Consider the following 72089-nt stretch of genomic DNA (forward strand, 5'->3'; position numbering starts at 1 on the left):
GATCTAAGTCATTTATAAAGTTTGCTAAAAAACAGCTTTTGTCTTTAAAAAAAAAAAAAAAACAAAGTAGTCACGTTAAACTCTTTAATGGACTGACCTTAGTTTGCATGCATCAAATCTATCTAAATTACCTTTCCAGGTAGGTTCTCAGGTAGGGGTGTTCCGTTGCCATCATCTTAAATACCCCAGCCTAGACAGAACCCGCCTTCGACAAAAGGTCTACTATAGATAGACTTGCTACATATGGATATTTTAGTTCTAATTTCATTTTATACCATTTATAAAATAAACAACTAAAACACTTATCTCACATAACGAAGTATTTATAACGCTTATAAATATAACGAAAAAAATTGAAAGCATACATAAATATAACCCTTATATTATATGATGCATGAGCATGCATTCATGTAAATTAAAACATGCTTCGATAAATTATAACACTTATAATAAAGAAAATATGCATGACCTAAGGTGGGGTTTATCTATATGTGCATACCATATGACATATTAAAAACCTACATCGTATGTAAAAAATGAAGGATTTATGGACCAGGATGAGCTTTTACAAAACCGGATTAACCCTATCTATTACATTTTTCATTGAGCAAACCGGTTCACAAGCGAACTGGGTCTTGAACTGCCAAGAGGACTCCATCGTGTAGTAAATGCCGTAGGTAGACGATCGTTCATCGTGCATTAGACAATAGGAGCATAATTAAACGATCGCATAGATAACGACAGGTAAACGATTTATCTTGCGTAACTAAGCGATTGTTTAGTCATTTACTAAGAGATGAAGCTTGTTGACCTAAACTATTGTCCAGTGTGCGCGCGCGTTAAATGATACACAAGCATCTCATCGTCAAACCGATGCGTGCAACCAGGTAAACAATTTACCTAAGCGATCGTTTAGTCATTTACTAAACGATGAAGCTTGCTAACCTAAATGATCGACCAGGCATGCACGCTAAACGATACACGAGCATCACCTCGTCTACACGACCCGATACTTAGTGATCGCGTAACCGATCTTCAACACGATGCGATCAACCCTTGATCGCTTACCCGATCATCTACACAATGTGATCATCAGCGATCGCGTACCCCATCGACTGCACGATGCGATCAACACTTGATCGCATACCTTCCTCGAAGAACCACAACGCTTGCTCCGATCTTCTTCGTGAATGATTCAAAACTCATACAGACTTTGAATACAGACCCGATAACGATTATTGATGCCCAAAAATGCAGGGGCCTTTACAAACAACCGCAAATGTAAAAGAATTAAAACAAATCGAGGCTACATCCATAAATTCGCACATCCACAACAATTTGACGATTAAACAGTGTAGAAATGCACCCACCAAGAACGTATTTGCAATTCTTTTGCAGCAATGAATTGTAATATTAGAAAACCGAGTGCTCTGATACCAATTGAAGGAACTCTTATTCAAGAGTACCTAAGAGCGGAAGCGAATTTTTCCAATTCATTGTGATAGAATTACCGCATATACATTGAAACATACTTTCATAATACTAAAGGGATCAAGAAATCATACCAGATGAAGATTTCTCGAGTCTGAAGCCCAATCGTCTACCTCGAACAATCACCACTCGAACAGAAGGAATCGGAGAAGACAACACCACTTAGAGCCCTCAGTATTCTTGTAGTAAGAATCCAAAGTGTGGGCTTTGTTCAAATTTAGTAGAGGGAAGGAGGAAGAGTACACAACGATCAAACAAGTTGGAGAGAAGGTCGTCTATCGCATAGACAGAATGCTTGATCGTTTAGGTGAAGTATACGATCGTGTAGTAAAAGTAAACGATTGCCTATACGATCGTGTAGGAAAAGGTAAACGATCGTCTATACGATTGTGTAGGAAAAGGGTGAGCGATCGTCCAATACGATCGCGTAGGAAAAACTAAGCGATCGTCTGTACGATCGTTTAGTAAAAATCGGGAGCTAAATGATCGCTTAGTAAAAAGGTAAACGATTGTTTAGATAATAGCGCACGACGGTGTACTTGGTATGCGATCGATTAACAATATCGTATATGTAAATGATCGTGTAGTCCTATCGTATATGCACTGGTTTTCTAAACGATGACACTATCTTTTTCACAATACCTGCGCACACTGAGATTAACATACCGTCTGCTATTTATAATGCACTCGTCCGTTATTTTAAACGAAGAGGCGCCTTCCCATTTCCTTTAAAACCGTCCAATTAATGTGATCTTATCACATTCATAACTTATAAATTAATATCAAATATTAATTATAATATTTTTTTCTCTACTGGATATAAATCATATTTATATCCAATTTCCTCCAAATTGATGTATCTCATACATAAAGTTAATTATATCATATTTAATTAACTCATTCAATTATATCATATATAATCGAACACCCTCTTGTCAATTTGAACATTTCAAATTGACCCAAAAAATTGACTCTCAACTTGTATCCAAGTTACTAAGGAGACCTTATGAACCTATGGCTCGAAGCTCCAACGGTACATGAATAGCTGATTAAACTCTTTAGTCACGATATCCACCATCCGTTAACTGCTAGGCATTCTACTAAAGACCAACAGTTGAACTCTTCTTGCCATAGATATATTTCTATGTCCATTGGATATAACCAATCATCAATATGATGACCCTTCACAGATGCTCGTAATTACAATAGGCCAATTTACCGTTTTGCTCCTGTAATTACATCTTCCTCCTTAAGTACCATTGATCCCTCTAATGAACAATACAATATAGTCCTACTATGTGTGAACACCTCTCGGGCCATGAGAATGTGCGTGGTGCCACATCGTTCAAGCCCTGGAATCAGCCCTTAAAGGAGTTATCTATCTACTTGCCCCTGCCTCGAGGAAGGAGTGAATTCCATCTTGTGTAGCTGAGTTCCTAGCTCCCAAATCAGACGAATCCCCAAAATGGTAGGTTTGAGTCGGCGTTCTGGCCACTCGCTCCAATGCAAATCAAAGGACCGCCCTCTATGGCAGGAGTTCCCAACTCACTCAGGATTGAGGTCATGTTACCTATGGTCATCCTAGTGAAGTGAAGTCTCAGTTATGCACAATGTTATATAACGAGATGTTAACACTTCGTGGCCAGGTCTTATACAAATTCTTTGTATAAGACGCCCCCACTTGCATGTCCCCTATACGAATGATCAGGATCAGATCATCTGTGATAAATCACAACACTTGTGACCATTCCACAAAGCGGGCCGCATCTGTAGCGTTACCAGGATAAAGTTTTCCTCCTGTATCCATATACTATAGACCATTTTGTTTATCACTCAAGACATGATCCACTTGTATGTCACCACATATATGCTTAAATTACATTCAGATAACTAGGGATCTTAAATTTATTGGTTTGTGATAAAATGAAAAAACATCTAAATGTGCAAAGTCAAGTAGTGAAGTAAATATCATTTATATTATACATCACAAGTGTTCGTATAAAGTTGTTTACAAACTACTAGACACGAGACTTTAGGGTACAAACCCCAACAATCTCCCACTTGTCCTAAAGGATTGACTGCAACCTGACCACTCTGCTCAATGAGATACAAACCTTCAAATCCTTGTTTTAAAGGAAAAAGCAGAAGGGTGAAGTTGAAGGAAATCACAAACAGAGATCTCCATGAGTAGCAGAAGTAGATCGTTCCAAATCCCACTCAGATTGAACACAACGATTACAGTCTTAAATGGAAACAAATATATTATACATATACAGAAATTAATGCCTCGGGAGACTAATGTACAATACATAAAACAGTACAATATACAGTTAACTAGGACATACTCTATACCCCAGTATCATCTACCCACTTGGGCAAGGTGCCACATGTCCCGTAGACCTAGACTCTCCAGATGACCCTTAAACACTTTAGTTGTGAGATCCTTTGTAAACGGATCATCAATGTTGTGCTCCGACGCGATCTTCGTGACTATCACATCACTGCGATGCACAATCTCCCTGACCAAATGATATTATATGATGCATGAACATGCTATAAAATTAAATCATCATATACATATATTATAACACTTATAATATAATTGATGTATGAAATTAAATGCATAACCTATGGTGGGTTTTGATTCTATATGACATACAATATGACATATAAGAAAAAACATACATCATATGTATATTTAATACAAAAAGTTAATGGATCGGGATAGGACACCTAAAAGAAAGTTAAAAGGCTAACTATTACATAAGCAAGAGTCCTCTAGTTCGAAACAGGTGAACCAGGCCTTGAACCGCCCTTCAATGAACCCTTTGCAGCGATCGTGTAGCAAACTGAATGTGTGATCTTGTAGTAAATGCTACACGATCGTGTAGCAAAGTCTACACGATCTTGTCATAAATGCTACACAATCTTGTAGCATTAGCTACACGATCGTTTAGAAAATGCTACACGATCATGTAGCAAGCTACATGATCGTGTAGCAAAGGCTGAATGATCGTGTAGCTATCTTGTAGAACTGCGTCATCTTCCTCATCAAAACAGTGCTCTGCAACATTTCTTTAAAGCTCCCCGGAACAGTATGGACGACTTAAACTTATGAATTACAGACTCTATAGCAAGAATATGCCCAAAAACACAAGGGCCTTTCCAAACCAAATTTTAAACAAAGAAAGCCTTAAAATATAGTATCCTATCCCGAAACATCCATCAATAAAACCAAATTCATAACCATTCATTACATGAAATAAAATGTGAAATTTGTAAAACCTACCATCACTGTAAAATCGATTCAACAGAAAAAATGGAATTTGGGATTAGATAACCAGTAACCTGGCTCTAATACCCATTGAAGGAACTCTAACTGAGGAGAGATCTTTGAGCGGAAACAAGACCGACCAAATTTGCATTTTCATTGAATTTAAGTTTTACAAGAAAACAAGAACAAGATATGCATTTACATAACTATAATATGCAATAAATAAAGGAAAACTTAGGGTTTCAGAAACTTTTACCTTTGAAGAACACTTTCTTCAAGAATCCCTTAAACAAATCACGGAAGGATCTCCTTTTCCAAACGGGACACCACCATTTGAGAAGATTTAAGCAAGAGTTGTGAGTTTTACTTGAATTCTTGGAAGAGGGAAGGGTAATGGAGAGGAGGAGAAGGTCTTTTCAGAGAACTTTTCTCTTTTATGTGTTTCTTTTCAGAAAACACTTTTCTCTTAGTAAAAAACCAGGAATGAGAATCCTATCACCATCCATCTATAACCCCACGTACATGGCTGAGAGAAATTAGGGGGAGGGAGTTGTAACTCCCTCTTTTAATTAAATTAAATTAATAATAATTATACATATAATAACAACCTTATTATATGTATATAACCTATATGTCATATCCCATATAACACATAATCTATAGTTATATATTGTATCAAATACAATATAATCTATAGATGTATTTTTTTCTCAACCATACATGACATTTAATATAAATCACATTTATATTAAATTCACGTATATGAATCTCATTCATATAATTGATATTTGGATCATATCCAAATATTTAATTCCTCTCAATATAAATCATATTTATATTAAATTTAATTACATGAATCTCATTCATATAATTAGTATTTGAATCATATTCAAATTCTTTTCATATTAACTTATATTATAATATATCAAATATATTATATTAATTATATTTCATATATAATTAATTCCCTCAATTAATTTGAACACTTCAAATTAATCCAAAAATAATTCTAAATTAAAACCTTGTTGAGCTACAGAGTGGACCTTATAGACCTGTAGATTCAAGCTCCAACGGTACTCAGATAATTAATTAAACTCTTTAATTAAATTACCCAACACCCGTTAACTGCCGGTCATTCCGCTAAAGATCGACACCTGCACTCTTCGCACTACAGATAAATTTCTATGTCCATTGGATACAACCAATCAACAGTGCAATGACCCTTCAAAATTGCTCGTAAGTATAGCTGGCCAAAAATAATGTTTTGCCCCTATAGTGACATCTAACTTCCTTAAATACCACTAATCTCTCTAATGAATAATAAGTCATAGTCCAACTATGACCAAGTTCCTCTAGGGCCAGGAGAGGATGTTGCCACTATGTTCAAGCCCGGAATCAGCCTTTAAGGGAGCAATTTATCTACTTGCTTCTACATTGGGGAAGGAGTGAATTTCGTCTTGTGTAACTGTGTTCTCAGCTCTCCAGTCAAACGAATCCCCAAACTGGTAGGCTTGTTAAATTGACAATTTAGCCACTCTCACCCATACAAATCAAAGGACTGCCTTCATGAGCAGGAGTTCACAACTCACTTAGGATTCAGGTCATATCACCTATGATCATCCTAGTAAAATGTAAGTCTCTATTATTAACGGCGTTACATAAAAAGACTAATCATTTCGTGGTTCAGTCTTATACAAACTCTTTGTATAGGATACGTCTGCTCACATATCTCCACATGAATGATCGGGATTAGATCATTTGTAGCACTTTACAATACTTATAACACCTACAAAGCGGGTTGTATCTATAGTGTCACCAGGATAAAGTACCGAGCCTTATCCATTTACTACAAACCGTTTAGGTTATTATTTAAACAAGAACCACTTGTATGTCTCTACATACTTGTTTAAATTACATGAAATAACCTCAGATTTTAGTTTATTGGATCGAGTATATGCTTATAAAATAACACTTATTTTATTAAAACAATATATTTATACAAAGTTTACAAACTACGAGATTACAAGAGATTTAGGACACCAATCCCAACAATAAGTGTTATAATATATGTTTGCGTGCATATTAACATTGTCGTGCATCATTTATATTATAAGAGTTATAATATATAGTTGGATGTATGTATGAATTTTATTTTATTATTTCATTATTTTCATAAAGTGTTATGTATGTTTAGTAATGAAATGGAGATTGCATGAAGCATGACACTACTTTAGATAATTTTATAATTGTTATAATTTTACTAAGTATGCCAATAAATGTAATGTATGGTTTAAATTTATTTCATTTATTTTATAACAGTGATAATTAAATGAAATAAGAAATTAAAATCAATAAATCAGAATTGCATGTAAACTTAGATTTAAATCATTTTTTAAATAGTTTAAAATATGATTCATATAAACCTAAGTTCATAATATTTCTAGTTTGATTAGAAATTAGTTTAATATTTTTAATCAGTTTAATAAGATTAAATTAGTTTTAATAAAATATTAAAATTGTAGCAAAGGGACCTTTATCTAAGGCTAGTTCTATCTAGGTTGGAGTATTTAAATTGACAGAAACGGAATACCTCTACCTGGGAACTGACCTGAAAGGTGAATTAGATAGATTTACTACAAGCATGCAATAGTTGATTAAAGTTTGTTAAAACGTTTAATGAACATTAATTAAAATTGTTTAACTATCTGAAGTAAGTGTTACTTTTGAGCAAACTTAAACAATCACTTAGTAAAAATAATTAGCCGTATTTTTCTAAGTTAAATTAATCTTAGGTAAAACACTCAGTGGGAGGAAAATGAGGTATATGATACTTCATTTTTCTTTTTCATGTTTCTCTCTCATAGTTCACACCGTGAGATCTATACTCGACCTTGAGACATCTTTTTCTTGTATCCCATACGGGTGGTGTTTTTGTAGGTCAATACCAAGGTGAATGGAGAAAATGTTTATAGTAAATGGGAGCTGGATGTGTGTCAACACATCCCACCGTCTCTCTCATTAGTTTGTAGTAAATTTTCATGCTTGACCTCGAGGCACTTTTGCTTGTGTTGCCCTTTGGATGACATTTACATGACTCTTTACTCAAACTCGGATAGGGCTGCTTTAGTTTTTGTCCCAATTGGTTTTTCCCTACAGTTGGCTCATTGGGGTGTAGCTTTAATCTAAAATGAGGGGTTACACTTACAAGAAAATGTTAAGCTAGTTAACCATTTTTGGACCGAACAATGTTGACTGATATATACAAGTACAAGAAGTTGTTCTGTATATTGGTTGAGATAGTCTTATTTCAGTGAAGGAGTACCTAATCACCCTACAGTGGTTTTTACTTTGCCTTACTAAAACATAATTACAGAATAGATGTCACATAGGATGTATAAAATTATTTTACTAAATTTGATTGGTTTTTCTAACTAGGTAATGCATGAATACTAATATAAATAAATTGTATGTTTTAGCAAATTTTACAAAATGACTTCCGTTACATTAAACATATTGGGCGTCGATAAATTAACAGGCAATAATTACATCACCTAGAAAAACATGATTAATACAGTTATGATCATCGATGATCTAAGTTTNACGTGTTATGTATGTTAAGTAATGAACTGGAATTGCATGAAGCATGTCACTTCTTTAGGTTATTTTTATAATTGTTATAATTTGCCTAAGTATGCTTTAACATGCAATAATTGGTTTTAATTTATTTCATTTCTTTTATAAAAGTTATAATTAAATGAAATTAGAAATTAAAATCAATAATTAATAATTGCATGCAAACCTTAGGTTAAAATCTTTTTTTAAAATAGTTTAAAAACATGATTTACATAGACCTAAGATCACATTTCTAATAAGATTAGAAATAAGTTTAATCTTTCAATCAATTTAATATGATTAAATTAGTTTTAATAAAAAGATTAAATTTATAACAAATGTATCTATAAGGGATTTTTTGTCTAAAGTTAGTTCTGTCTAGGTTGGAGTATTTAAGCTGACGGAAACAGAACACCCCTACTTGGGAACTGACCTGAAAAGGTGAATTAGATAGATTTGCTACAAGCATGCAATTATTGATTAAGATTTATTAAAGTATTTAATGAACGTTAATCAAAGTTGTTGAACTACCTAAAGTAAGTGTTACTTTTGGGTAAATCTAAACAATCACTTAGTAAAATAATTAGCTGTATTTTTCTAAGTTAAATTAACCCTAGGTAAAACACTCAGTGAGAGGAAAATGGGGTATATGATACTTCATTTTTCCTTGTTCACGTATCTCCCTATAAGTTGACACCGTGAGATCTATACTTGGTCTCGAGGCACCTTTTCTTGTGTTCCCCTATGGGTGGTGTTTATATAGGTCACTACCAAGGTGAATGGAGTGAGTGTTTATAGTTAGTGGGAGTGGGACGTGTGTTAACACATCCCTCAATCTCTCTCATTAATTTTTGTAAATTTTCATGCTCGGCCTCAAGGCACCTTTGTTTGTGTACCCTCTGCGAATGGCATTTGCATGACTTTTTACTCAAACTCCAGAAATGGATAGGATTGCTTTAGTTTTTGCCTCAATTGGTTTTTCCCTATGGTTGGCTCATTGGGGCGGAACTCTAGAATCTAAAATGAGGGCTTACACTTACAAGAAATGTTAAGCAAGTTAACACTTTATGGACCGAAAAATGGTGATTGATATTTACAGTAACAAGGAGTTGTTTTGTATATTGGTTGAGATTGTCTCATTTCAGTGAATGAGAACCTGATCACCCTACAGTAAATTTTACCCTGCCTCATTGAAACATTATTGTAAAATAGATGTCACAGGGTGCATTAAATTATTTTTCTAAATTTTATTGGTTTTCCAAATGGGTAATGCTTACTAATATAAATAAATATATGTTTTAGCAAACTTCATAATGACTTCCGCAACACTAAATTTACTCGCCGCCTACAAACTTACCGACGAAAATTACACTACAAGAAAAAACACAATCAACATGATTTTAATTATTGATGACTTGAGATATTTTTTATGGAGGATTGTCCTCTTGTTCCTGCTTAAAATGCTCCTTGAAACGTTTGGGAGGCATACGAGCATTGGATACGGGCAAATGAAAAAGTTCGAGCTTACACCTTGGCAAGCCTTTTTTTTTTTTTTTTTTTTTTTTTTTTTTTGCGGAGGAATGTCCTTCAATCCCAGCTCCAAATGCCGCTCGAAACGTTCGAGAGGCATACGAGTATTGGGTACGGGCAAATGAAAAAGTTCGAGCATATATCTTGGCAAGCATTTCTGAAGTCTTGGCCAAAAAACATGAGTCCATGCTCACTGCTCGTGAGATCATAGAGTCCTTGCGGAGAATGTTCGGACAACTGTCCGCACAACTCAGACACGACACTCTTAAATTCAACTTCAATGCCCGTATGCAAGAAGGGGCATTTGTTCAAGAACATGTTCTTAACATGATGGTTCACTTTAATGTGGCTGAGATGAATGAGTCTGTCATTGATGAGGTCAGTCAGGTTAACTTCATCTTGAAAACTTTACCTGAAAGTTTCCTATAGTTCTGTAGCAATTGGAGATTTAAATTTTTTGAGTCAATTTTTCTACTTGGTTCAAAACATTTCCCCTATCTAACTCAACCAATAAATATACTCACACCCTTCGTTCTTGGGGGCTAATATTAGAATTTAATATATCTTAAAGCAAGTTTAGTTCGATTCATTCACGTTAATTGTAATCTTCTTTTTCTATTTAGTTGTCAAACTTTCAACTTGAGTTTTGTCTCTGAGTAAACAAGCAATAGTAGGATATGGAGATTTGATTATCTTATTTTAAGAAAATAAGTAAATATCAAACTACTCAACTAAGCCCATGTTGCATATTTTGATTAATGAGATGATAATACTTCTATCATATCACCATATATTTGCATTCAAATTAACAATTAATTTGAGCGCCCTCATTAGTAAACCAGTTGCTCGCCATGCTTATTTTTCATGGTAATTGTCACACAATTGTAAGGACTAGTTGCAAGCATGCCAAAATAAATTATAAAAATTAGGCCCATATCTACACAATATAAATTTTTAAAAAACAACAAAATCGATTAACCCAGTCCAATTTAAATGAGACACTGAGAAAAGTAAAAAAAATGTCCTCATTGATTACCGTATAGAAATTGATTGCTATGCGATTGTTATCTGATTGCTACTGATTATTATTTGATTTTTATTTCACTTTCGATTACTTGAGCATTAGTTCTTTTCTTTTTACTTTTACACATTTCACCATTTCTATTACCTTCTACTTTTGTCAATTATTTAGTAATTTCTAATATTGCCATATGATTTTCTTTTGATTGTCATCTGATTATATTATATTTTTTTAAATCACATTTAGCAGTTTCTGATATTATCATTTCATCGACATTTGATTATCTCTATTTTTTATCACATACTTAGTAGTTTATAATAAGAAAATCGCATTGAATAGTAAATTAAATATAGGATTTATCAACCATATCATCAATTTTTCAAAAAATTTCAAATATGGAAAAATATTGATGTTGAAAATAAGAAGATATTTAGGTGGATTTAAAGTTAAGAGCACTTAAAGTTATTAAGTTTGATGGCAATTTTGTAAATATGTGGTTATTCCCCAACTTTAGGGCACCCATTGTGAAATACAAAAGAGAGAAGAAATTAGAGAGAGATCAAAGTTGATGTCGTCCGATTGGGTCTCGGTATAAGGGCTTCGAACGACAGGAGTATTTGACGTTGGTGGTCTCGAGTGAGAGGCATTTTTAACGTGGATGATCTCCAGTTTGTAGAGCGTTTTCAGCCGTATGGGTCTTCAGTGTGGAGGGATTTTGTCTAGCAGTTGGGTCGTTTCGTTTTAGAGACTTTTTCTGACGTTTGATTTTGGAGTTCGATTTTTCTAGTTTTCACTCATTACGTTTGGATTAGTAATCCTTTATTTCTTATTCCTTCTTCTTCTCCTTCTTCTTTTTTTTTTTTTTTTGTTTGAATCGTATATGCCTTAGTAATTTGATAAATCATGAAGTGTTTTCATATAGATTGCGGAAGAAGAAATTGTGTTAATTTTCAATACTAAGATATGAGATATAGTTCCCATGGGTTTTATTCCCATTAACACATATGTTACTATTTCCAAGTGTAAGGCTTTTTGTCCTTTCCCTTTCGCTCTTTATTTTCAGCCTCTTACACAAGATTTTGAAATTTTGAATACTACACAAATGAATATAACTGAAACTAAGTAATTTGTTGAACCTTCTGATATAATGATATAGTAGAAGTTCATATAGAAATTAGATAACAATCAAAAGATAATCAGATGACAATATTAGAAAGAACTATTTGCAAGCATGCCAAAAATAAGTTATAAAAATCAGACACATATCCACACAATATAAAATTTACAAAAATAACAAAATCGGCCAGACTAACCCAATTTAAATGAGGCATTGAAACTGAAAAGTAAAAAAATGTCCTCACTGATTACCATATGGAATTTGATTGCTATCTGATTGCTATGTGATTGCTATCTGATTTTTATTTGATATTGATTGCTATTACGGTTACTATTGATACAAATTGTTATCTGATTACTGTTTCATTAATATTTGATATTAATTACTAATTATATCAATTATTATTTGATTTGATTTAATTTTTATTCTCTTTTACTTTTAACATTTCGTCATTTCTATTACCTTTTATATATATATATTTTGTCACTTAGTAGTTTCTAATATTGTCATCTAATTAACTTTCGATGGTCATTTGATTATTATTATTTTCTCTAATTTTTTCGATGGTCATTTGATTATTATCATTTCTATTAACTTTCGATGGTCATCTAATTAACTTCAATCTCTCTCTCTAATTTTTTCTCTCTTTTGTGTTTCATAATGGGTGCCTAAAGTTGGGGAAGAACCACATATTTACCTAAATCTCATTAAGTTTAAACCCAACTAAATATCTTTCTATTTTCCACATCAATATTTTTCTATATTTGCAAAATTTGACAAATTGATGATATAGTTGCTAAATCCTATATTTAATTTACTATTCAATACAATTTCCCTAATCACAATCCTATTATTCAATTTTGTCCAAGACATCGTATATTAAAAGGCAAAAAATTTCTACTACTATGATAGAGGATATATTCCTTCCCTACAACATTTAATTCGTATTAATAATATATTATTTTATTTTAGAGACTTCATCACTTTTTTAAATACTTATTTCATGACAAATAATAAATTGAGATGGTATGAAATTTACCATAGTATTTTTCCTATATTAATGTATTGCTAAATAAACACTTAATTAGTAGTTAAGAACAATATTATTGTCATCCATAACTCACTTTTAATATGTAATTATTAATTTGTTTAGAATAAAGAGAAAACACTTCTTATGAAAACTTTCCAAACATATCTTTAAGAAATTTTGAACATTGCCTCAAGAAAAAAAAAATCCAAAGCAATTTCTATGCAATAATTAATATTGAAGTCCTTATCCTATCCTAGCAGTACCCCTACCTCTTTAATTGTAATTTACTATTTATAATGGAAAAAATACATAAAATATGGAAGGTGCAATTAAGATATTAAATATTTATGCTAAAATAAAATAAACATAGCTAAGTTGACATGATTTATATTATTGACTTCGAGATTAAGTATTCGATTCTCTCCTCCCACATATTGTCAAAATGATTATATATATTTCAATATATTGATTTTTAATATGTCAAAATGGGTATTACTTAATTGGTATAAAATTTATACTATTGACCTCAAAATTAAAACTTCAAAACTAAAGCTTCGTTTGGTAATCATTTCGTTTTTTTGTTTTTGGTTTTTGAAAAATAAGTATATTTCTCTCTACTTCTTAAAATGATTTGCATCTTTCTCAAGTATAAAAGTTGAATTCTTAGTCAAATTTTAAATTCCTAAAACTATTTTCTAAAAACTATTTTTTTAGGCCCCATTTGGTAACTATTTTATTTTTTTGGTTTTTGTTTTTGAAAATTAAGCATATAGAATTGTGAATACAATGGCCTCTACTTCTTAAATGATTTGCATCTTCCACCTCCAAGTTTCTTCCTTTGTTATCTACTTTTCACCAATGGTTTTAAAAAACCAAGCCAAATTTTGAGAACTAAAAAAAGTAGCTTTCAAAAAGTTGTTTTATTTTTGGAATTTAGCTAAAAATTCAACCATTGTACTTAAGAAAGATACAAATCATTGTAAGAAATATGGATGATATAGACTTAATTTTCAAAAACAAAAACAAAAAATCAAATGGTTACCAAACGACCTTAATTTTCGAAATTTGACCTAATTTTTTAAAACTTGGTAAAGAATAGATAACAGAGTAAGAAATTCAGAGATGAAAATGCTACTTATAGGCTTAATTTTCAAAAACTAAAAACCAAAAATTAAGACACCATTTGATTTTTGGTTTTTGGTTTTTGTTTTTTAAAATTAAGCCTGTAGACACTATCTCTACCTCTAAATTTCTTCATTTATTATCTATTTTTACGATGGTTTAAAAAATCAAGCCAAAATTTGAAAAAAAAAAACTTTTAAAAACGTGTTTTTGTTTTTTAAATTTGACTAAGAATTTGATCATTATACTTAAGAAATATCTAAATCATGTTGTAGATGTCTAGTCTATTTGTTGCACAAGCAAAAATTTATTTTCTTTTAAATTAGTGTTATGTGAGCCCAAAATGTCGGGTATATGTTTAGCCCAACTATGGCTAATTTTTGGGTTGGCTCATCTTGAAAGCCCTAGGTTTTTTATATGAGTATGATCGAAGGAGAAAGAGTGAAAAAAAAAATATAGAAAAACAGAGAGAGAATAGAAGAAGTTCAATTTTTCAGGGACAAAGCTATCGATTCCAAAGTTTTAACAGTTGGATCGTGCTGAATTTTACTCAATCTATTCGGTAGAGTCTTGTTTTGAATGGTTGGATTGTCGTTTGGAGCTATAATTTATTCATAATCACTACCGGATATTATCTATAAAACTAGGTGTTTTTCTTTCTTTTTATCTCTAAGTGTTGATCTCTTATGTACAAAAGTATCAATGAGTAGTAAATTTTTGTATGATTGATTTGGGTTCATTTTCTCTCAATTTTGTTATAATAAGAAAAGTTGACAAGAGCGGAATGTTCACAAGTTCCATGAACTCTTCACATTGAGCTTCACATTAAGAGAGTTTTTCACGTATAATTTGTGTATTATGTGTTTATCTTAAAAAATTTATGGTTTATTGTTGTCAATTATTGGTTGATTGCTTGGTGATAATTTAGTAATTAATTTGTGGTGTATTGGAGTATTATAGTTTGGTTGATTGTCTTGGAGATGATCTAGTGAGTAGTTGATATATTATTTAGGTCCTATTAAATCATTATAAGAAATGGAAAGAAACTAGGCTTAATTTTCAAAAACAAAAAACAAAATGGTTATCAAACGGGGTCTAACTGATTACCAAACATAGGTTTAGAAAATAAATTTTGATATTAGAATATAGCTATTCAAGTGTTTAATTAGGAAGGATAAAAATAATGATAAAGAAGTCGTAATGAAACGCATAAATTTCATAAACTAAAAATGAGAAATGAAAAAATTATCAATAGGCCACATTTTCTCAACCTGTTTGTCTTCTTCAAATGTCATTCTCATCCTTTTCAATATTTCCCATCAAACAAATTAGAGGGGGAAAAAAACCAATCAACCCAATAAAGCCTTCTTCACCCCAATGCAAATTATTGAGACCAATAACGACTTTGGAAGAAAGATGTGAAGCTTCCTCCTTTGTTTTCTAATTTTGTTTGGTTCAATTAATTATTAGTTTTAATCATATACTTATGGTTTTATTTAACGTAAAATTGGAAACTTAAAGCTTTCACTTTTAATAAATTTTTGTTTTCCAAATTAATCAAATAGAAGCTTTTATCATGGCTGAAAAATAAGAATGAACTAGAGGTTGTCTAACATATCTATCAGATGGAGAATTTAGATGGACGTTTATGTAATTTTCTTTGGTGGAAGTGGACTTGGCCATTTGTTAGTCCATACATACATATATATATATATATATATACTCGACCAATCTCATCCACTTGAAAATTTGTGTAAAAGTTGGTAATTCGACTTTCTAATAAAGTCGTTAGTTTCACAGCTCCAAGAGAGAATTCCATGATTTTAAAATGGTTTCGAGTCAAGGGAGAATTTCGCTACTGATAGATCTCGCCCATATCAAGAGTGGGCTTTTTTAGAAAGAATAGAGTGAAAGTAGGAGTTATTGCGGCCCTTGTTCTCTTGACTGTTCAAGATGACATTCAATGAGAAGTCCTTGTCACTTTTAGCCTTGATAACCGAAGCCTCGTCCAATAGCCAGCCCCTACACGGAGAAAGCTCCTCCATCTTTAAGATGATTCTTCTTTGACTCTTAAGAAGCAAGCTTTCTCGAAGAAGAAATGAGAAGTTGTCGCTCCTCCTCCACTTATTTCTTAGGGCGAACTTAATTACATCGACCCTTCCCCTCTCCCTGTTGGTCGAGTTCAATTACATCTCGCTCAGTAAAGCAGTTAAAGCTTCTCTCCTTATCGGTCTACTCAATTACATCTATATCATTCCTCTCCCTCGTAAACTTGGTCGAGTTGCTTTGCTCCTCTCCCTATTAGGGCGTCTTCGAATCTCTCCCAACCTTTCCATTCCATTTTCATTGCCACCATAATGATTCAATTCATAATAGTATCAATGATACAAGTCGGATCTTAGATGTAGAAGGAAGATCCTCTTTCCCATCGAAAGAAATGAGACTTTCGGGGGGATACAACACATACAAAATGAACCAAATTTTCCTGATGTAGAGGCAATCAAGAAAGAAGCATAAATCAATATATAACCTACAGAAAAGTGAGCTAGTCCAACTATTCTTGCTTGCACAATGGAAAGAGCCATTAGTTTATCTCTCCATTGAATCAAATTAGCCAAATGTGTGCATTCGTGAGCTCATGCTAAAGTTTCAATCAATTCTTACCAAGCCAGGAAATCCATAACATAAATCCAGTAGCCCAAACAAAATGTCCAAATAAGAACATCCACGCCCAGGCTGATAAACTATTCATACCAAAAGGATTATATCTATTGATAAGTTGTGAAGAGTTTCACCATAGAGAATCTCTTAACCATCCCATCAAATAAGTGGAAGATTCATTAAACTGTGAAATATTACCCCGCCATAATGTGATGTGCTTCCAGTGCCAATAAAAAGTAACCCATCGAATGGTATTTAACATCTAGAAAACTGCCAAATAAAAGGCGTCCCAAGCTTAAATATCACAAGTACCACCTCGTCCCGGACCGTTGCAAGGAAAACAATAACCAAAATTCTTTTTATCCGGCATGAATTTGGAACCACGTGCATCTAAATCACCTTTTACTAAGATTAATATAGTTGTGTGTAAACCTAAAGAAATAGCATGATGAACCAAGAAGTCTCTGGGCCCTACTGTTAAGGATAGTTAATTACTATTCTCATTATCAACATTTAACCAACCTAGAAACCATATGCTTTGACCCGCATTGAATGTTGGGCTGCTTATTGAAGATAAAAGTACATCGAACCCATAAGAAATTTTACCATGAGCAGATTGAATCAATTGCGAAAATATGGGTTTGATTAAGAATTGTTTCTCTGGGGTTCCAAAAGCAAGCATGACATCATTATGAACAAAAGCCCCCAAAGTATGAAACCCCAGAAAAAGGGCTGGCCCAACTTAAATGGGATATAAGAGCATCTTTATGGTCTAACATATCCTCATTCTATTCTGAATTGTAATATATACAAATATATATATATGCTTGTATATATTTGTATCATATAATTGGACTGGAGAATGAGGTCATTTGTTACATATTTTTTGTGCTAACCATGTAACATGACCATTATAGGGTCATCATAGTATAATTATATTTTAAGGATATTTCATTTATAGTATAAATCCAATTTTTTTTAATCCAATGAATTCAATATAATTTTGTCCAATTTAACTAGAAACGTCATATGCACAAATTTGTAAAATGATTGCTTAAATTATTTTTTTTAATCCATGATCCAAGAGTAAACTCTAAATTTTATTTCTCACAATTCCCAACATAACATGTGTACTTAAAAAGACCAATAAAATGAAATACAACAATAGTTCATTTTTTAAAAAAAGATACGTAAAATTATTGAATAAAAAATTTTAAAACAAAAATAATCCATCATAAAAATATTATTTATGTAAGAAAAACGGTACAAGATACCTCTAATATATGAATCCAACTCAGCACTTTAAATATAAACTTTCCAACTTAGACAAAAACAACTTTGCATCCTAAACACAAATATATGAACTCAACAGATATATAAATTATATATGAACTTAACTTACCGCCCCAAACAGCTTCTTAAAAGTATTTTTTTAATTGGGATGATTTGAAAAGGAAACCACATGCCTCTTTTATAGCATTTGAAACATCACTCATGTCTTAAGAGATATTAACAAAGGGACACTTTGTAGAGATCTACCTAAAAACTAAGCCCATAAAGTGTAAAGGAGCTCTTTGTGAGACAAACACCTTCAAATCTAAAAAGATAGCTAATAATTTCCTCTATGGATCATTTACTCATGTTGATTGTTGACTTTTCTACTTCACAATTTAATATTGCTATATTTAAATTTAACGTAATGTATTAATTTAAACTTTCAAATTCACTGATGATTTAAGATACCAAGAAATTTTACGTTGGAATTCTTAGAATCTCCTATTCTCCTCAATCAATATTGATTTTGACTTATTGACTTTTTTTAAAAGCAAATTTTCAAGTCCATAGTTAAGAGGGTGCATTCAAATATTAATATAATCAAATTTATTGTAACTCATCAATTTAAATTTTTATATTCATGGGTGATTTAACAATGATTTTTGCAAGCTAAAGACATGACATGTTTGGTATGTGACTTGGACCCCAATTTAGGTTTACATATTCAAATTGATATGCTGAATATTCGTTCGAAAATTTTGATATTCAATTTCCTGAATTAAATGATAATAAATACAATCGTGTGCGTTTTTTTTTTTTTTTTTGTAGGCAATATCCAAAGTTCACAGAATGTCTCAAGTCCAATTGGGATAAAGACTTGCATTGGAGTTCGCACATCTCAGAAGAGAAGTCAATCCCTTGGGTTTTGGGTTAACTAGTTGAGCTAGCGAAATTTCATTAAAAGGAAAATGATCGAGTCAAACCCGGCATTGGCACCTTACAACCTTGAGAGCCACACCCATTTTGACACTGAGCGCTAGACATAACTTCAAGTAAATATTAGAGGAAGGGCCTTATAAATAGCCCCATACCGATAGCCTCAAGGGGTAAGTAAGAAAATCTAACTCTCTTTGTGCTTAGTTGAGCTAAATACTCCATATACTTAAGCATTATAGTGTACTCGACTCGACACCACACCGTACAAGTATTCTCATGTAGGTTAGTTCCATTGACAAGTCCAAGCCAGAGGAAGGACATTATAAATAGCCCCATATTGGTAGCCTCGAAGGGTAAGTGAAAAAATCTAACTCTCTGTGTGTTTAGTTGAGTTAAATACTCCCTATATTTAGAGTGTAGTTGGCTCGATACCACACCGTACAAGTACTCTCATGTAGGTTAACTCCATTGACGAATCCAGATTAGAGGAGCACTCAAGGCCCACGTGCGATTTTTCCTTGCAAACAAACAAGAATTTGTTTTTCAACTCCAAAAATTATAGACTAAGGATTTTAATGGCAACTTGAATACTCTCGCAAGATGTCTTTTAGTTTTTTAATATATATTTTTCAAAATACAGATACTCTGTAAGAATATGTTTTTGTTTATTACATTTTGGAGTGTTTCTATTGTTGATGCCAAAATTTGGCCAAGGAATGGCGTACCTGACCTCCACGTGATAACAATAGTAAAATTGTAATTTGGGAAAGAGAGGATTTGCAAAATAAAGAAAAAGAACTAATACTTAAGTCGATAAGAGAACTAGATAATAGAGAAGAAGTCAGAAGTTCTTAGATTAAGATCTAGATCCTAGATCCGGTTCAGGTTCAGGTTCCAGTTACCTTAAATAAAGTTATAATGATGTATTTATAAGGATAATGAGATGAAGTTTATCTTTTCCTCTAATGATATGGATGAGATGAATCTTTCCTTAAGCTAGGATTAGATATGATTAGATAAAACCACTTTAACTAAGATTTATCTTCCTCTATCTTTTCCTGATTTTTGGCTTATCTTGTGAGGTCCAAATTTACCCACAACATCAGCTCTCACTCCCAAGTTAGATTTCATGGTTTACTTATTATTATTATTATATAATATAAATTGGACACTTGGAACTCAACTTGGGAGTACTATTTTCTAAAGCACACAATTTCATAAAAAAGACAAAAGATTATAACAAAATAATCAAGTCCGACATATTTAGTTATTGATGAATAATATGAGCTAAATTTAAACAAAGTCGCTACTAATTTTCAATAGCATTAGAAAATTTCAAATCAAATAAAATTTATCTGAGATTCCATAATTTAATAGAAATTTTCAAGGTAGAAAGGTGTTTTATTTTTTTTTTTCAACCTAAGCTCCTAGTGTCTTGTATTCTTTCTTAATCTTGTTTCTTCTAGTCTTTAGGATTTTTCTTTTGACTGATTTTTGACTAATGGTTGAAACTCTCAAATGTCTTTTATCATGAGAGACTTTTCCCGCATAGGGTTTGTTGATCTTTTATTTGGTTTATGACTATATGATGTGAAATTCTCAATTTTTTTCCTTGGGCTAGATTGCAAACAAGTTCAACTGGTTTTGATTTTCTTAATTTTAGAATAAAAAAGGAGACCACTCTCGTTCTTCACAGATGGTGCCAACTGTTGATGCAAAATTTGGGACAGGGGAAACATACTTGAATTTTGTGTGACACTAATAGTTGAATTTATAATTTAGGGAAGAGAGAACCTGCAAAACAAAGAAAAATAGCTCTGATGCCTAAGTCAATAAGAGAACTAGATAATAGAAAAAAAGAAGTCAAAAGTTCTTAGATTAAGATCTAGATCCCAAATCTGGTTCAAGTTCTAGTTACCTCATATGAAGTTGTAATGATATATTTATTGGGAGAAGGAGTTAAGTTTACCTTTTCCTCTAATGATATGGATGAGATGAATCTTTCCTAATCCTAGTAAGTTAGGATTAAATATGCTTAGATAAATCCACTTTATCTATGATTTATCTTCTCTATCTTTTCTTGATTTTTGGTCTCTCTTGTGAGGACCAAATTCACCAACAACATCAATTTAGTTTATGTTGTTAAAAAAGTTTTCAACTTATTCTTCATGAATATTTTAAAATCATCTTCTCCACTATCAATGAATGTTAGAATTGATTGACGATAAACTAATATGATATAACATTTTGAATTAATGAATTTTCAGGGTAGAAAAAAGGTCATCCAAAAAATTTTAATTACTTTCTCCAAAATTCCAAGAAATGGCTACAAATTTTGATTTTTCATATTTTAAATAACCCATTTCTCTTCTATTTGATAATCAAGTAATATGATACATAAGTTTATTATCAATCAATTTTAATATTTACGAACCAAATTAATTTTTTTTAAACAATAAAGACTACAAGTAAAATTTAAAACATTAAAAACTAAAATATATTTTAATTTAGCCTTTAAACTCTACATTTATAATGGAAATTGAATTAAATCTACATGTCAACTCCAAAGGTCAAATGTTTTACTTGTTGACTTCTTTGAAATGTCCAAATATAATTCAACACCCAAACCTACTACCTATTTTTCCTTCCAACTTATTTATTGTAATCTTCCTATTCTTCCTGCTTTATGGATTCGAATATTTGACATATTAATCAAGGTTATATATTTAAATATGATGAACCATATTTATGTTAGTTATTAAATCAAGCTCATTACTATAGAAATTATCACAATGAAGTGCATTCTAAAATTAAAACATAAATATCGTTTAGAATATTTTTATTCTACTTAAACTTGTACTAAACTAACATAAAATATGTTTTATCAGCTTGAACTTTAAAATTAGAAGTTTGATTTCTCCATCGATGTATTGTTAAAAAAAAAAACCATCTCCTTCTTGAGAAGATGCTTATCCTCTATTTTTGTGAATTTTGATTCGAGGGGCGAAATTCTTTCATTTAACCAATATAAAGTATTTACTACGATTAGAAGTTTATAAACTCCTCAAAACAGAACGAGTTTCCAAAAAATCGCCGATCCAATTAACACATAGTGCCGATATTTTCAATCGCTGAAATCAGAAAGCCCTTTGCTTTGCTCCTTGGGGCCCTACCTACCCATCTCCACTTGCACGATCTTGTTACCATAATTATTATTTATTTATTTAATTAATTTATTTCTCTTTGTTTTCATTAAAAAAAAAAAAAAAAAAAAAACCATTTCATTTGCATCAAATCAAAGTCGTCTCCAAGTCCATTCATAATTTTTCTGGAATTCTGGTTAAATTCCAGAAATAAAATTAATTTTCTTTTAAATTTTATTTGTTTTCTGTATTTTTAATAGCGGCGACGGCGAGAGATTCAATCACGAGAACTCGGAGTCAATAATTAGTTGGAAGCAAATTAAAAAAAGAAAAAAAAAGAGGTAAAATTCATTAATAATCACTGAAAGAGAGTCCAAATCTGAACCTTCATCGTCTATCTCTACTTGGACTCTGCAATCTGAATGAAAATCCACTTCGATTTCACTTTTCTGTGAGCTTCTTCCACTTTTTTCTTTCTTTGGAGTTCGATTTTTTAGCTTCCTTCGTCTAACCCTAGGTAAGTTTAACATTGTCGAGAAGTCAATTTCTGTGGTATTTTCTCGTTATCTACTTGCTATCTTCTTCTGTTTATTTCCAATCTGATGTAGAGTTTTTGAATGTTTGTTTCAGCTGATTTTTTCTGTATGATATGTGTCGGGTTCTACTTGCTTTGTTGTTGTGGAGTGTCAATTGTGCATCGGGGAGTTTGAATTATGTTGGTTTCATGTTGGAGTTGAAATTCGTTTGTTTTGTGGCATTTGAATGTGGTTTTTGGATTGGGGAATTGGGGACTGGGGAATTGGGGTGGTTTGAAGATTTGGAAATTGGGATTGTGGTCTTTGTTGAAATTTTATTGATTCTTATTGTTGTGCTTCAGATAGGATGTATTTACTAGTGAGTTGGGTGATCGATGGGTAGTTCTGAATCCAATGCTTGAGAAATTTTGTTTTGGAAAGCTAGGTTGGGTTTGAGGACACGGACGTAATAAGTGAATGTAGTTTTATATTTGTTCTGTAGATTAGCATCTTAATTCTTGTAGCGTGATTTTAGGAGAACCTGTCAAAATAGTCGGGTCTGGCATAACCGTAATCCTAGCCTCTACCATGAGATGACCATGAAGGATTATTTCCACACCCATTTTTTTTCTCCCTTTTATTTTAATGGTCTTGGATAAATATTTTTGGAAAAAAAAATAGTTTTAGTTTATTTTTAAATTTCCCTCCCGCCAATTGGAATCAACACCTTCAGTTAACAAAGGAAGATTACAAGAAAAGGGGAGAAACTTGTTGGGATTGGGAATTTTGGGTATGGAACTTTTCGTTTTACAATGTAAGAGAGGAGTTATACTTGGGCTGTATGATTTTAGCTTAGTTATGATGGTTGATGCTATTAGTAGGGTTGAACTTCTAGCTTTCAATGGGATGCGGGGATGTAGCAGAGCAATACTAATGCTACCAAGGTTGGAAAGAAGTTGACGTTTCCACTTTCTAGGCGAGATGGATGACATTGGAACGTAGTGTACTGAATTTAGCAAGGGTTATTGAGTTAGAGAATCTTCCTAAGCAAGCCACCATACAAGGACTTTTGGAACTGGGCGGGGTTTCAAGAGAGATGGAAGTAGTTGGAATTGGAGTTTGGTGTAGCAGTAGAAGAGAAGGAAAGAGGCTAATTATGAAGTATGTGGGGTTTTCTTTTCTCCTTTGGGAGCTGTTGTTTTAAAATGTTTTTGTTAATGAAAGTTACAAGTATAGCTGCAATGTGGCGGCAGGATATTGCCAATTACTGCCAACTAATTGTAGATGGTGTGGTATCTCAATGGTTGAGGGTGACGATGGAGAGGAGACAGATATTATTGTATAGTAATTGGATTAGTACGTTGAGATGATGGTATGCAAGCTGCCATTGCATTGCCACGGGAGGATGTTGGGTCTGGAACATCCTTTCAATCTCATACAATTTGTCATTCGGCCAAAACCTTATTTTGTGGTCAGCTGGCAAGCTTCCAAATCCATCACTTTGAATTTGGGAGGAGTTGGTGGCAATCAATTACTAACACTTGATGCACATCTTGAGGACAAGGTGCATTCTGGAGTTGAGTTATGATTTTTCATCAAGGTTGCATTAGTCATAATTTGGTCTTTGTTAGCCTGAAGATAATTATATAAATGGAGTATGCAAGACGAGGGGTGTTTGAGAGGGAAACAAAAGTTTCGTTGATGAATGAAATTAAATAGACCACAAAAATGGAGTTACAAGAAAGAATTCCAAATCCTTAGTAAAGTAGAGAGACTGTAGGGGTGTGAACATATACACCAACATAAAGCATTAAAGAGAGTAAGCTCAATGTACAATGATGTTAGGAAAGTTATAGTTTGGGTTGAACTTGCTCAAGGGGAGGCCATCCTAGTTCCTTGAATTACATGATTATTTTTCTCTATCTTTTGTTCTGTACAAACTCTATTCTAGTTTTATAGATCCTATCAATGTTTAACTTTCTTAGATAGTGTGGCTACTACACCCTTATGTATACCTTTTATGACCTTTGGACTTAGCTGGCTGTCTAGTGTTTTATGTGTCAAAATACAGGCATTAATTGCTTATTTTCGAAATCTGTCAGGAGGGACAATTTGAATCTACTTTTGGAGCTATATATGTTTACTTATGCATTTTCTACATGTAGATGTATGCTTAATAAAACTCACACAGGTCATGCTTACAACTAGAATAAACTGGGAAGAAAAGTTGGGTTAATAATTTTCGTTCTTGGCAAATCTGATTTAAAAAATTGAAATTTTGTTCAGATTTTTCAATCTGATCTGTTGCTTGTTTCAGATAGTTCGTGAAGTGAAGTAACTTTTGTCTTTTGCTTTGTCTTTGCTTATTTTCAGTTGTGCAAATCTAAGAGTAAGTCTCTGTTGGATTTTCTGCATTTCTTTCCCTTTTGAGTTTATTACCAAACTTGTTCTTTTTTCCTCTAATGTGACTTGTTACATCATGTTTATATGTGCAGAAATTTTTTCAGAGGTCTTGGAAGCTTTGTTGGTTGTTTGCTGGTAGATGGTCTTAGAACTTAATGTGCTGAAGGCTAAAGAGATGGCATGCTTATTGACATCAACTTTTTTGGGGTTCATTGGATGAACTCGTTTTCCATTTTTCCTGATGCAGTTACGAGTTATTTACGGTGTCCTGCTGATCTGAGAAAAATGCCATCAAAATGGAAAATTCCTTACATTGATTTGAAGATTATTTCTTCAGAATATATTTTATTTAGTTTTATGTCAGTTGGGACATCTTTGGGCAAAGAAGGTTCGCTGCTGTAATGTAAAAGGAAAATTATGGAGAATCCTTCAGAAAAAAAGTATCCAGTGAATGCCAAGGATTATAACTTACATGAAGAAGTTGGTGAAGGCGTCAGTGCCACTGTGTATAAGGCACTGTGCATTCCGCTAAATGAGATTGTCGCTATAAAGGTTCTTGATTTGGAGAAGTGCAACAACGACCTAGTATGTTTATTGATCTCCTGTAGATATTCCTTTCATTAATAACACATTTCTGGACCTTTTTTCCATCCTTTCAGATATGGTTTACCTTGCTTCATAAGTCATAACTGAAACTTTCAGAAGAAAAATTTATACATGTCTTTTATTTAGTAACTTAAATGTTTTACTTTATCTAGTGAAGTTTCCGTTCTCAAGAATTCATTGTCTTCATTTTGGTATCAAGATTCTGAAGGACCGTAAGAGCGGGGATTTTAAATTGATGGTTTTGTTATGTCTGCTTTATTGTGTTTCTTGATCTGATCTAGTATTTAACTCATTTCATCATTCAATCTACTTTGAAGAAAATTTTAAGGTCACTTGATTAGGGATACTGGATATCCCTCTGAAGATATTCTCTCTCTCATTCTTTCTTTTCTAATTTCCTTATGTATTATTCCTATATTTTTATTTTACATCAGGAACGTATTTGTAGACTTGCCTACTTAAAATATGACAAATTAAACAAACTCATTTTAAGCCAAGCAGATAATCCGTCTATTTCCCCCCCCTTAAATATGTATTCTGTCTTTATAACTAATGTTGGAGGAAATTGTCCAGGATGGTATTCGGCGAGAGGTTCAAACAATGACTTTGATTGATCATCCAAATTTGTTAAGAGCACATTGTTCCTTCACGGCTGGTCACCACCTCTGGGTTGTGATGCCATATATGTCTGGGGGATCTTGCCTTCATATTATGAAATCTGCTTATTCGGAAGGTTTTGATGAGCCTGTCATAGCTACCCTATTGCGGGAGGTTCTGAAAGCTCTTGTTTATCTTCATGCTCATGGCCACATCCATAGAGATGTGAAGGTTGTGTATAGCTCCTAGATCTTATCATGTTTTGACAAAGATATTCTTAATAACTGCAGATGGTTTTTTTCCCCTTTTCCCTTTCTAATTGTGCTGCTGGATGCCATTGCAATGTTCAGCATGAGAAGCGATGCTAAATGTCACATGTATTTAATACAAATTGTTCAAAAAACATGTGAAGTGTTTGCAAGACTAGATATGAATGCAAAACTTTTTTTTCTCCCCTAATTTTGTTTTTTTTTTCTATTAATGAACTTTTCCGGGGGAAGAGCTAATTTTTCATTATCCATATGAACTCCAGTAAGGAAACAAAGTTAGAGATGATATAGTTTTCAACTCCTTCCCTCTAAGATAACTGATGCGTTGCATTGAACTACATCTCCATGTAATTGCTATCAACAATGGTAGTTCCACATAAATCTCTTGAGTTTAGGGTTTAATGAATATTGAACAATCTAGCTTCTTTTTGTATTTTGTTCATTTGATGCATTGGAGTTTCTTCTTCAGTATATCAAGCATTACTCAAAACCTAATGTTGTTATGTGACTTTCTCCTTTTTTGGGTAAAGACATTTACAAGCCTTATTTTTTGGCAGGCTGGGAATATTTTGCTTGATTCTAATGGTACAGTCAAATTAGCTGATTTTGGAGTCTCAGCTTGCATGTTTGATACTGGAGATAGGCAACGCTCAAGAAACACATTTGTCGGAACTCCATGCTGGTACCCTTCCATTCCTTACTTCTGTGCTTTGATCTACAGCTAGAAATAAAAAGAACGAATGTAATTATGGACATTTCCTGTTTTGAAATCCTCAGGATGGCACCTGAAGTTATGCAGCAATTACATGGATATGACTTCAAGTGAGTAGGTTGCTCATCTGCATGTGATGTGATATCTCATATCTCATATATTAGTATTTCTTTCTTTTTGATTTGTGTCATGCAGAAGGGTGAGCTAGAAGATTTTTTCTGCAATATGTTTTATTTTATATATATCTTTTTCTTCCTCATTGCAATAGGGCAGACATTTGGTCGTTTGGAATAACAGCACTTGAACTGGCCCATGGGCATGCTCCATTTTCTAAATACCCCCCAATGAAAGTATGTACTCAATGTCCATATCAGTTTTTTCAATGAACGTGTAAACTTGTGAAATAAGTGTGTCATCTATGTTTAACTTTCTTATGTCACTTGTTCTTTGGCATGGTCATTTTCTCTATGAACATGGAAACCTTGTGAAATTAGTGTGACTGCTGTAGTTGACCAAGTTCAACTTTTGTATGTCCCTTGGTCCTTTGGCATTACAGGTTTTGCTAATGACATTACAAAATGCTCCTCCTGGTCTTGACTATGAAAGAGATAAGAGATTTTCTAAGGTATATAAACTCGTAAGGAGCTTTAAATACCCTCCAATTTGTATAGTTTTGTTTATATTTTCTTATTTCAGGAGCTTTCTGTATATTTTTCTCTCCCCTTTCTTGTTTATATCTTCGTTTTGTACTAAAAATTTCTTATTAAAAAAATGATTTCAGTCGTTCAAAGAAATGGTTGCTACATGCTTAGTGAAGGATCCAAAGAAACGGCCAAGTTCCGAGAAGCTCCTAAAGCACCCTTTTTTTAAACATGCTCGTTCAGTTGATTATCTTGCTCGAACAATCCTAGATGGCCTTGATCCATTAGGGGAGCGTTTTAAGAAGCTAAAGGTCTCAAGCTTATCTCAGGCTTTTCTTGTACTAGCTTTGATTACTTTCTGGAAGTTATGGATAGTTTGTTCAACCCGTTTGTTTTGCCATATATTTTTTACAGGCAAAAGAGGCTGATCTTCTGGGACAAAACAAGGCTTTGTATGGGGACAAGGAGCATTTATCACAGGTGCTAATTATAAAAACTTATTATCTGATGCATACTTGTGCCATTGTCTGGAGCCTTTGGCCTTTGGTCCCTATATTTCAAGTGTGTTGCACTCAACACAAATGCACGTGCTGATTTTTTTCCCCCCTAATATTTTCTTTCCTTATAATATTTCATTAAAGTGAGAAGAAAGTACGTAAGGGAAAGATAACATCAATCCTAAGCAACTTAAAAGGATTACAAAAAATTCCTCCCATTACTGTATATTAGAATGAACATTGGATAAAAGAAAACCCTCTTAGAGCTTAATGAAATGTATGATGTCCTTACAGTTCTCAAAATTTCTAGAAGCATCTTGAAGATTCAACAATTCTTTCAGACCAAATCTCTCAAAAAAGAAAAAAAAAAAAAATGCAAACATCACATTTTGCCAAAAAAGCCTAGCTACTTTTTTGTTTGTATGTTTAACAATTTTTAATGAAAGGGAAACAATTTTATTGATAAATGAAATGGAGGGAGAAACAAAACTCCCAAAGCACCAAGAGGCACAGTAATTGAAGCTTTCTAATTGGAAAAACATTTAGCTACCTTAAAATGGATGCCCTTATACAAGTTACTCAATACAACTCAGATTTCTTTGGGAAGCACGAAGAAATGCTAAGTCTTCAAAAGTTGTTGCCAACATCTGTAAGCAAATGGCATTGCACCAAAAGGTGGTGTTTGGTCTCCTGCTTATTTTTAACACTTCACAGCCATGGGGAGAAAGTGCCATATCCTGTTTTTTACACCAAGTCAGCCGTTCTGATTTCCTCCTAGGATCAAAGCCCACAAGAATAATCTCAACTCTTTGGGGATATAATTTCCAAGTTCTTAACGATGGTGCCACTGAAGATGCCTAAGCCAGAAGCTTTCTTATTTAAAAGTAGTTGGGCCACAGGAACATGACTCATGTCAAGAACCCTATAGAGATCCCAACTAGATCTTGATTTTCTAGTAAGTGCAAAGATGATTTATCAGACCTTTTGTGGGAGACAAATAATCTGTAAATGTAAGAGAATAAATGACAAATTAGTTCTACAGTCTTTTGATTTATTTGTGCATCTCAAGTCCTTGCATTGATGTACCTCATGTGTTAATTGTAAAAGTTAGCTGTTTGTGTCATTGTTATCTAAATTCCATTATCCTGTACAGCAAGAGTATATTCGAGGAATTAGTGCCTGGAACTTCAACCTTGAGGATTTAAAGAATCAGGCTGCCCTTGTAAGTATCAATATTGTCTGGTTTAGTATGTACATATATTTATCAGTTGCTTGCTTTTAGCAATATATATATATATATATAGTTGCTTATGAGAATGGTTACTGCAGTCATCCTTTCATTTTGACTACTGAGTATCTTGCAGATTCAAGATGACGATATGTCAAACGTAGAAGATCTAGATGTACATACTACACAGCAAAGAAACAAGAATAATGAGTTTACCTTTCCAGTAGAGGGTTCATCCCTTGAAACGCTGAATTACCCTACCGCTGCAGCTAGTCAGGAGGTTCTACTGTCTATGATAACCTTTATTAAAATATTTTATCATTGACATTTAAAAACTAGCATTTGTTCTCTGAATCAATAGCTTGAATAGTCTGTTGACTTACTGAAATCATTTTTCTTGTTCTTTTGTTTTAGGATGGTTTCAATGATCTTCATGATTTGGAGAGTTCCCTTGCTTCTTTCCCTATGAAACCTCTTGAAGCACTCAAGTATGGTTTTTTCTATTCCCCGTCCCCCCCAAAGCAGTCTTATAGTTATCAGGAAATATTTTTCCCAAACATTTATCATAAATAAACTTTAGTAATAAAGTTTGAACTCCGAACAATGTCAGTTTTTTATTTTATACTGCATTTATAAAATTTTTAAAAACTTGAGGTGAGTTTTCATCTGATAATTTAGGAGAAATCAAATTGACAGTTTCTTGTTATTGTAACTAATTTTGTGTCTTGATACTCTGATGCAGAGATTGTTTTGACATCTATGAAGATGTAAGCACGGACAGTGTAAGGCCAGTGGATAGAGAAAATGGAAGAACCGAGGGTGAGAGTTCAGGGCAAAGTGGTTCCTTACCACGTCATTACATGTCAGAGAATAAGAGGTCTTTCAGCGGTTCACTAATTTCTGACAATGCTGTTTCTCCTAAAAAGATTATTGTAGATGGTGATAGGTATGCTTTAATCTGTTTTGAATTATTGTACATGCATTATGTTTTTCTGAACATGGTTTTATAGTTCCTGAGAAGTCGTCCGTCTGCCCTCACTCTCTGTATTAGATATAATCTTGTTACAAGCTTGTTAATTGAGAATGGGCTCTGTTTGTTCTACTAGATTTTTGAATTTGTGCTTCGAGTTAAATGGACCTTTTATTTTATTTTCTTTATCTCAAGTGCAAGACAAAAGGCAACCAGTATCTTAATGAAATCTATGCTGTTGCTTTTAATTTTAAATTTGAGAATGAGCAATGAGGTTTATCAGCAGAAGATACACGTTTTCTTCTGGTTGATTAAATGTTTCTGTTTTGGAAGTTCAGAATCTGGTTAGGCAAGTCTGACCCTAACTTGTTTTGTTTTTTTTCCTTTTTTTGGGTTTTTTTTTTTTTCAAACTTCAATAAAGGGACTATTTGCAGTCAAAACTTCCATCTGAGCGTAATCACAGTGGTCCACTATTATATCGCCAGAAAAGGGATACAAATAATGTTTCATCTGGTACGTTTTTAGGCTTCTCTGCCTCTCTAGGCTTAAACTATTTCATATTAAGAATATTAAGGTTATAAAATTCTTACATGTTTTATTCAGTTGAGGATGCATCAGATGGAACAGTTGTGCAACGCAAAGGGCGGTTTAAAGTTACTTCGGCAGAGCTTAGTCCGAAGGTATTTTTGCATTAATTTTGAAATCTTGTACAAAACTCAATCACCTTGCAGGTTCTGATCATGTCTAGATTCTAGAAGGGAAGTATTGTGTAGATATAAATTTTAGTAATTTGCAACATATTTATCTGAAGTGAATCGGCCCTTGATAAAAAGCATACTATCTATTATCTTACCATTTTCCTTGGAAAACCATCAAGTTGGATCCTCATTGAATTTGACCAATTATGCGACCATGTTAGGGAGAAAAGAAAACTCAAGGTCAGGTGGTTTGGTCTCTTCCTTCTTGTGCTGCTTGAATATTTTCAGAAAAAATGAGCTTCCTTTTTCAAATTTTCATTATGCTCGTGAAAACAGTTTGGCTTCCCAAGTTTAAGATAAACTACTTCATAATTGTGATCCATGAATGATTTATTTTGGTTTTTTTTGGTGCAAAAATTTTGACATTAAGTTTCTCTTTTCTCATAAATTGGGTTTTATTCTCTTTTAAGTTTCTTTTTTACAGTGAAAAAATGTTGTACTTGATTTCGTTGCCTGTTATTTCCATTTCATTTCATGCATGCTGATCATGCTTGCTTTTGGGACTGATTGAATATCTTGCATTTCCTTCTGCATTTATTGACTACCGTTGAGGCTCTTGGTACTTTTGATTGGTTGAAATTGTCCCGGATCAAAGTTAGCCCTGTTTTTGAGTGAATTTTTCATCATGTTAATCTTCAACTCATTTTCCACTTTATCAATTTGGGTTTGGTGCAACTTAAGATACGACTATTTTGAACTGCTTGAGCAAATATTTTTTACTTAAAACATTTGTATATACGCAGAATTTGGAGTATGCCATTTGTCTAAGTTTTTATATGTTATGATGAACAGGTGGCAGTACCTCTGGATTTGTTACCTGTTATTTTGATTTTATACCATGCATGCATTCATGTTAACATTTGAGTTTTCTACACTTTGTTCTGCATTTATTGACTTCTTATTTATGAGGCTCTTCGCACTTGTGGTTGGTAGAAAATTTTCCGGCAAATGTACTATTTCTTTTAATTGGGCTTACTATCTTATTTCCTACATAATCAATTTGGATATTGTATGCCTTAGGATTTTGTGCATTCGACTTCTCATATAACCAATGAACTTAGACATTTACCTTTTAGGCAATGGCTTTGTAACCATTGCCATTCTATTTTTGTATTTAGGGTCCTATGACGGGCTCATTCAGCCCTGTCTGTGGAGGGACGATAAGTCCAACATCCCTGAACCTCACACCTGCTCTACTCCTGCCATCAGTGCAATGCATTTTGCAGCAGAACATCCTTCAACGGGTCTGTTTTGCTTGCCCTTATTTGTATTGGCAGTGCATCAAAATAAATTTCTTATTTCTATCCATTATTGTTGGCAGGAAGAAATTGTTAAATTGATCAAGTATTTGGAACAAATGACTGGTATTTCTCCTCTTTTTGTTGTTATGATATGCTTTTTGGCACCTTTTCTTCTACTATATGTTTGACTGACACAGGCAAGAATCCAGATGTATCAGAGACGGTCACCAGTGACCTTCTGCAGGTACATAGATGAATTTGATTTCTTTATTAATTTTGCAGAAAGCTACTAACTACTGGTACATAATCGAGTTTGTATCTCCAAAAAGAAACTATGAAAAATCCAACTTATTGTAAATTCCATAATGAAAAGAGCAAAAAACAACAGAGAATAACAAACTCACAATTACAGAAAAGGCTCCAATTTAAAGAACAAGAGATAAAATGTAGTCATAGAAATCCTTAGTAACTAAGACCAAAAGGGAGACACTGAACATAATTAAGGTCCAAACCCTCCAAGAGCTCTTCACATTTCTGAGTACCCATAATTTAGCTATTTATATGCTTTGGCTCTACTGGAATGTGATTTTAAATTTTTCTGTACAAAAAAATAATGAAGAATAACCAGCATGATAACAGAAGAAAGTACATCATTCAATTAGTTTCCTTCCCACCCGCCCGCGCCCCCCCTCTCTCGTTTTCCCTTTTTTATTAGACTTCATCATCGCATTTGGAAGTAGGGTCAGGTTAAAATATCTATGTATGTTTTTAGAAAAACAGAAAATCTCATCTTCAAGAAGATAAATTACACTTTCAGACCATAAACTGGCACATACTTGTTGTATGGCTTTATCAGTACCTGCTATTTAATACCTTCCAAACTTGAGTGTTGATGAAAATATCGCTTTGATTTGTTTCAATGGTAGGAGATGTTGATATTAATGAATATTTTTCCCCACCCCACCAAAGGATATGAAGAGTAAAGAGGCTCTTTACTCTGGTTTTAAAAACAATTTCTATGCTGATGTTGAATCTGTATTACGGCACCATTATTCTAATATATTACCTAAAGAACGAACTGTATATCATCTATGCCAAGCTTCCTTCCAAGTTATCTAAGAGGAAACTGGCTCTGTTCATATTTCATGCCAAAGGTTGCCAGATCATGGCCATGGCTCATTATCAAATTCAGTTATTTGTGCTTTTAATCTGACAATTTCTAGACTACCCCATCATATGATAGTTTCTATAATGTCCAGGTACCACCAACTTCCTTGAGGGAAAGAGAGTTACAATCTCAGGTCGTCCATCTGCAGCAGAGGTATAATTTCAAGTTCAAGGAGTTCCATTTACCTTTTTATTTCTAACCAAATTCTCATGAAGCTTGTTATTTTCTAATTTCAGAATTGATCATCTTGTTGAGGAGTTAGAGAAGCAAAAGTTGAAAAATGCCGAGGTATTGTTTCATACTTGATTGGAAACTCAATTTTATTCAGTTTATTTGCCTTGAATCTGTCTCCCAAAAAAAAAAAAAAGCCTTGAATCCGGTACGCTTTGTGATGAAAAACAATCGGTCTTTATGTATTTCTCTTTGGTTTTCACAGTTTGAAAGACACATGATTTCTATGACAAATAAAGAGAAAACATAAAAGAAAGCTCGTAAAGTGGGTATAGATCATCCTGATGCCTTCAGTTCTTGATTATTCTTTAGCAATTCATGTGTGGCTGTCTCTGTCTGGATGATACGAGCCAATCGTTATTGTATTTGTAGTGTACTATACGTGTGATGTCAAAAGGCAGACACCAAAAATTTTGTGTTCTTTAATGTATTCCCTATGTATCTTTGTAATGCTGATCTTGTAATATATTGCGGTATCTGTGTTTTTCCCCCCCTTGCTTTCTCACAGTTCTTATAATGATATGTCAATCTGAACCTACAGTTAATATACATAATATTGAATGATATCCTTTAAACCATTGGAGATATTGCCCTTTTTTCCCCTTCCAATATGTGCATATGTTATCATCCTTGCATCTGCGATCCATGGCCATTTGGCTTCGATTCGTTGGATCAATTCATTTATTGTGTTGAAAGGATACCTATAGATTTGTTTGAATTGACTTTCTAAGCTAACAAGCTCTACCTCTAACATATTACCATTGTTATCGATTGGTTCAAGGTTATGTTCGTTGCACTCCTATTGATTCCTTGTGACTTACTCTCATAGCTCATGATTTGTGCTAAATATTTGTACTATGAGGGGCAACATTTGATTTGAAGTAATGTCTATTTTAGATGAATAAAGTAATAGGGACTCGGTTCTTTAATCTTGGAAAAAATAATAGATATAAATTAGGAGGGAGATTTTTAAAAATAGAAAAATAAGAGAAATTATTTACATAAAATAATAAAATTTAAATTTTCTTTGATAGAGGTTGATAGAAGTCTATCAACGGTAGACACTGATTAGAAGTCTACCCGTGTCTATCAGTATTTTTTTTTTTCTATAAATATTTTGACATTTTTTTTATCTGTGGAATTCTTCATTAAAAAAGTATAATTGTTTCTTTTATAATAAATGAAGAAGTGAAGTTAATAGAAGCCTTCTGCATTGGGTTATATTTAAAATTGTTTTGTTTTTTTTAATTATTATTATAATTTATGGAGTGAAAAATTAAATTTGTGACTTTGAAGTTGATAATACATGTGTTATACTATTGAACTATACTTATTTTGGCTTAAATTTGTGTCTATGGTTACTTTGAAGTTAATAAAATTGTTCTTTTATTATTATAATAAAATTGTCTATTGGTTGGTACCATTTTTTTTCATTAAATATATATAAAAAAAATTGTAGTTGTATTTTCGATATATTATAATTTGGTGACTCAAATAACAATCTTCGTGACATACGCAAGTATCGAAGTTTTTATCGTTTTAACAAATATTTCACCGTTCGAATTTTTCTACTATTTCAATTCAAAAAAATATATATTTATTAATTAAAATATAATTCACAACGTATATTTATAAATTATTCTTGTTTTTTTTTATTTTAAATTATGATATAATATTTAACTTTTAGTTCACTAAACAATATAGAGATATAGAAATATTTTTTTAATCTTTATAAAATTATTTTACGAAAATTGATTGAATAATTTTTTTTTTGTTTATCTATCTAGGTGAATAATTTTGTAAAGGTCTATAATAATTTTTTAATTAGTATTACTTAATATAAATATCATATACTAATGAATTTAAAATTGTATTTATATGGAAATTAAATTACAAATTTAATCATTAAATTTTAAAAACGGATGGGACTATAAATCTCTAAATTTTCAATTTTGACTATATTCCCTTAATAATCCTATAAATTACTTGAATTTTATATAATAGATCTCATTGATGTTTAAAATGTTTAAAAATTAATCAGTTTGTAAGACAAATGGTGTGTCTATTTGCAAATGTTAAATTTTGTGATTAATAGATACAACAATTTTAAAAAGATGTCCGATCAAATTTAATATTTAATATACCTTTTAACTTTTAAAATATTAGTATATAAGCGACATATTAGATGTAAAATTGACATTTTATTAATCTATTAAATAAAAATTAAAAAATCCGTAGATCTATCAGACAGTTTAAAAGTTTATAAATCATGTAGACACAAATTTAGAAATTCATATGTTAAACTTTTAATCTTATATTCAAATGTGTTCTCTTTTCGTGGATCCGTCACCCTATCCTCTTTTTCGTTAAAAATAAATAAATAAATAATCATGCATGTTATACCCTTTCTACAAGGATTTTCTTCCTTATGAGCACGGTTCACGCAATTAGTTTTTAATATTTAATTAATTTACTTATTTTTGAAAAGTCACGGTTCACCTCATGCAATTAAAGTTTTTTTAAGATTGTGAATACTTCTATATCCATCCTTGAAATTGTTAAATAGTTAGGAATTATTATCTGAGTTCCGGAGAAATAGGAGTGAAAAGGAGCAAAGCTCAATTGACATAGTGTTCATATTATCAATCTCGAAGTTAGATATTTATTCTCTCTCCGTATATTTATCTAAAAAAAAAAAGGATATTACATCTAAATGTTAATAGAACATTTTTATTCATCTAATAAGATTTAGGGTTATACCAACAAATCTACCGTTAGAATCTCCCTATCCCTATTGTACTAAAAAAAATAAAATAGATAATTTTTCTTGAAAATAATAGATATTTTAGACAATTGTGATAAGACACTGTCTACTTCATAAGTTTGAGCAATTTGGGATTTAGACGAGAGAAACCACACACTTGAATATTCCACTACTTGTGATTGTTTTGATTTTGATTTTTTTTGTTTGTTTGTATCTAGTAATGGAGATGGAGGAGAGACGACGAGAAAGAGAGGGTCAAGAGAGAGGAGAGAAGAAGAAAGAAAGAGAAAGATTGAAAAAAGAAATACTTTTTTCCATGTCATCTTACCACGTCAACATCTATTACTTTTTAATATTAAATTTAAAGGTTTTTTTTTTTAGAGAGAAACCTTTTAAACCTATTATTCAAAATTCAAAGACCAAAATAGTCAATTTCAAATTTTATAGACTAAATGCAAGGGACCAAATAGGTATTTTTCCGTTCTCTCTTGAACCCCTATTTTGTCACACCACACCATTCCACCATTCAATTTCAAGTACAAAGAGCTACATGTAGAAAGAAAATAAGCCACTGATGGGTGGGGTTGCTTTTTAGTATTATTATTATTATTCTTTTATTCTTTTTAGTAAAATAGGGGTGGGAGGGTTCATACCACAGATCTTGTAATTAATAATACTCTTATATACCAGTTGAGCTATTCTCGGTTTGGTTTGGCATGGGTGGGGTGACTTTCAAACCTCCATTGTAGTGTTCTCACCCACGTGATTTTTGCAGTAATCTCCCCCAAAGTTCCATACCCAATTACTAAAAACTAATTTCAGCATATTTCAATTGGACAAGACATTATAAACCATCTTAAAAGATTAGATTTTGGAATTTTCAGATAACTCGCACAGTCTACCATTGAAGTCTCATCCTTGTCTATCATCTTCAAGACAACAAATCTATAATTTACCAATAAAATCTTCAAAACCACCCACCCACCAAAAAATATGTTACAAAAGTAGGAATATAAAATGTGAACAAAATGAGGGTTCAAGCAGCAAAAGTCGAATATTACCAAAGTCTATTCTCAGACACAGCAGTAACAATGCCTCTCATTGTCTCCTGCAAAACATGAATAATCCATTTAAACTCATTCAATTTACTAAAGCTGGAAAGAAAAAGGCATAATTGAGTAATTACCACAGAGTGATCTTTAAGGCCAAGAGAGATTAATAATGGTTTGTATGAACCTGATAAACTGCGGAAACAAAGGAATAATTTCAGCTTGTTATTTGAATATGGCTATCTTGATGGGAAGTTAAAAGTTCTAAGCTTCAATATTTAATCCATCAATAAATGTATCCTAAGAATTCTACATGTGGTTCTACTCCATGTAAATGTCTGAAGTAGTAGTGGAAACCCCTTGCATTGCCATAAACTTCTATCTTCCAGAGAAAGTGGAATTACCAAGCATCACCACAAAAGATCCTACCCCTCTAGTTAGTCAGTTTCCACTCAGAAAAGTTTAAGACCTTGGACTTTCTATTGAGACTTCAGAACTAAACAATGGGCTGAAAGAGATGAAAGCTAAGAAGCACATATACAGATACGGATACAGACACGGACACAGCGCCATGTCATTTTCTTTAAAATTTAGGACACAGACATGACAAGGACACGTTTATTAAAATATACATTCTTAAAAATATAAATCATTTTTATACCAAAAAAAAGTCAAAGTAAATGGGCTGATTCATAATGTGTCTTTTCAGTCTACTCAACAAGTTATCTATGCATGTCTAACACATTTGTTGCACTAACAAGAATCCAATACGTGTCCAACTAGTATCAAAGTGTCCAAGTGTCTGACACGTGTAGGACATAAACATGCTAGCCAAACTAAAATATTCCTAAGAAAGTGATCCTCTCTTCTCAACCCTTCTTTGTAGAGGGGATACAACTGAAGGTTGGAGACACAAGGAAATGCTCCCCCCAATGACAATGTCAAGATAGTTGGATTTTTCATTAAGCCTTGAGCCATGTTAAAGAAGCTTTTAGAGGCGTCGTTTGAAGGACAACCAACATAGCTCAAAGACACCAAATATGAAAAGTAGTATTTCCATAAATTAGAAACTGACAAGTCAAGATCCCAAACTTTAAGACAGGTTATCTACTTAATAGAGATATAGCAAGTTTTGGTTATTGTTGTATATACTATACTATCTGCAGATTTCCAAAGAGCTGTTCACACGTCCAGATGTCAGATCTTTAAAAGGAGTAGAAGTGTTCAAAGTTCAAACTGTAAAGTTCGAGGATGTTGAATTGGAAGGTTTACCTGATTTGTTCAATCAACTGACGTGCACATGCGACCAGCATCGGCTGAAAATTCCATGCATCAATCATAGCATTATTCAGTAACAAACTACTATAATGTAGCTGACTTACCTCATCTCTTTTGCCAAAAATGGTTGACACTGAGAAGGTTGAATGAATTGCCATCCCCTCTTCCTTCCTGCGAAATGTTACATATAGATGTCTAAGAACCTTCAAATATAGCATAACCAAAATTTAAAAAATGCTATATTTTAGCCCTTATTGCAATGTTCAATTTGTACCTATGAATCTCAATATACTATCAAGTCATTAATGTAGGTCTTTCTCCCATACCATTTCAACCATTTTTTAGTTCAAGATTTGTGGGGTCGAACTATGTAGAAATGACCAGCAATTGCTCACCTGGCTTGCAACATAGTCCCCATTGCTCCAATTTGAGTTGCAATAACCTTAAAATTAGTTTCAAACATCAGAGATGGAAATAACACACACTAGTAGATACCAAAAACCCCATTTCCCCTTCCTCTCCCAACAAAAACATATGCACTAGTAATAATAAAAACCGAATTCCTACTGACAAGAAAATGATCGTCGTGGCGACAAATGACAATATCCGTTTTGATTCCCTGAAAGCAGAAGATATATGAGTGAGATTACCTACTGCCTGAGCTAACCAAGAATGAACAGTAAGGTACCTCGAACTTGACCTAGACCATAGACAGTGAAAACCACAGAATACTAAGAAAATAGGAATACAATAACAGACGTAGAATCTTGCAAGTGATGCATTGCTTCATTGAAATCAAATAACCGTAGATGAAAGCCAATCAAACATTTTCTTCCAATGATTAATTCGAGAAGTACTAATAAAACAGAACCCCTTTAACCGATTCTGCAATATCAAGCAGAAAGAAGCTTATTTAATATAGGTACACATTCTGCATATCCCTAATCCAATTCACAAAAGAAGAGAACAAATTTCCCATTTAAAATTTCATATCACTTAACCCCACTTTAAATTCGTTTATATATCATCCAAATTCAAGCTTCCCATCTGCAACTCGCAGACATAAATCACCAGTCTGTTAAAGGTAATAAAACTAGTAGCGGCATTAAAGCAAACAGGTTGTGGGCAAACGTGAATCATCTAATTAAAATTAACCCTTCAGAACAACGCTTGAACAGGGAAAATCAGAAAACCCAAATCCCGAATTCCTTCAGGGACTGTGGAGAAAGGATTAATTCAATCCATAGCAAGTAAACGATACCTTAATTTCCATTGAGGCCTGTTTGTGGGAAACCGGAAAGCGGGTTCCCGAGTTTTCCATGGGAGAAGGAAGAATCAAAGTCTTCTGACTGTGGTCAATCGAATCAAATTGCTTCGCACACTAACTTTGAACTTTTGAAGTCAATGCACCTACCATTTTTTTTTTCCCTTTTAGTTTCTTCTATCCCCATCTTTTTGCCTTTCACCCAATTTTTCCATGATACTGCGTCCCCTGACAAATTTTCTTGTTTCTTTTCCTATAGGAAAAATATCTTTTTTATGATTAGATTTTGCTTCTAGTTTTTATTTAGTTCATACATTTTAAAATATTATATTTTTAATCTTTAAAGATATGTTCTCTCTTCTATAGTAAAAACTATTTTGTATTTTCAATAAACTACCGTAATAATATTTCAAAATCTCTATTTGTTACCGTATTTATTATTTATTACAATTTTTACTATTTTACGTTCATTATTTTTTATTCTTCTATAATGTTTATTATTTTCTCCTAAAACTAAAATAGTTTATACCTCAAAACCATATTATTATAATCCAAACTAAAATAATCTACAACCCAAACACAACTATTATAATCCAACTATAATAACCTAGGATTATACTAACCAATTCCTTATCCCAAACACCTCCTAAGGATATTTAGTTTATCAACTTGAGTTGCGTTGGTAAAAGTTATCAACATAATGTTCGACCCACCAACTCTCACTCCCTCAAATATTTTCAATGACTCCACAACCATTTCATACCATCAGCAACTACTGACACCTCGCTCCGATGACTATCTTCATGCGACCAACTTCAATGATTAACTTTGGCAAAGCTCACATCTGATGATTAACTGCGGCAATTACTACCTTTGAAAATCAACTCAGGCAACCAACTTCGTCGCAACCAATTCAACTGATCATATACTAAAAAGAAACAAAAAACAAAAAACTCTGCCGATGTAAGTATTTTAAAGTACAAAATTAAAATGATTAGTTCACAGGCCACGTCTTTAATTTAAATAATTACTAATAAATTTGAGACCAATTACAAACTTACATGTGTCCTCAAGTTAAAATAAAAGACATGAAAGTTGGCAAATCAAATAATGCCACTTGTCTAAGTATGCAAGACAAGAAAATAGGTTTATGTCGACGCTACTATTGCCAACACTACAAAAAGCGTTGGCATAAGTCATATATGTCGACGCTAATATGGGTGTCGGCATATATAGTTTTTCTCATCGGCGTCGAGAAAAGTTATCTATTCCGAGCTCGTGTTATGGCGTTGGGATAGGTAGCTTGAAAAACGTCCCCGTAAATTCTATCTCGACACTCATTTAAAATGACATCAGGATAGCCTTCCATTCCTGAGGCCGTATTGGCCCATTGGGAAAGAAGGTCTTTCCTGCCGTCACATTTAGGCATCGAGAAAGACCCAATTTTAAATCTAATCTTCTCACTTTTCAGATTTCACTTTCCTCTCCCTCTTTTGTCCAACCGCATAACCCCCCTTCCTTAAAGTAAGGGTGAGCATGTTAGACCGAAAAACCGACACGACCAACCCAAACCGGCCAAAATGGAGTTGGACGGTCGAAAAATCATAAAAAGCGATCGATGTCGGTTTTCGATTTCTAAAATCAATTCCCGCGGCTGTCAGGGCGAGTTATTGACCCGACCTGACTGACCTATTATTTAAATATATATATATATAACGGTATTTAAAAATTTAGGGATCTTCCATTTTTCCATCATAAGTCACGGCGCCAACCATCTTCTTCCTCTTTGTTCAGCCGGTCGTTCCCTGCAGATCCGTATCGTTCTCTTCTTTTTCGTTCTGTAATTCGTACTGTTGAACGATTCCATAAAAGGGTCATTTTATATTTGGCCAGTGTTATATACGATTCCATATATAATAAAATAAAATATAAATACCCACTTCGGTCGGTTTGGGTTTGATGAGTTCTGAAAAATGTTGTCGAGTCCATAAAAGGGTCATTTTATATTTGGTTAGTGTTCATAAAATGTTGTTGACTTCTGAAAAATGTTGTGGATAGAGATATGTTAAGTGTTCAATATTACTGTTTAGTTCACAATTTTAACAAATTTGAGTTGCATAATCTCTTGTATTGAAAGTTTACATTTATGTAATAAATTGGGGATGAGTGTTAGTTGTTGTTCTACTGAGGTGAAGCAGTGTACATGAGGATTAGAGGCACTGTTACTCCCCTTATTATCTCTTATGATTCATTTGTGAAACTTGTTGAGATATTGTGTGTTCTAGCACGGATTCCTTATTTGCTCATGTTTCATGCATAAGGTGATAAGGGTATGGGTATCTGAGTTTTTGTAAATACTTTGAGACTTGATTTTCTGTAAAGCTGAAATACTTTGAGTTTTTGTGAATTGTGTGATACTGACGTCTGACATGGTATGGTTCAGCTACATGGATTCAACGGATATGAAGTTTGATGGAACTGCAACTGATACTTTAAAAAATGAACGAGATGCAAAAGCGGATGTCAATACAAATATCGTTGATGTTGATTCAGCAAATAAGACTTCAGATGTTCCAAATCCACCAAAAGAAGGAAGGTTGTGAAAAAATCCATGGTTTGGGATCATTTTGAGTCCTAAAGACCCTCATGCTCAATGTAAGTACCGTGGAGTTGTCTGTGCATGTCATTCTAAACGTAATGGTACTGAGACTATGAAGAATCATTTGGAAAATTGTAAACGAATACCCTTACCAGAAAAAGTGAAATCCAACCCAAATGACATTAGCTTTCAAAACTAAAGACAAAGATAATGTTAGGGATAATACGTCACAAATTGTATGTGAGTCATATAGTTTAGAGAGTTTTCGAGAAACGTTGGTTGAAATGGTAATTGTAGACGAATTGTCATTCAAGTTTGTGGAGGGTAAAAGATTTAAGAAATTTGTCGATAGATTAACATGTGCAAGTCAACCTAGATTTGTTGTTCCGTCTCGGTTTACTATGGCTAGAGATGTGCTTAAGTTGTATGTTAATGAGAAAAAGCGTTTGAAAGACATGTTTGTGAACAAGAATTATAGAGTTTCTCTCACTACAGATTGTTGGACATCGGGACAAAATATAAATTACATAGTACTAACTGCCCATTTCATAAATTCTGATTGGAGATTACATAAAAGGATACTTAGTTTTTGTCCAATTGAGAATCATAAAGGTGGTACTATTGGTAAAACCATTGAAAAGAATTTGAAGGATTGGGGCATTGAAAAGGTAATGACTTTGACGGTTGATAATGCAAGGTCGAATGACACTACCATTGCTTATCTTCTGAAAAGATTCAATAAGGGATGATTGTTTGGTGAAGAATTTCTGCATGTTCATTGTTGTGCTCATATATTAAATCTCATAATATGTGATGCTTTTAAGGAACATAATGATTGCATTGAAAGGATTCCATATGCTGTACGATTTATAAGATCTTCTCCTGCACGTTTTTTGAAATTTAAAAAGTGCATTGAAATTGAAAAAAATTCTTGTAAGAGTTATGTGTGTCTTGATGTTTCCACTAGATGGAATTCTTTATATTTGATGCTTGAGGCAACTGTGAAGTTTGAAAAGGCTTTTGATAAATTAGAAGATGAAGATGCTTTTTATAGACACGATTTGTCACCAAATAAGGAAGATTGGACAAATGCTAAGATGTTGATTTGATTAGGTTTTTAAAGGTCTTTTATGATGCGACGTTGAAAATTTCGGGGACTTTGTACACCACTTCGAATATGGTTTTTCATCAGATTACATTGGTTCAGAATTGTATACGTTTGAATGCTGGTAGTACAAATACAATGCTAGTTGGAATGGCCAATAGCATGAAGGCCAAATTTGAGAAGTATTGGGGGAACAATGAAAAAAATAATCTATTGTTGTATGTTGCTATTGTGCTAGATCCTTGAAAAAGCTAAGGTTTGTATCTTTTTACTTAAAATTTTTTTTTTTTAGGCCAGAGGTTGCCAAATCTATAGGAAATGTAGTGGAGTAATGTTGTAGACGTCTCTTTCATGAGTACAGTACTACTCAGAGTGGGAGTGAGAGTACTACTAATAATACACCAATTGTATTATCCTCGGAGACCATGATTGATTGTGATCCAACTGAAAAGGTGGGTGAAGACTTTGTCTATGATACAATTGATATTGATTTTGAAGGCGATGAGACTACACCTTTCGAACATGGGTTAGAGATTGATATTTATTTGTTGGAAGCCAATGTTAAAAATGAAGGTGATTTTGACATACTTCAATAGTGGAGGATGAACAATCATTGGTTTGAGGTTCTTAGTCGTATGGCTATAGATATTTTAGCAATTCTAGTATCTACTACAGTGTCTGAGTTTACTTTTAGTATAGGGGGACGTGTTGTTGATTCATCATATTGTTCATTGGGTCCAAAAACAGTGGAGACTCTCATTTGTACTCAAAATTGACTAAATTCTGGTCCAATAGATCTTGAAGTTCTTGAAGTTCAACATGACATGGAAGAACCTTCATTATTTGAAGAAGGTATTTATTCAATTGTTTAACTTTAAACTTTAAACTTTATTAATTTGTGTTTTGTAGTTGTAACTTGTTAGTTTAAAATATTAATGAGGTTGTCTTTCTCTTCTTAATCTTAATTATATAGGATTCAGAGCAGTTATGAACAATGAAAAAGAGATTCAAGACCTTCCAGATTTTGCAAAGTTGTCAGTTATCGATTAAGCATTTATCATTTGATTTTATTGTAATTTGGTTGTATTTAACAATTGACTTTATGTTTTATTGTAATTTGGTTGTATTTGACAATTGACTTTATGTTGTAATTTCTAATTTGATTGTATGTGGCTATGTGTCATGTGACATTTCTATTTGTGACGTACACTCTCGACTCTCATATTAGTTTTATCTTCAAATATACATGTAACATGTATTAGGGGTTCTTTAAGCAATTAAGCGAAGCGAACACAATCCCAAACAATGGACATGTTAATTGTTAAATATTAAGGGTTGTCAAATCAAATCATATCAATATTTTATTTTTAATACCTCTATTCCATAAGTATTAAAATGTAAAATAGTATCTTGAATTCTGAATCACAACCACAAATTAAGAGAGAAAACTAAACGTGATCGATAAGGAAGTTAATAAATAGTTGATTTTTTATTTGTATTAAAAAATTCTTATTTATAATGATAATGATTTATAACTAAATACAACTTTTACCTAATAGCAAACTTTTTAAGAATTTTAATAAATAAATACATTTAAAAAAAAGGAAAAGAAAAAGAAAAAGGAAAATGCTCATCGTAATATTGTAATTGTTTTGGTTCTGAATGTAGGGCTAGAATAATATTGTTGTTCTGAATATAAGGTAAGAATTGTTTTGGAATGTAGGGGTGAGATGTGCTGTTGTTTTGAATGTGAGTTGACGTTGTAAGTTAATAACTCTCGTGATGTGGTTTTGAATATTGAGTTGAGAATTATAAGTGTTGGATTTTTGTGTTATTGCTTTTTAATATATGTTAAAGAAATGTTAGTTAATGATTTTTGTGATGTTATATTATTATTCTGAATGTGAGTTGAAAATTCTGAGTTCGAATTTTTGTGTCGTAATTGTTATTTTGTATACGTATTAATGAAATGTGAGTAGATAACTTTTGTGTTGTTATTATTGTTTTGAATATTGAATTGAGAATTGTGAGTTAATGATATTTGTATTGTTCTTGTTTTGAATATGTGTTGATAAATGTGAGTTAATGACTTTTGAGTTGTTTTTGTTGTTTTGACGCAATGGATGTGTTTTAATTATAATTTAAACTTTGTTTTTTTACAGGAGGAACACTATGTCTGTGACTTTGCAGCCGAACAAAGACTCGTATTAATGCTATGTTTGTTAAACTTGTTTTTTTTTTTAAATTTTTTATCAAGACTCGCGAGTTTTGATACTTTTAGTTGATATATGTTTATTTGGAACAATATAAATTGTAAGCATATTTATCCGTTTAAATGAAATTTTGTTATTTTTTCTTTTTAAATATTTTGATTTATACAAAATACTTATATATACTATCAGGATAGCTACAATTGAAGCTAAAACAAATAAATTGTTTTTAAAAATAAATTTATCTTTTTAAAAAAATTAAAGTCAATGTCGACGCTTAACCGACATAGACAAAAGTTATCTATTCGACACTGCATCGAAAAAAGTTTGATGCATTTAAAAATAATATATCCAGACGCATACATAGACATCATGAAAGCTCACTATTGATGCCTAGCCATGTGTCGACATAGAGGGGCTTTGCCGACACCCTTAAATTTGACGTTGACAAAACCCAATCATGGACCTCCAATTACCTAGCGTCGGTATAGACTGTCTATGCCGACGCCTATGAAAAAAGCGTTAGGATAAGGTATCCCGACTGACCTATCCCGACGGTTTTTGTCAACGCTAAAAAAGCATCAACAAGAGCTTTTACCAAAAACTTAGGAGGGCTATCTCGATGCTTTATGGCATCGAAAAATGATTTCTTTATATAGTGATGGATACAATGTCAACCCATCCAATCAAATTATGTCACAGGGCAATTGAGCCTAAAGTTAGGTTAGCCCGAATTTATTACAATAAATTGGGTCAAATTTAAATAAAATTCTATCTAGAGAAATTAAATTAAGTTTAAGTCTAAAATAAGTTAAGCCCAAGTCGATATAGTTTGTATCCCAAAACTGATTTATAAATAGGGGAGACCACCTTTCATTTGAAGCATCAATAAGTTCGAGAATTCAAAGAATTTTAACATTCAAAGTTCAGAAGATTCAAAGACTAGAAGACTTCAACAAATTACTCGTCTCTTCATCATCTACAAATTGAAGACTAATCTCCCCTTATTTGAGAACGAGCTCATCAACCTTCATATCAAAGTCAACGTTTAAGAGGATTATACATTAGAGACTATAAGATTACTATTACAAATCAATAAAAACAACTTCATTTCCATGAATCAAATTCCTTTTATTGACATCTCATGTGAACAATGTTTACTAGTTGTTTTTTTATGTAGTAATTTGACATCAAAAGAAATACTTTGAGTATCTACCAAACCAAATAACTTGTGCATGTGCAACCCTAATTTCATTATGCAAATGTGAAAGTATAATGTAAATTTGTTGATCTTATGAAAAAAATAGTATTTTGTCTACCTTTAAGTATAATGGTATTTTGTCTACCTTAAAATATATATGAAGTTTTAAGTTGATATCTCAATTGAATGTTGAAAATCAGGAGAAATATGTGTAATTGAATAGTTCAAAAAAAGTAAGCAAACAAATATATGTAACAGAAAAGCAAACTTATTTAGGTTACAAAAAACTACTCCAGATACCCCTAACAAAATAACCCAACTTAGTTTAGCACCCAAACACAAACTTCCTAACCCAACTCAACTTAATTCAACATCCAAAACACAGACTTTTTGATTCAACTCAAGTCATCTCTACATCCCAAACACAAACTATATTACTCCAAATACAATTTAGCTCTATATACAATTATTTCCAACTCAATTCTACTCGCCAAAAGTCCCTTATATTTTGTTGATTACAATTTATTTCATTGGTTTCAAAACGTTGTAGTTTTATCCTTAAGATTTGAGTTTTATTTTAATCTAAACATCTAAGTTTTAAAACTTAAGAATTAAAAGTATATTTTGAAATTTAAGGGAAAAAAAATGTTTTCCCTTTTACTTAAATACTTTTAAATTTCTTTTGGTGTTTGGTTGGAAGGAGTTGTAAATAGATTAATAAAGTTTAGGAAGCACCCAACTCTTTTACTCCACTATTTTCTTGGTCCAATATGTTGGGTCCCTCCCTTTAGTTCAATAATATTTGAGGTAGAGGATTCTAACCTATGATCTCTCAATGAAAAGTACATATTCATGTACATTGAACTAAAACATATTCAATTATGGTAAGAGTATATGTCTTAACAAGGTGTACAAGGGATTTTAGTATGATTAGTTAATATATATTCATTGTGTTGGTCTTAACTCCAAACTCAATCGGTAGATTTATTTATATAATATGTGTTCAAGGTTGTCCAAGATAAGGTTCAAAGCCCATGGGTGAGCCCAAGCTCAATGGGTACTAGGAGGAGACATAGAGGAACGCTTGTCCTAAAAGTAAGAAGTTAGTGTCTCGGGATTTGGGTCAATAGTCGAACTAGTAAATATCTACCAATAAAAATATAACCAAGTTGTCATTGATCTGACACCCTGCAACCTCAAGCACTAGAAACAACCCTGATATTGTCAAAATTACAAGTAATCACAAGCGACCGTAAAAGAAATGACATTTAAATAACCTCATTTGACAACCCAAAAGGGGGTGGAAATCCCAGACCTTGCTTTTTGTGTACTTAACTATATATTTCATGTACTAACTTAAGCATCAGAGTGTGATAGGCTCAGCACCACATCAATGTTAGGATCTCTTACGCATGTCAACTCAAAAAGCAAGATTATATCGAAAGAAAGCAAGGCGAAGGTCAAACCCACAACAGGCCACAATGATAACAAATGTAGACGAGACTCGAACACCAACAATATTATTTCATTTTAATCTAGTGTTTTAATCCTAAATTTTTATTAATTATAATTTGATCATAGCTATTACTTTATTGTTAATCCTTAAAGACACGATACATCATTCAAATTATTAAAGAGAGCACAAAACGAAATAAATAATTTAATGAATCACCTAAAAAAACTTATTAGTATATATATTTTTTTAAGTTCAACAACGTATAAGAATGGGATGAACTTGAATAATGTCTATTTAATATCTTAATTAATCAAATTATATATATAGGTTGGCTATAGGTCGACTATTAATTTAAAGAAAATTAAATTTCAACCTGTTTCCGTAACCATTTGATATTTTATTTTTTATTTTTGAAAACTAAGCATATAGACACTCATTCCACTTCTAAATTTTTTGTTTTGTTATTTTCTTTTTTGCTAATAATTGACATACATTTAAGATCTAAAAAACATATTTTGAAAAATAGAAAAATAAAATTTAATCTTCTTTGATAGAAACTGGTAGAGGCTGATAGAAGTTCATTAGTCTATTAGTGATAGAAATTGGTAGAAGTATATAATTAATACTATGTGATAGACGTCGATAGAAGTTTATTAGTGTCTATCTTTATTATTATTATTATTTTTTACAATTTCTAAAAATAGTTTGACATTTTTTCTATATGTGAAACTCTAAAAAAATTAAAGTTCCATCCTTGAAATCTATAATTATTATGAAAAACATGACCAAACCAATCAAAAACACAAAATTGTTTTCAAACTAAATAACAAGAATGCTTATGTAGTATGGACAATTTTTCATATTGCTTCAACTTATTATGTGTCACGTCAACATGCTTTTATAAATAACGTGGGACCTAACGACATTGATGTGGAATCCACAAATATTTATAAAAATAATTTTATAGTGTGAACAAAGAAAGTATGATACTACTGTAGTACTAGAAAAAAATTTGAATGCTTATAGACAATTTTTTAAAAAAATCAAATCAATTTATGCCTGTAAATTTCTTGAATTGTGTCAATTAAAACTTTAATTCGTGATTATATCAATTTGAACCTAGAATAATCTAAATTATTAATGAACAATGTATAACTATGTTTACTAGATTCCATTTAAAATAAACTCAAACTCACCTGGTAAGAGTAGTCTTCTCAAAAAAGAAAAAAAAAAATCATACCAAAATAGCCAGTTATGATATAATTCATCTTTAGAAAAATATAATCAAACAAGAAGATAATCAACTACTACTATTCATTTGATTCAAATATTTTGATCTAATATTACTTAAATGCCTCATTAAAAGAAGTATAGACATGCAAAAAATTATGAATTAACAATATTAAAATGAAATTTAAACTTAAATATCTAAATTAATTCATTTACAAAATACTAGAATTTTAATCCATACTTTTATTAATTTTAGATTTTAATTGGGATTTTGAGTATACAACCCAAAATTTATAGGTATAAATTGATTTAATCCTATAGTTGAAGAAAAAAAATTGATCAAATTTAACAAGTCATTTGACTATTTATTCAAGTTTTAAAGTTGAGTTTAATGCTTTATAAAAAAATATATATTTGAAATTGAAAGTTTATCTTAAAATTTGATTGGAGACTTTATTAATTTAAATCCTAAATTAATAATTGTATCGATTTAAACTGGAACTTTCATAAATAAGTCGATTTAAACCTCTCAAATTATTAAGTATATTAATTTAAATCTTAAACTTTTATAAGCGTATAGTTTAAACTGTCTATTTTGTTTTATTTAGAAACACTTACGAAAATTCAGAGTTTAAATTGATATACTCACAGAAGTTTAAGATTTAAGTTCATATACTTATGAAAATCCAAAGTTTTAATTGATATAATTATTAATTTGAGGTTTAAATTGATACAACTCCAAAGTTCAAGATTTAAATTAATATTATGAATGGTTCGGAGTTTAAAATTATACAACCTCCAAAGTTCATTGTATAAATTGATATTTGCCTTTGGTTATATCTTTTCTATTTATTTCTAAATATGGTTAATTGATATGAAACTACTATCAAATATACTTTTGTAAATTGATATTTATTTATGTCTATCATTGATACTAATAGATATTTATCCGTGATAATAGACAGTGATATTTTCAAATATTTAAAAATATTACCATCCTTTTTGTTATTTAGAACAATTACCTCTGTAAAATTTGTATTTGAAGAAGTAAAATATCATTTTTTTAGCCAACAAGAACGTAGTTCAATTGGTATAGTACTTATATTATCGATCTCGAGGTCTGATGTTCAATTCCAGCCTCAAAATTTAGATGAAAAAATTGAAAATTTTCTAAATTAAAAAGGTTACTAAGACATTTCAAAACAGTGTTAAATGAGTTGGACTTGGCATTCACAGCTAACCTGCTGGACTTTATCCACTTCATTTAAAATAAATTTAAGGTTAAATTAAACCTTTGACTCTTGAAATTTATATAATTAACCTTTTGATTCACATGCTTATTTTTTCTTTTTCTTTTTTTTTATTGGCAAAGGATGACATGCTTATATCTAATAATTTATTATTCATAACAACATTATAAATAATAATGGTCACTTAGTTAATTTTTTAAATTAAAAAAAAAAACTACAACAAATTTATGATTTTTTATTAAACAAAAATAGAAGGTTCAAAACTTTAATCTCTTAGTACTATTCCGTAGATTCGTTAAAAATGATGGAGATAATATTATTGAGAAAAATATCTTTCTAGATTAAAGAACAACCTTAACTAGACGATGTCAAAATCGCAATAACTTGGATCATTTTGAGCTAGAGCAAATTGTAAATAAAGGATTTAAACTCTAGAGCTATATTTTTTTCTTAAAATAATAATAATAATTAAAAAAATCTAGATTCATATTATAAAATATTATATTTGACCACTTAAGTACTAAAATAAATACTTAATTTCAAAATGTGAGTCACACCCAAGTAATTTGAATATTGTGTCTATCATGTCATTCAACCTTTAAAAAAACTCTAAATCTATTAGACAATTTATAAATTAAAAAATATATTAAAAATTTTCAAAGTTGATTTATTTTAAAAAAAAATTCAACAAATTTTGAATTTAAATATATCTAAATCTGTTAGAGAACCTAAGAGTTCAATAATGTTATTAAATTTTTTTCCAAAATATGCGATTTTCTTTTAATCTAAATATACGTAGAATTGAGAAGATACAAACTTCTAATCTATTGAATAGACAGTAACACATATTTTATAGCGACTGTGTTAATATTAGGATATAAACTTGAGATTAAAAGCATATATAACTTCTATTCTAAAATCAAACTCCTAATCTAACCTACAACTTTAAAAGTACGAGCAGTGTGTTTATTAATTTTTTTTTTCTTTTTTGAGTACAATAATAAATAAAAATATTAAAAGAACAATTGTTTTAAATGGTAAAATTGTTAAAAAATATTTCTAAGTATAGCAAAACATCACAAATTGTTATAGAAGTTTATTATGGTCTATTTCAATCTATCGACAGTGACATTGTGCTATATTTATAAATAAATTGATTCATCTTTTTTATTTTAAAAAAGAAACAACTCATATTAGAATTTGAACCTCCGACTTTACGAGATATATGGATTGTACTAGGGATGTTCATAGATTGAGTTTGGTTGGGTTGAAAAACTTTTTAGACCCAACTCAATTGTTCAGATTGTAAAATTTTTTCAACCCAAATAACCCTTATTAAAAAATGAACCTAACCCAACCCAACTATTAAATATTTGGATTGGGTTGGTTCGGGTTAATCAGATCATTTATTTAAAATTTTGTTATAAAAAGAAGCAAAACGTAAATATGTAAAAATCAAATTTAATTATTTTCATAAATTGAATTAAGATTAACAATTTAATTTTAATTTATATAGTGAAATTTTCTTTGTAAAGTGCAAAAAAGACTACTTTTATGTTAAAAATAAATTAATCAAAGAATATTAGAATTAAATAAAATTAAAATCAATATATGTATAAATAATAACAAAAATATATTTTAAAATTAATAATAAATTTGATCAAAGTCATCGAATTTTCTGAACACTCCTGAGTTGTACTCACTTTGGCGCAACGCAACGTTAGAAATTTGGAAATTCACACATATAAAGTTTGACTATGAATTTTAATTTGTACATAAATTTATTTATTTTTATTTATTTGTTTCTAATGTTAGCTCTTTCGAGGAAGATGAAATTTAGAGATTGGCTTGGACCAACGCGCAAAAATTCCAACGGCAAAAAGAAAAAAAAAAAACCCTTTTATTATTATTATTCCGCAGTCTAAATTGAACGCACCCAAATTTATTTATTATTATTAATATATATATATTTTTCTTTCTATTTTGTCTCCTCCGGTGGGCTCTGTTTGTTTTGTTCTATATATAATTGAAACTCCACCCAGCTAACCACCGCGAACAAATTCTGTACCACCCAATTTCTCTCTCAATCTCTAGATTTTCAGTGTAATCACCGGAAATGGGTATTGTATTTCGTTCAGAAGAGACTTTCGTATCGGAATTAGAGCAGCTCCGCCGTATGCTGGTCGCCTGCGGCGGCGTTCAGAGGAGGAAAGACGGCGAAGATTTCAAAACCTTGAAATCGAAGCCGATCGAAGATGCAGAGGAGAAGATCGTGTGTGTAACTAGCGGCGATTCGTTTCTCGGTTCCGCCATCGTTAACGAGCTATCAAGTCACGGATACTCTGTTCGAGTAATTGTTGATAATCCTGGTGAGTAAATTAGTAATTGAAGTTGTTTGATTCTTCAAATTGATTGTTGTTTTAGAGAGTAATGGAATTCCTAAATGACAGAGGATGTGAACAAATTGGAAGAGACGACGAACGGGCGCCATAATGTGACGGTAGTTGTAGCGAAGCTTACAGATGTAAATAGCTTAGTGGAAGCATTCAATGGCTGCCGTGGCGTTTTTCATACCTCTTCTTCCATTGATCCTGCTGGTGTTTCTGGTTACACGGTGAGGGCTTTTTCTTTGAACCGAAAGTTGTTGCTATTAAATGATGAACCCTTAAATCATCCCCATCCTTCAGATTGGATAGTTTTCATTTCTCTCCATTTGCTTTAGGGTTACGATTGCTTTCATTGTCAAGCGATTTCAACCTCGATCTCGTCGTTTTCTTCTTCATTAATATTAACTTGTTCTATTATAAGTTTAATCTCGATAAAAACTTTGAGAAAAACTTTTAACCAAATTGTTACATTTATCAAAGCCTACATACTAGAAGTGATTTTTAACCCAAATATTTATTTATTTAAACTCTTTTGAACTATTAAAATTATGTTTTGGATATTTATCTAATATTTTAATTTTTTTCAAAATAACTTATTTTCAAAATTAAATATTTAAAAATTTTAACTAAATACACCTTTAAATTAGTTAAAAATCACGTTTGATCCTTGAACTTTTACAGAAGTAACAATTTAGTCTAGAAACTTAGAGTCCGTTTGGATTGACTTGAAAAAAATATATTTTTCAAAAAATTCATTTTTGTTTAAATACTTTTGATAAAAACTTATTATAATATGCTTGAAAAGTTATTTTAATAGCTACCAAACACTTCAATTTCTTTCAAAATGATTTAGGGCCCGTTTAGGTTGATTTAAAAAAAAAAAAAGAGTTTTTCAAAAAACTTGTTTTTATTTAAACACTTTTGATAAAAAAAAACCGATTAAAATACATTTGAAAAACTATTTTGAATGGTTGTCAAACACTTCAATTTTTTTTAAATGACTTATTTTTTTTTTAAATTAAACACTTGAAAATGTATTTCAAACACACCCTTATTTTTTAAATTAAACACTTGAAAATGTATTTCAAACACACCCTTAGTCTTTAACGATTTAGTCCCTTTATTACTTCTAAATTTATAACAATTTAGTCCAAATACTTCAACAAGTATCAATTTAGTCATTGTACTTTATGATATGTAACGATTTAATTTTAACGTGAAAAACACTATTAAGTTTTTTATAATTTTGATAAACTAATTAATGGTCAAATTTTATGTTTAGTAAAAATTTTAAATTTTGTGTTTAATAGATCCATGAATTTTAATTTGGAAAAACTTGGTAACTAACCCGACACAAACCATTTAATCTACATTCTCTAAACTTGTAACAGTCCAAAGTAGAATTTGATGGAATTGAATGTTAAAAATAGTAAAAATGGATACTTATTTCAACATTTTTGAAGTATTATGTCAATATTTTGAAACTCTAGAAACCAAATCGTCGAATTCAATAATTTAGATTCTGTTTGATAATCATTTAATTTTTTGTTTTTGTTTTTGAAAATTAATCCTATGGATACTACTTTAATCTCCAAATTTTTTTATTTATTTACTTTTTTTTTTGTTTAGAAAACCAAACCTATTTTTGGAATTTGGCTAAAAATTCAACCATTATATTTAAAAAAGATGCAAATGATTGTAAGAATTAGGGTGAAAATAGTTTTAATTTTCAAAGACTGAAAACAAAAATCGAAGACTCTATTTGGTAACCATTTTGTTTTTAGTTTTTGTTCTTCTTAAAATTAAGCCTATGGATACTACTTTCACCTCCAAATTTCTTCCTTTGTTATCTACTTTTCACCAATAGTTTAAAAAACTAAGTAAAATTTTTAAAACTAAAAAGGTAGGTTTTAAAAAGTTGTTTTTGTTTTTGAAATTTCAGTCATTTTATTTAAGAAATATGCAGTAAAAAATGTGGATGAAATAAACTTGATTTTTAAAAAATAAAAACTAAAAACTAAATAATTAGTGAATAAGGTGGAAATGATTAAGAAATGGAACCTAAACTTGAATAGGGTGGAAATTGATATGCATGATAGGTGTAAGTGTAAGAGTAAAAGTTGGCAGATCAGTTTTAAGGATATTTTGGAAGTATGTTGTGAAGAAATATTTTGGGGTTGGACTTTGTTACAGAAAGTAATGAGTGAAGTGGAAATGAGGACCACTGAGAATGTGATGGAGGCGTGCGCAAGAACAGAGACAGTACGAAACTGTGTTCTTACATCTTCTCTTCTTGCTTGCATCTGGCGGGGCCAACCTGATGAAAATGAAAGCATTGGAACCTCACAAATTGTCGACCAAACCTGCTGGAGTAGCTTACAGCTTTGCCAACACAAAAAGGTTAGTTCATCTTCATCCATCAGTGTGAAATTCACCACTAACATATGACTTTATTAATGATGATCAGAAGTTTGGTTATGACCTAGAGTTTAAAGTCAAGAACTTAGTTGAAAAACTTACCTATACGCCTAACATAAAAGAAGGCTTACATGTTTTGGAGTAATTTGATTAAGATCACTTTTATCACGTTCAAAGTTACTTTCTGACATGTTTTTTTAACCATTTAAAATCAATTTTTAGTGTTGAATGATTAAATTTTTAGTGTTAAGTGTATATCTCGGAGTGATTTTGAAATTGTTAAAATAACTTTTGTCCTATTTAAAATCACTCTGAAACACAAAATCAATTTGTTGTTTAATTTAAAGTAAAAAATTGCCTGTACGTCAAGATCATCGAGACTAATATGTTTGAGATTGATTTTAAAATGGTTAAGATTACTTGGATCATGCTCAAGAGCATTCTCAATTTTGATTTTAAAAGCATTTTCTAGATAGAAAATGACACATTTTAAAATCACTTTCAAACATGTTATAAAAACATGTTTCTTAATGATTTGAATATAACAAAAGTCCAATACCTACCAAGAGAAATTTGAAAAGAATGGGATAGGATTGAGATTGGGTGGAAAAGTTATGTCTTGAAACCAATCATATTGTGTACAATTTAGTCGAAGAAAGACAGAGACAGAGTTTTATGATAATGATTTTCTAACTAACAAGTTGAAATATTATACAGCTATGGCTTGCATTAGGGAAACTGAAATCAGAGAAAGTAGCATGGAAAATAGCACAAGAAAGTGGGCTAAAACTGGCCACTATTTGTTCTGCTCTCATAACCGGCCCCAACTTTCACCTTAGAAGTTCAACTGCAACAATGGCTTATCTCAAAGGTAAAACTTACAAAACCAGTGCATTTGGTTTAACTTTTCAAATGTGTAATTTGAAAATAACTCATTTTGAAATACTTTTAAAGTGTATTTTAAATAATTTTTATCAAAAGAATTTAAATAAAAATGACTTTTTTTTGAAAAAACACAATTTTTTTCTGATCAATCTAAACGGGTCATTAATCAATATTTATATGAATATTAAACTCAAAACCTCTATTAATATCAATGCAGGAGCTCGAGAGATGTACACAAATGGTCTACTGGCAACAGTGGACGTGACCAAATTGGCCAAAGCACATGTCCTTGTGTATGAAGGAATAAAAGAAAATGCTTCTGGCAGATACATTTGTTTCGACCGTGTGATTTCAACGGCGGATGAGGCAGCAACGTTGGCAGCAGAGATCGGAGTCCCCGTCGGGAATATAGTCCAAACCGATCCTCCAATGGACTGTACGATTTCGTTTCAATTGTCGAACAAGAAGCTCTCTGATCTAATGGCTAGAAGCAACCTTCAACATAGGTGTTTGAATGAAAACAGATATTTTTGAAGGAGAAACTCCAGGAACAAAAATATGAGTGGGATCTATTTATTTGATAAATATGATATATATAGTCACATAAGATTAGATTATAGAAATGATCCTCTTGATGAGGATGTAAGTTTGATTCGTTTTTTTGAGTATCATTGATATAGAATATAAAGATGTATACCATTTTTTATTTTCTTTGTCTAAATTGAAGAGTGAATGCAAATTTTCAATCTTCCTCCCGTTTGTCTTCGTAAAAAAAAACAAAAGAAAGAAAAAGGGTTGTTGCAATGGGATAGTGCTAACAATTAAGTATATAGTAACATTTTTAAATAAATGCAAATATAACGATAGTGATAGATTCTATTGTTGATAGAGTCTGAGAGTTGGATTTAAATTTTAGAATATCTACAAATTCTTTTTCTTTGTGACATATTTGCTAATATTTTAAGATTGATTGTTATATTTGTAAATGCCTAAAGAAAAATGAAATAATTTAGGCTTGTTTTGATTAAGAATTCAAGTATTACTTCAAGAAAGACGAAAAACTATATTGAGAAATGGAGAAAACAAACATAAATTTAAAAACCAAAAATGATATCAAATAGGTCATAGATTTTAATTTGGCTACATGTTTTGGATTTCTCAATTTTTCCCTACTAAAAGTTATCACCTTTCTATACAAAGAATTGTTAAAAATGGTTGAGTTACGTTTTCACACTATTAAAAGTCATGTTTTGTTGTGATTAAGGAGCACAACGGAAACACGGATATCAATAAAATATATAAATATTAAAATAAATAAAACAACAAAAGATTAATTTCTTCACTTTTTCCAATCTTTTTGGATTGGTCACCTATATATGTGTCTTCCAAAACCCACCAAATGTCACTATTTATAGGCAACTTGGCAAGTAAGAGGTGGGTCACATGGACACTAATAGTGTGTAATCTTAAGGCACATGGACAACACATGGGATAATGGTTAAGTGACACATGACCAATGAACACAAATAGTGGACATCTACATTACACCTAATTTAACATATTTATAATACTCCCCTTAGATGTCTATTATATATGAAATATGCCTTTGTTAAAACCTTAATAGGAAAAAATCTCATTGGGAAAAAAATCACAGTGAAGAAAAAAGAGTACATATTTCATATAATCTGATACTTTTAGAAAGAATACAGTATATTTACTCCTCCTCATGGAAATGTCACTTGAGATCTCTGAGTCGCCGAATTCCAATGTTGTGTACAGATTTTCAAAGATTGTGGTTGGTAATGATTTTGTAAATAAGTCTGCCAGGTTATCTTTCGAACAAATTTGTTGTACAGTAATGTCACCGTTTTCTTCAAGATCATGAGTATAGAAAAGTTTTGGTGAAATATGATTTCCTTTAATGTATCCTCCTTTGATTTGGGATATGTATGTTGTGTTGTCTTCGTATAATATCGTTGGAAGATTTTTACTAGAAGACAAACTATATGTTCTATAAATGTGCTGAGTCATTGATCTTAGTCATATATCTTGACTAGCCTCGTGAATTGCAAGAATTTCATTATGATTTGAGAAAGTGGTTGTTATGGTTTATTTCACCAATCCCCATGATATAGCAGTTTCTCCACATATGAATAGATAACCTGTTTGAATCTAGCTTTGTGTGAATCAAATAAATATCCAGAATATGCATAGCCAACTAGGTCAAAATTTGGTTTATTTGAATAAAACAAACCCATGTCGATCCTTCTTCGGAGATAAAGGAGTATATGCTTAATTTCGTTTCAATGTCTTTTTGTTGAACAAGAATTATATCTTGCTAATAAATTTACTGAAAATGTAATATATAATCTTGTATTATTAGCAAGATACATAAGTGCACCAATTACAATAAGATATGGTACTTTAGGTCTAAAAAGTTCTTCATTATCATCTTGAGGTTGAAATATATCTTTCTTCACATCTAGTGAACGAATTTCCATTGGAATGTTCAATGTATGAGTTTTGTCTATATAAAATCTTTTCAAAATTTTTCTTGTATAAGTTGATTGATGAACAAATATCCTATCTGTTAAATGCTCAATTTCCAAGCCAAGAAATTTTTTTATTTTTTCAAGATCTTTCATCTCAAATTCTTTCTTAAGATATTTTATTACCTTTAAAATCTCTTCAGGAGTTCCAATTATATTTAAATCATCAACATATATAGTTATAATAACAAATCTTGATGTGATTTCTTTATAAAAACATAGATATATTGGATTATTTTGATATCCTTCTTTCAACAACTATCCACTCAGGCGATTGTGTCACATTCGTCTTGATTGTTTCAGTCCATATAATGACCTTTGTAACTTTATTGAATACAATTCCTAAGAATTTGATTTATATGTTTTAGATACCTTAAATCCTTCTGAGATTGTCATATAATTATCATTATCAAGAGATTCATATAAATATGCTGTGACTACATCCATAAGATGCATATCCAAATTTTCATACATAGTCAGACCAATTAAATATTTTAATGTAATTGCATCCACCACAAAAGAATATGTCTCCTCATAATCAATATCAGGTCTTTATGAAAAACTTTGTGCAACTAGTCTTGCTTTATATCTTGTGACCTCATTACTTTCATTTCTTTTCCTCACAATACCCATCTATATCCCATAGGTTTGACACCTTCTCGTGCTCAATGCACAAATGGTTGAAGGATCGCCTATTAAGGAACATGTCCTTAAATTGATGAACCATTTCAATATCGCTAAAATGAATAAAAGTCTCATAAATGAACCTAATCAAGTGAATTTTATCATACAACCGCTGACGGACAACTTTCCGCAATTCCGTAACAATTATGTTATGAACAAAATTAACTACAACCTCATCACTCTCCTTAATGAGCTACAGATTTTTGAGTTTTTAATGAAAGGCAAAAGAAATAATAGGGAGACAAATATTACTTTCTCCAACAAGGAAAAGGTTCATCAGAGGTTTGATCTCTAGAACTAAATTTATGTCTCCCTTTTCATCCAGTGTGAAGAAATGGAAAAAGAAGAGTGGAAAGAGGAATACAGCCACCATTACTGCTGCTGCACAAAAGGACAAGAAGGTCAAAGTTGAAAAAGAATCTATTATCATTGCAACCAAAATGGGCATTGGTAAAGGAATTGTCCAAAATATTTGGCTGGGAAAAAGAAGGAAAAGGAAGATAAATATGATTTACTGGTTCTGGAAATGTGTTTGGTGGAAAATGATAATCATACTTGGATACTTGATTAGGGAGGCATTAATAACTTTTGTACTTCTTTGCAGGAAACTAGTTCCTAGAAACAATTGGTGGCGAGAGAGATGGCTCTACAGCTTGAAACAGGAGAGATTGTCTCAACGGTTGCAGTTGGGAGTTTGAAGTTGTTTTTTGAATCAAAGTTTCTATTGTTAGACAATGTTTACTATGTTCCTAATTTTAAAAAGAACTTAATTTCAATTTCATGTTTGTTAGAACATTGTTTTAATGTATCTTTTATTCGGATAAAGCATTTGTATTGGAAAATGGTATTGCTATTTGTTCTGCAACAAACGAAAGCAACCTATATGTACTAAGGTCGTTAGTATCTAAAATGTTCCACAATATTGAAATGTTCAACACTACAACCACCAAAATTTAGAAAAGAAAAATTTCTCCTAAAGATAATGCTCATCTTTGGCATCTAAGACTAGGTCACATTAATCTCAACAGGATTGAGAGGTTGGTCAAGAATGGACTTCTAAAAAAGTTATAAGAAAAATCTTTATCTATATGTGAATCTTGTCTATAAGGAAAAATGACAAACAACCTTTTACTAGAAAATGTTATATAGCCAAAGAACCCTTGGAGCTTATACATTCAAACCTTTATGGTCTGATGAGTGTAAAATCCAGAAGGGGGTTTGAATATTTTGTCACTTTTACAGACGATTATTTAATATATGGGCATGTTTACCTAATGCAACATAAGTCTGACACACTTAAAAAGTTCAAGGAGTATAAGGATAAAGTTGAAAATTTGTTAGGTAAATAAATTAAAACACTTCGATTAAATTGAGGTGGAGAGTACATGGATATTGAATTCCAAAACTATATGATAGAACATGGAATCACATCTCAACTCTTAGCACCTGGTACTCCTCAACAAAACGATGTATCAGAAAGGAGAAATAGAACTCTGTTGGACATGGTTCGCTTTATAATGAGCTATGCTTCTCTACCTATCTCGTTTTAGGATTATGCAGTGGAGACTGCAACTTACTTTTTAAATCAGGTTCCATCAAAATTGTTACTGGAATACTTTTTGAATTATGAAGATGTCGTAAAAGTAGTTTACGACATCTCAAGATTTGGGGATGTCCAACGCATGTGCTTGTGGCAAATCCAAAGAAATTGGAACCACGTTCAAGATTATGCCTATTTATAGGTTATTCTAAAGAAACAAGAGGTGGTGGTTCTTCGATTCAAAAGAAAACAAAGTATTTGTATCGAAAAATGCTACTTTCTTAGAAGAAAACCACATTGGAGAACATAAGCCAAGGAGCCAAATCGTATTAAATGAAATTTCCAGAGAAACTAATGAAACTTCAACAAGAGTTGTTGAAAAGGCGAGCACTTCAACAAAAGTTGTTGGTGTTGCTTCGTTAGGGTTGATGCCTTAAATCTCGTAGGGTTCTATAGTTTGTAAATATTATTGAATAAACTCATTATGTATTTAATAAAATATATGGTATTTTATTCATTGTCTATAAAATATATAATATTTTAGTTGCATTAACCACAAACTAATAAACTAACATCCAATGTTATCTTTATAACCTAAACATGTATGTAGAGACATGCGGGTGGATCATGTTTAAGTGATAACATAAATGGTCTATAATAGATGGATAAAGTTGGGTACCTTAACCTGGTGACACTACGAGTATGGCTCGTTTTGTAGGTGTTACAATTGTTGTAAAGTGCTACAAATGATATGATCCTGATCATTCATGTATAAACATGCGAGCGGGGATATTCTATATAAAGGAGTTTGTATAAGTCTGGACCACGAAATGTTTAGTCTCATTATATAACGCCATTCATAATAGAGACTTACATTTCACTAGGATGACCATAGGTAACATGACCTGAATCTTGAGTGAGTTGTGAACTCTTGCCTATGACGACGGTCCTTTGATTTGTATGGGTGAGAGTGGCTAGATTGCCGACTCAACAAGCCTACCATTTTGGGGATTCGTCTGATTGGGGAGTTGGGAACACAACTATACAAGATGGAATTCACTCCTTCCCTGAGGTAGACGTAAGTAAATAAATTGTTCCCTTAAAGGCTAATTCCAGGTCTTGAACAATGTGGCGCCACACCCTCTCCTGGCCCGAGAAGGGTTTAGTCATATTTGGACTATGATCTATTGTTCATTAGAGGATTAGTGGTACTTAAGAAGTTAGATGTAACTACAGGGGAAAAATGGTAATTTGGCCCAGATGTATTTATGAGCAATTTGTGAAGGGTCATCGTACTATTGATTGGTTATATCCAATGGACACAAAAATACATTATAGGGCAAATAGTGCAGTTGTTGGTCTTTAGTGGAATGCCCGATAGTTAACGGATGGTGAATAATTAATTAAACTTGGTGAATAATTCAATTAAAGAGTTTAATTAATTATTCATGTACCATTAGAGCTTCAAGGTACAGCTCGATACAGCTCCATGAGGTTCCCTTGGTAGCTCAATAGGATTAATTGAGAATCCGTTTTTGGATTAATTTGAATTATTCAAATTAATAGAAGGATTTAATTATATATGATATAATTAAGTTGTTTCAATTATATGTTATATAATTGTTATAATTATTTGATACATTATAGCTTAATGAGAGGAAATAAATATTTGAATGAGATTTAAATATAGATTCTATGTATTGGATTCATAGTTGTTAAATTTAATATAGTTTATATTGTATGATTTATAAACTATATTAAATGCCACATAAAAGAGAAAAGAAACTATAGTTTATATTGTATATGATACAATAATAAAACTATAGGTTATATGGATTTACAAGAGAAAACTGGGTGTAAATGGAAAGGTGCAAACCTTTAAGGCTAGACTAGTAGAAAACGGTCATATCCAGGTTGAGGGAGTGGATTATGAAGAAACTTTCTCACATGTTGCTATGATTAAGACTATAAGATATGGCAAATGGATGTCAAGACTATCTTTTTGAATGGTAATCTTGACGAAACCATCTACATGATCCAACCAGAGGGATTCATTGAACAAGATCAAGAGCAAAAGGTTTGCAAGCTTAATCGGTCCATTTATGGATTGAAACAAGCATCTCGATATTGGAATATAAGGTTTGATGCTGCAGTGAATTCTTATGGCTTTGATCAAAATGTTGATGAGTTTTGTGTTTACGAGAAGATCATTAACAGTTTAGTATCTTTTTTTGTCTTGTATGTGGATAATATCCTACTCATTGGGAATGATGTAGGTTACCTAACTACAATTAAAGAATGGGTAGATGCTCAATTCCAAATGAAAGATTTGAGTGAAACACAATTTGTTATAAGGATCCAAATTATAAGGGATTGAAAGAACAAATCACTAGCCTTATCTCAGGTATCTTATATTGATAAAGTGCTTGTCAGATATTCGATGCAAAATTCTAAGAAGGGTTTGTTACTTTTTAGGAAAAAAATTATCTTGTCTAAGGAATTTTGTCCTAAGACACCATAAGAGGTTGAGGAGATGAGATAAATTTCCTATGCATCTGCAGTGGGTAGCCTTATATATGTCATGTTGTATACTAGACTCAACATCTATCATGTAGTGGGAGTAGTCAATAGATATCATACCAATCAGGATTTAATCATTGGACAACAGTTAACGTTATTCTCAAGTATCTTAGGTGAACGAGAAACTATATATTTGTGTATGGTGCTAAGGATTTAATCCTTACAGGATACACTAACTCTGATTTTCAGATCAATAAGGATTCAAGGAAATCCACATCAGGATTAGTGTTCACTATGAATGGAGAAGCTATAGTATGGTGCAACATTAAGCAAGGTTGTATTGTAGATTCCACCATAGATGTTGAGTATGTAGTTTCCTGTGAAGCTGCTAAAGAAGTCGTTTGGCTTAAAAAATTTCTCACAAATTTAGAAGTTGTTCTATGTATGTTCTTGCCTATTACACTTTAGTGTGATAATAGTGGTGCTATGGCAAACTCCAAGGAGCCTCGCAGCCACAAACGTGGAAAGCATATAAACTGCAAGTATCATCTTATTGGAGAGATTGTGCAACAGGGAGATGTGATAGTCATAAAGGTTGCCACGGAGCACAATATTGTTGATCCATTTACAAAGGCTTTCACGACTAAAGTTTTTAGGATCTTCTGGAGGATCTGGGTCTACGAGATATGAGTCATCTAAGCTAGGGCAAGTGGGAGATTTTATTGGGTATGTTATATACCCTAGTTTATTGTATTGTATATTGATACTTTACTTTACATTGTATGTTGATACTTTACTTTCCCACTTGTCTTTTATTGTATTTTGATACATTCCACTAGCTTTGGACAAGTGGGAGATTATTGAGATTGATGTCCTAAATCTAGTATATCTCGTGGTTCGTTGTTTTGTTAACACAAATTATTTATCTAATAAAATTAAAGGTATTTTATTTGACATTTAGACAGCATTAATTCAATCCAATAAACTAAGATCTAAGGTTATATGATGTCACTTGAACAGTATGTGGTTGACATACAAGTGGTTCATGTTTAAGTAATTGTTGGATGGACACCATCATACAACGGAAGAAATCAGGATCCATAAGCATTCTAATTCATTAATTTTGGTTGAAAAGAAACATGCTAAAAACAGAGTATAATGGGTTTTATGAATATACCTTGGCCAAACCAACGAAATCTCCATTTCCAACTGTAAAATCCTCTGAATCCTTGTGTAGACCACCACAAGATCTTCCCTACTATCCTCTTAGTGCTCTAGATTGAGTTGTGGGACTCAAAATAAGTTGGAATCAAAGGGAATATGGAGAAAACTCACTCAACCAACCCATTGAAGAACACCTTCTTCAACGAATTTTTCAGCAAAAATTCAATCGGTTCTCCTCTCTTTCTTCACTCTAATCTCTTCAATATATTGCAGACTATCATGCAAAGAGATGTATTACATGGGATGCAACTCATGCTTGGAGTAAACCAAAGGAGAAAGTGGGTTCCTTGTAAGCTACTTGAAGATGAACTTTGAAAAATCCATTTTCAAGTTTTGTGTATTTTCAATTTCCAAAATCCATTTTGATTTTAAAATCATATTTTATTTCTAAAATAAAAATTGATTAATTTTACAAATTAATTTTATGATAAAATTAATAAATAATTATTTAAACAATTTAAATAATTCTAATTAATTTAATATCTAATATTAAATTAATTTTTACACAAATTCATCTTCATATATTTAAATCATATTTAAATATATTTTCTCCAATTTTTGTTTGATTCTAATTTGAACGTTTCAAATTAAAATATCACACTACTCTAGAGCTAATCTATTTCCGAGCTAGTAGGGGACCTCATGGACCTACAAATCATGGTCTCCAACGATTCAAGAATAATCGGCTAAACTCATTAGACCGATCTAACCCCCATTCGTTAACTAATGGATCACTCTACTAAAGCTCATAGTTGAACTCCCCTCACTGTAGATATATTATGTCCACTCGATATAACCATGATTAGTAAGTTAAACCTTCACAGGTTGTTCGCAATAACGGTTGGGTCAAATCTCTGTTTTACTCCCGAAATTTTCTCTTGTTCCTTAAGTACCCACTAATCCCCAAATGAATAATTATTTTGTGATCCAATCACAAAACTGAGTCCCTTTCATACCAAATGAGAGGGCGGGATCCCTTGTTCAAGCCTCAGAATCAGCACTTAAGGGAACAACCTCTCTACTATCCCTAAAGCGGGTAGGAGTGAATTTCCTCTTGTACCCTATGTCCACAGCTATCTATCCAGTCTTACCCCTGAAATGGCAATCATATTGAGCCCGCGCTGTTGAGCCAATCCTCACCTATGCAAATCTAAGGGCAATAGTAGATAAACAAGAGTTCATGGTTAGCTTAGGATTAAGGTCAAGTTACATAGGTTACGCTTTGAAATAATCAGTCTTAAATAGTAAACAGTGTTATAAAGTAAGAGTGACTCATTTCGTGGTCCGATCTTGTACAAACACTTTTGCACAAGGACACCCCCACTCCTCATGTCCAACATGAACGAATTAGGATCACTTCGTTTGTAGCACTTTACAACTCCTTGTAACAACTACAGAGCAGGCCGTATCCAATAGTGTTACCAGAATAAGGTACCCAATCTTATCCATGTACTATAGATCATGTTGACTATTTGCTCGAACCTGATCCACCTTTATGTCTCCACATAAAGTTCAAGTACTCATCCAATAGTCAAGGGACTTTTAGTTTTATTGGATTTCTATTCAAGTAATAGATCTATTCAATAACACCTTTATTGAATTTTCAAAATAAGCTCCATTGTTTACATACCACGAGTTTTAGGACATAAAACCCAACAGTAATAACCTAAAAGGTCTGCAGTAAATGGATGAAGGTTGGGTGCCTTATCTTGGTAACACGGCGGACACAATCCATTTTGTAATTGTTACATGAGACGTAAAGTGTTACAAACAATATGAACCAAATTGTTCATGTAAAGACATGTGAGTGGGGGTATCCTGTATAAAGAAGTTTATACATAAACCGAACCATGAAATAATTAGTTTCTCTTTATAATACCATTACTTAAAGAAACTAATATTTCACTAGGATGACCATAGGAGACTTGACCTTAATCTTGAGTGAGTTGTGAACTCCTGTTTATGATGGCAATCCTTTAATCTGTATGGATGAGAGTGGCATGATAATTGACTCAATAAGCCTATCATTTTAAGGATTTTTCTGATTAAGGATCTGGGAACACAACTACACAAGATGAAATTCACTCATTCCCATTCTTTAGGAAAGTAAATAAATTTCTCCCTTAATAGCTGGTTCTAGGTCTTGAACAATGAGGCCTCAATCTCTCACTGGCATGAGAGGTGTTCGTTTATAGTTTGACTATCAATTGTTTGTTCACTAGAGGAATCAATGGTACTTAACGAGTTAGATGCAACTAGAGGGGTAAAATGGTATTTTGACCCAGTTATAGTTATAAGCATTTATGAAGGGTCATCGCTTGTAAAATTTTTATGTTGATTTGATCAATGTAAGGGTCTATTATCTGAACATTTTATTTTTGCAATCAAATATGTATTTTTTGGGTCGTCCGAAGCCCGGATTTTCAAAGAAAAACAAAGGATTTGCTTCTGTCTCGCGACACCTGGTATCTTGGCATGCGATGATGGCTTTCGGCGAGATGGCATGCGATGATGGCTTTCGACGAGATGGCATGCGATGATGACTTGCGGTTGGACGCATTCCATGCGATGGGGTGATGGCCTTGCAAAGTAGAGGAGCTTGAAGATAAGCGCATCAATGTATACCATGCGTCGACACTTACAAGGTTGAATGCAAACCCATGCGGCAAGTAGCATACCTATACAGCGAGTTTATGTCCATGAGGTGAAGAGACTTAGGCGTGGTGGATACAACGCCAACGATCGCATGTGGAGGGACGATGCCCATGCGATGAACTTCATTGTCCAACGCATGCGGTACTCGAAACCCATGCGTTAAGCACTTTGTCTATCATGTGTGGAGTTCAATAGAAACCTCCTGTTCATCTCGGTTTGTGCGTTATGGAAGGTACCTGGGAGATAGCTAATCGCAAAAGTTTCTTTCAATGCAAGGATGACAACTTTTCTTTGTAATTTTAATTTTGTTAAAATTAGGGTGTCAATATTTGGTCTATCATAGCTTTTATATAGTTTTATATGCATGCGATGTATTATTTAACTATATGTTTTATATGTTACATAATGTATGCCATATAGTTTTAAAATCTCATCTTAGGATAAACATGGTCATGCATCATATAAAAGTTATATGGTTACATGATTAATATAAGCATGCTCATGCATTATAATATAATTGTTATATTATTTGAATGCATGTTTTTAAGTAACATATTCATGCATCATAAATGTTATAAAATATGATGTAGAGAAATGAATATGTATGTTTATTTTTCATGCATGATAATTATAAGCGTTATAATTAAATGAAAAATGAACTTTGCATTGAGCATGACACAACTTAGATTATTATAAACATTATATTTAATCAAGGTCATCATAATACAAACTGAAATGGAAAAAAAAAAAAAAAAAAAAGAGAGAGAGAGAGATTTTGACAAATTCATTGTTTTATAAAAGGCTACAAGTTCGGTGAATTAGAATTAAAATCTAAAATCAAGAGTTGCATGCAAACATAGGTCAAAATTAATTTTAAATGGTTTAAAATTAATTCACCTAAGCTTATGATAAATGCGTTTCTAATGAGATTAGAAAGAGATTAATCTTTTAATTCGTTTTAATAGGATTAAAATGAACTCCAATTAAAAGATTAAATTTATAAAATGATTGCACATAAGGGATCTTTTTCTAAGGAACGTTCTGTCTAGGTTGAGGTTTTTAAGCAGACAGAAATGAAACACCTTTACCTGGGAACTAACCTGGAAGGTGAATTGGGCAAATATTTTATAAGCATACAATAAGTGTTAAAGAGTTTAATGAATGAGATCACATATTGTTAAAATATTCAATATAAGCATTATATTGAGCAAATTAATAAGGTCTTAGACAAAAATTGATTAGTTAATAAACCCATCTTCTGGAAAACACTTAGTGGGAGAAAAAAAGATGTATATGATATGTTGTTTCTTCACCCACGTTCTCCCTAAAAGTTCACAAGGTGAGATTCATACTAGGCCTCGTGGTGCCCTGGGTCACCCTCCTTTAGGAAGGTATTTGCATGGATCAATATCAAAGTGAATGGAGAAACTGGTTATAGTAAGTGGGAGAAGGACGTGTGTCAACACATCCTGTAGTACTCTTCATTGGTTTGTAGTTTTGTTAACACAAATTATTTATCTAATAAAATCAAAGGTATTTTATTTGACATCTAGACAGCATTAATTCAATCCAATAAACTAAAATCCAAGGTTATATGATGTCACTTGAACAGTATGTGGTTGACAGACAAGTGGTTCATGTTCAAGTAATAACCTAAAAGGTTTGCAGTAAATGGATGAAGGTTGGGATTATCCTGTATAAAGGAGTTTATACATAGATAGAACCACGAAATAATTAGTTTCTCTTTATAACACCGTTACTTGAAGAAACTAATATTTCATTAAAATGACCATAGGAGACTTGACCTTAATTCTGAGTGAGCTGTGAACTCCTGCTTATGATGGTAGTCCTTTGATCTGTATGGATGGCCATGATAGCTGACTTAATAAGCTTACCATTTTAAGGATTTGTCTTATTAAAGAGTTGAGAACACAGTTACACAAGATGGAGTTTCCTCCTTTCCATTCCTTAGGAAAGTAGATAAATTGCTCCCCTAATAGCTGGTTCCGGGTCTTGAACAATGAGGTCTCAATCTTTCATTGGCCCAAGAGGTGTTTGTTTATAGTTGGACTATAAACTGTTTGTTCACTAGAGAAATAAGTGGTACTTAAGGAGTTAGATGTAACTATAGAGGTAAAAATGTATTTTGACCCAATTAATCTTATATCATTAGAGCTTCTAATTTGTAAGTCCATAAGGTCCTCTTGTTAGCTCTCTAAATGATAGTAATCAGGAACAATTTAAATTGTTCAAATCAGATGAGAGAATCTTATATTATTGAGATTAATATATGATGGTTAATTATAGATATGATCTATAATCCAAATTATGTAAGAGAGATATATTTGAATAAGATTCAAATATTAGATTCATATGAATTGGACTCATAAATAGATGTATACATATAAATATATGATATTTATATGTTAATTAACTCCACATTAAATATGATTTAATATAGTTATTTAATTTATTAATTAATAGTTAATTAATTAATTAAGAAATAATAGAGATTGGAGGTCAGTATAAATATATGATATTTATATGTTAATTAACTCCACATTAAATATGATTTAATATAGTTATTTAATTTATTAATTAATAGTTAATTAATTAATTAAGAAATAATAGAGATTGGAGGTCAGTATAAATATATGATATTTATATGTTAATTAACTCCACATTAAATATGATTTAATATAGTTATTTAATTTATTAATTAATAGTTAATTAATTAATTAAGAAATAATAGAGATTGGAGGTCAGTATAAATATATGATATTTATGTTGATTAATTAAATGTATATCAATAGGATTTATTATATGGTCATTTCATTAATGTGCCAATTAATTAAATAAAGATTATTTAATTAATTAGCACTAAGGTATAAAGGAAAATACTTGGAGAAGAGGTTAAACATTTTCCATATAAATATATTCTTATAGCCTAATTAGGCCAAGGGTTTTTTTATTACAAAAAACCCACTTCCAAGCCTCCACTTTCTCTCTAACTTCTCTTTAAAAAACGGTAGAAGAGGAAAGCTAGAAGAATCTTCAAAGGTGAGTTATGATTTCTTCTCTTCTTCCTCTTTTCTAGCATACTTATAGTTTTGTTTGGATGTTTATTCTTATGTTTTATTTTACTATTTTTGTTTCCATAAAAATCGAAAGGCATTCATACACTTCCGTGGGAATTTGATTCCTTCAATTGGTATCAAAGCCAATGTTTTCTTCCATTTTAATTTTTTGGTTTTTGAAACAAAAATAAGTTCAAAAAGTGGGTTATTTTTTCTGTATTTTGCTTGAAAATGTATGAGGTTTGCTTGATAGATAACTTCATTTATTGGCACAATTGTAAAATTTTGTGTTGATTTGATCCATGTAAGGGCCTATTGTTTGGGCATTTTATTTTTGCAATCGAGTCCGTATTTTTTGGGTCATTCAGGGTAAAAAAACAAAGCAGTCCGAGCCAATATTTTCAAAGAAAAATAGAGGATTTTCTTCTATCTCGCGACACCTGGTATCTTATGGCGTTTTTCCTTTGTGACATCATTTTGTGTGGTTCTTTTAAAATTTGAATTATTAGAATAATCCCCACGAAAATAATAATTATTTCTTCATCTGCCATGGTCACAACCTCAACCACAACCACAACCTCGATCACGATTATTATTAAACTTCACAGCATTCACTTCAAAGAATGGTGCCGTTTCGGTTGGTCGAGATTCATGATTTCATCAATAACTCGTTATTTTGTTTGGTCATAATAAGA

At 31.8% G+C, this 72089-nt stretch overlaps 3 protein-coding genes across 11 annotated transcripts; 2 read left to right on the forward strand and 1 right to left on the reverse strand.

Annotated features, from left to right (window-relative positions):
* Positions 1–22332: 22332 nt before the first annotated feature.
* Positions 22333–34627, forward strand: LOC120080508 (serine/threonine-protein kinase BLUS1). Of its 8 annotated transcripts, none has more exons than XM_039035188.1 (22): positions 22333–22729; positions 25045–25116; positions 25223–25715; positions 26310–26564; positions 27160–27284; positions 27380–27424; positions 27583–27664; positions 27871–27939; positions 28096–28266; positions 28370–28435; positions 29606–29674; positions 29817–29960; positions 30095–30168; positions 30423–30626; positions 31073–31164; positions 31255–31331; positions 32528–32653; positions 32731–32773; positions 32860–32894; positions 33910–33971; positions 34055–34106; positions 34255–34627. In XM_039035188.1, exons 3-22 carry the CDS (start codon positions 25548–25550, stop codon positions 34297–34299), a joined length of 2004 nt encoding a protein of 667 aa, XP_038891116.1. In that variant the 5' UTR covers positions 22333–22729; positions 25045–25116; positions 25223–25547; the 3' UTR covers positions 34300–34627. The 8 variants fall into 8 exon arrangements, with proteins under 8 accessions (XP_038891116.1, XP_038891117.1, XP_038891109.1 ...); XM_039035181.1 differs by having other exon boundaries at positions 22334–22729; positions 32848–32894; XM_039035182.1 differs by having other exon boundaries at positions 22334–22663; positions 32848–32894.
* Positions 34628–37657: 3030 nt separating this feature from the next.
* Positions 37658–40645, reverse strand: LOC120079484. 2 transcript variants are annotated; one of them, XM_039033685.1, is made up of 7 exons: positions 40402–40645; positions 39712–39759; positions 39536–39582; positions 39245–39311; positions 39135–39151; positions 38000–38057; positions 37658–37921 (listed from the first exon to the last, which is right to left on the reverse strand). In XM_039033685.1, the coding sequence occupies exons 1-7, from the start codon at positions 40459–40461 to the stop codon at positions 37871–37873; spliced, it is 348 nt and encodes a 115-aa protein (XP_038889613.1). In that variant the 5' UTR covers positions 40462–40645; the 3' UTR covers positions 37658–37870. The 2 variants fall into 2 exon arrangements, with proteins under 2 accessions (XP_038889613.1, XP_038889612.1); XM_039033684.1 differs by having other exon boundaries at positions 39135–39178; positions 40402–40640.
* Positions 40646–53453: 12808 nt separating this feature from the next.
* LOC120079506 (cinnamoyl-CoA reductase-like SNL6) lies at positions 53454–57949 on the forward strand. Its single transcript, XM_039033716.1, has 5 exons — positions 53454–53824; positions 53906–54069; positions 56036–56242; positions 56978–57131; positions 57363–57949. Exons 1-5 carry the CDS (start codon positions 53572–53574, stop codon positions 57677–57679), a joined length of 1095 nt encoding a protein of 364 aa, XP_038889644.1. The 5' UTR covers positions 53454–53571; the 3' UTR covers positions 57680–57949.
* Positions 57950–72089: the final 14140 nt, after the last annotated feature.

The sequence above is a fragment of the Benincasa hispida genome, chromosome 6 (assembly GCF_009727055.1).
Source record: "Benincasa hispida cultivar B227 chromosome 6, ASM972705v1, whole genome shotgun sequence".
Classification (NCBI taxonomy): domain Eukaryota; kingdom Viridiplantae; phylum Streptophyta; class Magnoliopsida; order Cucurbitales; family Cucurbitaceae; genus Benincasa; species Benincasa hispida.

What these genes read in the sequence shown, in the direction of transcription:
- LOC120079484 (XM_039033684.1), bottom strand. Translation starts at nt 40,461, where the DNA reads ATGGAAAACTCGGGAACCCGCTTTCCGGTTTCCCACAAACAGGCCTCA. An exon ending in AGGCCTCAATGGAAATTAAG is followed by an intron (nt 39,760 to 40,401) that starts GTATCGTTTACT and finishes TTCTGCTTTCAG; the next exon opens with GGAATCAAAACGGATATTGT. An exon ending in GCCTTAAAGATCACTCTGTG is followed by an intron (nt 37,922 to 37,999) that starts GTAATTACTCAA and finishes CATGTTTTGCAG; the next exon opens with GAGACAATGAGAGGCATTGT.
- LOC120080508 (XM_039035181.1), top strand. Translation starts at nt 25,548, where the DNA reads ATGGAGAATCCTTCAGAAAAAAAGTATCCAGTGAATGCCAAGGATTAT. An exon ending in CTAAATACCCCCCAATGAAA is followed by an intron (nt 27,665 to 27,870) that starts GTATGTACTCAA and finishes TTGGCATTACAG; the next exon opens with GTTTTGCTAATGACATTACA. An exon ending in AGCGTTTTAAGAAGCTAAAG is followed by an intron (nt 28,267 to 28,369) that starts GTCTCAAGCTTA and finishes TATTTTTTACAG; the next exon opens with GCAAAAGAGGCTGATCTTCT.
- LOC120079506 (XM_039033716.1), top strand. Translation starts at nt 53,572, where the DNA reads ATGGGTATTGTATTTCGTTCAGAAGAGACTTTCGTATCGGAATTAGAG. An exon ending in AGTAATTGTTGATAATCCTG is followed by an intron (nt 53,825 to 53,905) that starts GTGAGTAAATTA and finishes CCTAAATGACAG; the next exon opens with AGGATGTGAACAAATTGGAA. An exon ending in AGCTTTGCCAACACAAAAAG is followed by an intron (nt 56,243 to 56,977) that starts GTTAGTTCATCT and finishes AATATTATACAG; the next exon opens with CTATGGCTTGCATTAGGGAA.